The 72,089-nt window shown below is 36.9% G+C and overlaps 2 long non-coding RNA genes across 2 annotated transcripts; both read right to left on the reverse strand.

Annotated features, from left to right (window-relative positions):
- Positions 1 to 8,225: 8,225 nt before the first annotated feature.
- Positions 8,226 to 31,967, reverse strand: LOC118350991 (uncharacterized). Its single transcript, XR_004805722.2, has 4 exons — positions 31,710 to 31,967; positions 26,543 to 26,641; positions 16,136 to 16,328; positions 8,226 to 8,500 (listed from the first exon to the last, which is right to left on the reverse strand). It is a non-coding gene; the product is annotated as an uncharacterized LOC118350991 (long non-coding RNA).
- A 16,736-nt stretch (positions 31,968 to 48,703) lies between these two features.
- LOC118350992 (uncharacterized) lies at positions 48,704 to 58,342 on the reverse strand. The gene is made up of 3 exons (XR_004805723.2): positions 58,209 to 58,342; positions 55,724 to 55,965; positions 48,704 to 49,181 (listed from the first exon to the last, which is right to left on the reverse strand). It is a non-coding gene; the product is annotated as an uncharacterized LOC118350992 (long non-coding RNA).
- Between the last annotated feature and the right edge of the window lie 13,747 nt (positions 58,343 to 72,089).

Here is a 72,089-nt window from a genome sequence, read left to right on the forward strand (position 1 = left end):
TTATTCAACAGTTACACACTGGGTTTCTGTAAAGCATAGTTACTTTTCTCAAGGGTAAGTCTAACTGTACCTACACAAAAAATTACAATATCTAATTATCTGGTCATCTGAGAAGACTGGAGGGGAATTCACCTGGTGAGAACCAACACATTCTTAGTAAAAGAAAGTGCATGTACAGAAAGGAGGTTTATAACAATACATGTGCCTAGAAATTTGCACAGTTGGGAGCCAGACAAAAGGCAGATATTGGCAGTAATCTTAAAACACAGGGTCAAATTGTGAACACAAGAGTTGAACTTAGCTCAAATCATGCTAACTTTTGAATTTTTTCCATAGTCAGTGAGTAACCATCGGGAATTCCTGATGGTAGACATCTGTCTTAGTTCCTTCAGGCTGCTGACACGAAGTACCAGAAACTGGGTGGTTTATAAACAACAAATCCTCCCAGTCCTGGGGCCAGGAAGCCCTAGATCAAGATGCTGGTAGATTGGGCAACTGGTGAAAATTACTTCCTGGTTCATAGTCTATATCATTTTGCTGTGACCTCATATAGTGGAAGGGACAACAAGACAGCTTTCTCTGACCACTCTTACAAAGGCATTGATCCCGTTCATGAGGGCAGAGCTAATCACCTTACAAAGGTCCCACCGCCTAACAACATCACTCCAGGCTGCTATGCTGTCAACATTATTCGGTGATGGGAACACTCCAACCTAAATTTTCCTCCATGACCCCTTCTAAGACTTGACCACAAGACTTTTTTTTTTTTTTTTTTGTAACAAGTCATCTGTTTTTCATCTATCACTGATTTAAAATTTACAATGGTTTTCCAACTCCAGTTCTGGCACTTACACCCAACTTTTCCTGTTATAACTATGCGAGCCCCTCTTGTCCTAGAGAGAGGTCATGTTATTATAACTTATCCCAAAATGTTAATATATAAGCTTGACAAAGATATTTGAATTCTAAAGAGGAATAGAAGAAGAAAACCATCACCCTTTTATTAACAGAATACCAACTAAATAGCACAGAAACATTAAGTGTGAAGGATTCTTGGCGAGAGGCCATCTCAAAGCAGCTGAAAACACAGGACATACTGGTCGACTCCTATGGAGGAGAAGTTATACTGTAATGCTCTAGAGGCCTTTGCAATTTGATGGCTAGTTCTAGAGCCCTGAAGGACCATCCAAATGTAATCCAGTTAGTCTACCTTGAGTTTTAAAAGCCTGTGCACATCGATTCAAGATTTGAAAAATATCAATTCCTGGTTCCCAACTCTCACATGCCCAGGATAGAGAATCATCCATACATCCTTCTTGACCAACATAAACAATATGGGTAGTTAATGCACAGATGCTTTTCCAATCTGTAGTAGAAGAACCTCCAAGGATAAAGAGAAAATCTTTTCAATGGAAAATAAATTTAGCTCCTTTAAAACCAGTAAGGGATTCAATAAACAGACTATGGAGGCAAGAAAAATAGCATACTCCAGGATCAAAAAAATTTGTAGCAAAAATGTATACATAATTTAGATTGTTTCAGGTCACAAGATGTCTAGTTTAGTTGGAAAAGAAGACTATAAGCTTCTAAGGCACCGCTGAATTCTCTGAATACATCAACCGCTATAGATTGCAGCATTATTCATGGCAAAGCCTAGGTCTTGTGCATGGAAACTTTCCTTGATTAGATAATTTTGTTATTACCTGCACTTCGCAGTAAGACCTGTTAACTTTATAAGCAGTTTTTAACAATTGTATCCTGTGATATTTTCCTAATGTGTGTATTTATGCGTACTGCTGTGTGAACAGTTACGCTTTAAGCATTTTTAAGGACTCTAACCTGTGATATTTTACTAATGTGTGTATTTATGCATATCACAGAGAGCTGTTAATGTTATAAGCATTTTTAAGGACTTTAAGGATATTTTAAACCAATGTTTATAATTACTCAAATATACAAATGTGTCTTTTTAGAAAAATATGGCTTAAAGTTACGTTGTTTACACAAGGCACATGACAGTCTTGTGTGCCTTTCTTGGAGTTAGATCCCCACCTCTCAGAAGTGTGTATCTGAATGAGGATGTTTTAAATAAAGGAGTGAAACATTCAGGGGAAATAACATTGATCCTTTAACTCTAGATAACCAAAATTTAGAAGAGCTTATTGGATAGCTGTTTTATATAAGATAGTAAATTAGGTAATATAGAGGACAAAATTAAAAAATGTTCTTACAAAGAGTTTATGATTTAGAAGAAAATGGATATACACAAAAATTAACTCCAGCATGGAAAAAGCCACGCTAGACAATGGAGAGTATAATGGGAAAGTAGAGGAGAGAATAATTCTGAAATAATTCATCTCTACACCACAATACTGTTATTTGTTTATAATTATTTTTAAGATTTTATTTATTTATTCATGAGAGATACAGAGAGAGAGAGAGAGAGAGAGAGAGAGGCAGAGACACAGGCAGAGGGAGAAGCAGGCCCCATGCAGGGAGCCAGATGTGGGACTGGATCCCAGATCTCCAGGATCATGCCCTGGGCTGAAGGCAGGCGCTAAACCGCTGAGCCACCCAGGGATCCCAACACCATATTGTTATTTTGCTGTAATTGCCTTAATGTTTGCCCTTTCTTCTGCTTGGAACTCACCTCCCTCTTAGTTCACTTATTAAGCTACCATTCATCTTTCAGTGTTTTCCTTCAACAATCCGCAATCTACAGACACAATGGAAATTTCCCATTCTTGAAACCACTTTGAGATATAATTGACATACAGCGTGCAGAACTTGATGAATCTGGAGTATATACATACCCCAGACATACATACACCTGTGAAACCATCCCCGTTGTGAAGGCCGCAAACATCTCCATCATCTCCTAAAATTCCTCCCACTCCCTTCTATACTGTTGTAGGGGAATGGGATGTGTAAGAACATTTAACATTCTTTTCCACGAACGTTTGTAAAGTTATGCTACAGCCATGAACCCAACGCTTCAGCAGCTTAGTGCACACACCCTATAGACAAAACCTGCAAATACATTCCAGCAAGGATTTTTGCTCCAGGCACTTGGTGACCAAGTAGATCATGGCCCCACCAGGTTGCAATTATACCACTGGGACATGTGGCCCTGTTCGTCACCATGTAGAACATAAAGCTAGAATCATAGGCAGAATTTTCTATGGCTTGTCCCTGGAAGGACACTCTGCTTTTGCTCACAGCAGATAATAGTGTTTACTAGCTAGTAGCAGGAAATGGTAATGGGACTATCTAGAAGCATTCAAATTGGAGAAACAGAAAATTTGCAAATAGCACAAAGTAGGTTCTCAATTGATAGAATCTAACACCCTTAAAACTGGAAGTTTGATCACATGGAGAGGTAACGACAGTTTTAAAGTTATTGTACCATAGAACTGATATCAAAGGTGCTAATATTTGGAGAGTTGATTCAAGGATGTCATTTAGACCATGACAACATGACCAATTCAAGGAAATAGACTCTAAGGTGAGCATTCAGAATAGAAATATTTAATGTTGAAATATTTGAACACAGAAAATCAGTTTCCTTAAAAAAAAAAAAAAAGTAACCTAAAGTCAGAATTGGTTCCATGAAAATGGAGGTGAAAAGCACATGAGAGCCAAGGGTGGGTCAACTGCTCTGCTGTGGGGTCAGGATAAACACAGGATCGAGGAATCTAGCCAGCCATGGAACTTTGAATCCAACTCGCTTAAAGGGACATGCATTGGAGGCACAGAATTCTGAAAAAGACTTCACACTAAGTGGATGCAAAAATGGATCAAGCTCATTTCAAATTGTACTTTTTTTTTTTTTTTTTTGGAGTAGTTGGGTCTTACAAATATTCACAGACCCTTTTATATAAAGTAGATATACAGGGCAGCTTGGGTGGCTCAGTGGTTTAGCACCGCCTTTGGCCCAGGGCGTGATCCTAGAGTCCCGGGGTTGAGTCCCCTGTCAGGCTCCCTGCATGGGGCCTGCTTCTCCCTCTGTCTCTGTCTCTGTTTCTGTCTTTCTCTCTGTCACTCATGAATAAATAAATAAAACCTTTAATAAATAAATAGATAAATAAATAAATAAATAAATAAATAAATAAATAAATAAAGTAGATATACAGTTGACAGAAAATAAAGTTACATGGTCAATGTTAATATATATCTTAATTCAACCAGTTCTGAGGACATTTCAAAATATATATTCTCAGATGTAAGGTAAACACCAAATGCTATCTGGCTACCAAGGTCTGCCTGGAAGGAGAGAATGGCATAAGGATCTCCACACAGGCCTCACAGGGCATTCTGTGGTTGCTCTGTACACATCACTGATTGATGTAGTCTCTGATTTTAACACTCCTAATCACCAGTTATTAACAAACTGCGGACATGCATATTTTTGCCTCCATTGGTCCTGCCCTAAAAACGATGGTAACCATAATACCGTCATTTTTACTCAATTTAGTATTATTATATACAGATTATAGATTAATGATTCAGACTGCACTCTAATGGTTGTGCTATTTTTCTACAGCAACAGAGTACATTCAAACATTTGTGTGATATTTTTCCCAAATTAGTAATTATTTTCCTTTTCTTTACCTTCATCTAACCAGAGGCATAGGACTTTTTCAACAATATATTCAATTTTAGCATCTCCTCTTTTGTGTGAACTACCCGCATCTCAAAAGATAGCTACTTAAAGACTGCTAATTTACATAATGAGCCTACCATTTCTCGTCTATTCTCCAACTCCTTTAATGGTTCAGGTTCTCTTCAGCCAGGAGGCACTGAGGCAGATGATGTGGCCAATTCTTCCATCTGTAAATTCATGTTGTGCATGTTTCTACACTGACACTGAAGGTCTTGACACAGTGACAGACGGTTTCCACATCACTAAAGATTTCATGCAGCGTCCTACACTGGTTTCCATCCCTTGCGGGAAATGTCATGTCATTTCTATTAGTGAAATGGGCAACCCCTTGCTGACATTTCAGCAAACACCCAAGACACTTAAAGTTAATCATGGTCTCTTAACTAAAAGTCAGAATTCCATCTTCTCTCTAATCTATGAACCCGAATGAGCATCTTCAAACACATGATTTCAAAGGACAGTATTTCTTATCTACACTGTTAAATTAACTGCAAAATATATATATTGGCATTTTTGGAAAAATGGTGTTATAATCATGGCCATTTTAAGTGTTCTATGGGAAGTCAAAATTAACTGATTATACATATATAAGCGTTTTCTATACATTTACATGTATATTGTGTCTCTATGTACAGGCACATAGAGAATCACATTCATCCGAGTCACTGATCCTTCTCCCGTGGTATCTTCCTAACTGACTTCTGTTCACACATCTTGCCCTGTCTCATCCCCACTCCTTTTCCTCCCCATTCTCCTTACGATAGGCAGACTCTTCTTTTAAAAGTATAGATCAGCAAAGAAATAAAAAATAAATTAAAAAAATAAAAGTGTAGAACAGATTATGTCAATCCTGGGCTTAACCCCCTTTGATGGCTCCCCTGTGCCATGAAGACTAAGCCTTACCTGTTGACACCCTTCTCTAGCTGCTTTGCCACTCCCGCTTCATCTCCTGGGACTTTCCCACCCCATAGCTGGACAACACTGGCCAGGTTTGGACAGTCCCTGATTGTCTTTTTTTCTCAGGCATTAAACACAGGCTAGTCCCCATCCTCAGGCCATTTCCATCCTCACCACAGAGACCTTTTGCCCCCAAAACTCCCCATCAACCTCACTTTCTTTAGGGAGTGCTTCCCTGGAGCCCTAGGCTATGTTAGAACCCTCTATACACTGCCTCGTATTTCTCCAACAAAACGCCCATCACATCTGCTGCATGCAGGAACCCTGTGCACAGCATTTATCCACCATTTAGCACCAGGGCTGAGCACAGTAAGTACTTTGCAAGGATTTACAGTTGCAGAAAGGTTGAAAAAGGAAATGATGGAGAAATATTTAGGAGGCCTAATACAAATAAGTAGGATTCAATGAATGGATATAAAAGGGGAAAACTTTTACTTGTATAAAATTATGCCAGGCAAAGGGTTTATGAATTATATTAATTTATAACACGTATATGTGTGTATATTACAGTACTATAATACTTTATAACTTGTCTATTCTATTTCTAAGCTTTTTATGCTGTAGAAACTTTGCTTTTATGTAAAATATTTTTATTTTTATTAAGACTTTCACTAGAGGGATCCCTGGGTGGCGCAGTGGTTTAGCGCCTGCCTTTGGCCCAGGGCGCGATCCTGGAGACCCGGGATCGAATCCCACGTCAGGCTCCTGGTGCATGGAGCCTGCTTCTCCCTCTGCCTGTGTCTCTGCCTCTCTCTCTCTCTCTGTGACTATCATAAATAAATAAAAAAAAAAAAAAAAAAAAAAAAAAAAAAAAAAAAGACTTTCACTAGAGTCTATTTCAATGTTTTCATGAGTTCTCTATTATGGTGACCTATTGAGGTCCCTAGACCTCAATCTAGGGAAAAAAAAAAAAAAACTATTGGAGAAGGTTAGAAATAAAGTCAGAAATACAGACTGCTAGGAGCCGTCTACCTGGATATTGATGAATCACATGTTGCAGTTCTAAGTTACAAACCTCAAGCCACTAATTCAACTCAAGAAATAATGTCATTTTATTTTTCTTTAGTTGAAGATGACCCCCTTAGGGGGCTGAATGATTTTTTTTTTTCAGACCACGACATACTGCCACTGTAGAGACCGACCTTAGTCCTTGCTGGACCACAGTGGTATCTGTAGAGATGTATAGAATTTGTATGGATTGGGGGCACCTGTGAGGTTCAGTTCGTTAAGTATCTGCCTTTGGCTCAGGTCATGATCTCAGAATCCTGAGATTGAGCCCTGCATGCGGCTTCCTGCTCAGAGGAGAGTCTGTTTCTCCCTCTCCCTCTGCCCCCTGCTGCTTATATTCCCCAACCCCCTGTCAAATAAACACATAAAATCTTTTAAAATCTTAAACGATTTAAGATTTATTCATGAGATAGAGAGAGAGACAGAGACACAGGCAGAGGGAGAAGCAGGCTCCCTGCAGGGAGCCCCATGTGGGACTCAATCCCGGGGCCTGGGATCATGACCTGAGCCAAAGGCAGATGCTCAATCACTGAGCCACTCAGGTGTCTCAATAAAATCTTTTTTTAAAAAAGAAATTGTATGGACTTGAGTGTCTATCTGTGGGATCATAGAGATTATTGTCTTTCACTCTCAACCTTGTGTCCTTTTTAGGTGCTCTGTGTTTCAGGCAATTCTGGGCTACTTTGGGAGTAACAAGAAAATCTCAGATGCATTTCCAAGACATTAAAGCAAATACTGTAAGGTTGTTCCTGGTCCCTCTGCCTCAAAATGGATGCAAACCCCTCCTAGCCTATGCTCTTCAGCCTTTCCTGGCAGTGTGGGATCTTCTCACTTCTCAAGACTAACCCAAAACTGGGTCAAGAAGTTAGTTACCTCTCCTCTCAAATTCCCCGGTATCAAATTTCCCCTCAAATCCTACAAATGAGACCCACTAGAATAACCCTGTTTTGAATTCTGTCTCATTCTCCTCTTTCCCACCTCAACTTTGTCCAGAAATATTTTCTGATGAGATAAAAGGGAAATATCTAATGTAATATCCCTTCCTTATTTTTCTGCTTATACCTGAACCTTTTGAAACTCAGAAATCCAAAATCCTGATTGCATTATTTTTTATTCTGCTATAGAAAACCTCCCAGAAACTAACAGATGCTCACGTGCTTCAGCCCAAATGGGAGAGGTGCCAAAATAGCCAAAAATATCAGAGAAACCCATTAGAGAGTAACTCCAGATAGTATCCCAACTACATGTCGATAGCAAAACCCTGTACTGTAGCTCTTTTACTTTGCTGTTGGAATATCCCATCCTCCAGCAGCACAGCTTCTAGTACTCTAAGTCAAACTGATTTACAGATACAAATACAAGTTCCATTCAGTTCAGTTCACAGGAATCAAACAGCCTAATAGTCCATACCTGCCCCCTTGGTAATGCAGTCCATTAAACTCCAACTGTCTTGCCTCCAATATGTTTTCTGAAACAAGGAAACCATTCATTTAGATTGTCTTTGAGAAGTTTTCCAGTATTTGAGTGATTTCAGAGAAATTTTATAGGAAAACTTTAAGACTAAATATTACACTGTTATTAGAACCACAGACTTTTTTTTTTTTTTTTTTTTTTTTTTTTTTTTTATAGAATACTTGAATTGGGTTTCTGGTTGAGCAGAGTTCAACAGAAAATGTCACTTGCCTTTTGACTTGGGTGAATATTTCATGAATCTGGTTCTTCTTAACTATAACAAGACACTGCTAAATTTCTCCAGGTTGTACAGATTTTTTCTAATAAATAAGAGAGTGGACTTGTAAGCCTTGTATGAAACACCTTTCTTAAATTATGGGCAACTGCATATGAAGTGATGTCAGGCTTCCTCTGAAGACACTGCAAGAATATAGTACAATTCTCTAATTATGAGAACATAGGTTTAACAGTATATGGTTAATTAGAAAATTAGTTCAAAGAATCAAGTTCCCTGAATTACAATGTCATGTTTATGTAATATTTTGCATTTTACCCAACATGCTCATATATCTCATTTTAATTTTTGGCTTATGTATGGTACGATGTCAAAAACTCTAATTTTTCTATGAAACTAAAAAACAATTCATGCCCACAGAAAATAAGCAGCAAACAAAATCATATAAACAGAATAGGGATCACCTACTAAACAGAAGTCATCACTGATAAGATTTTTGTTATTTTTTCCTTTTTGTCATTTTATTGTTCAGTTATTGTATTCTATACAAATATCCATGTATTTAATATTTATAATACAAAAGGCAACTAAAATTGTTCATTATGTGTGGTTAATAATCTATCAGAATTTAATTACATTCCTTTTATTAAACATTTTGGTTACTTCCTATATTTTGCTAGTTTGTAAAACATGTATACATAAATATCCTTTGCCACAAATCCTAGTCTGCATCTTGATTTATTCTCTTACATTATAAATCCAGAAGTAGAGTTACTGTGCCTTACATTATGAATCACCCCTAAGAATGTGACACAATGCATATAATTAAACCCTTTTCTGGGGAGTCATGAAGACAGAGGGTCTTGAATAGCTGTCCCTCCCACCTTACCTCACTGCAGGTTGTCAAGATAGATAAAGACTCTTGATCCTAAGAGCTAGTCATGAATGCAGATATGATTTCCTCCCTTCACACTAATTATTTAATGTAGTATTTTTCATTTTTGCCATTTCTTTGGCTAAATTGCTGCAACTTTTTGAATCTCATTTAAACATGTAGAACAAATAATCCTAAAATTTGTATGGAACCATAGAAGATTTAAAATTGCCAAAGCGCTCTTGAGAAGGAAGAACAAAGTTGGAGGCCTCACAGTTCCTGATACTGGACTATACTACAAAGCTATAATCATCAAAAGAGTGTGGTATTGGTGTGAAAACAGGCATAGATAAATGGGACACAATAGAAAGCCCAGAAATAAACCCACACATATACAAATTATGACAAAGGAGGCAAGAACATACAATGGGAAAAAGATAATCCCTTCAATAAATGATGTTGGGAAAACCAAACAGCCACATGCCAAAGACACAAACTGAAGAAATTTCTTACACCATACACAAAAATTAGCCTAAAATGGATTAAAAACTTGAATCTAAGTCCTGAAATCTTAGAAGAAAATATATGCAGTAAACTCTTTAAAGTAAGCCTTACTAGTTATTTTTTTTTTTAGATCTGACACCAAAGTAAAGGCAAGAAAAGCAAAAACAAAATGGGACTACATAAACTAAAATACTTTTGTACACTAAAGGAAACCATCAACAAAAGGCAGCCTACCAAATGGAAGACTATATTCGCATATCATAGTTAATATCCAAAATACATAACCCATACAGCTCAACAACAAAAAGGACAATCCAATTCAGAAATGGGCAGAGGATGTGAGTAGACATTTTCCCCAAAGACTACACACTATTGGTCAACAGGTACATCAAAAGATGCTCAACATCACTAATCAGGAAATGCAAATCAAAACCACAATGAGCTATCAACGACACATCTGTTAGAATTTCTATCATCAAAAAGACAAGAAATAACAAGTGTTGGTGAGGATGTGGAAAAACATCCATCTGCTGTTGAGAACGTAAACTGGTACAGTCATTATGGAAAATAATAAGGAGGTTCCTCAAAAACTTAAGGATATAATTAGCATATGATCCAGCAATCCCACTTCTGGGCGTTTATCTGACAAAAATGGAAACACTAAATCAAAAAGATATCTACTATGTTCACTGCAGCATTTTTTTTATAATAACCAAGATAAGGAAGCATAAAGTGGTCATTGATGAATGAATAGATAAAGGAATTATGGTGCTTTTACACAATCAATATTATTCAGCCATAAAAAAGGAAATCCTGCCATTTGTGACAACAAGGACAGATCTTGAGGATATCATGCTTGAGGATATCTGAGGTAAAGTCCAACAGAGAGAGACAAAGACTGACTGATCTCACTTATATGTGGAATCAAGAAAGAGAAGAAAGACAAAGAAAGAAAGAAAGAAAGAAAGAAAGAAAGAAAGAAAGAAAGAAAAAAGAAAGAAAAGGAAAGAAAGAAAGAAAGAAGCAAGAAAGAATAAGAAGCAGAAAATGAAGTAAGGAAGAAGGGAAGAAAGGAAGGAAGGAAGGAAGGAAGAAAGAAGAAAAGAAAGAAGAGAGATAAATAAAGAAGAGAGAAAGAAGGAAGGAAGGAAAGGAAGGAAGGAAAGGAAGGAAAGGAAAGGAAGGAAGAAAGAGAAAGAAAGAAGAAAGAAAGAAAAGAAGAAAGAAAAGAAAGAAGAGAAGAAAGAAGAAGAAGAAGAAGAAAAGGAGAAGTAAAGGCAAGGAAGGAAGGAAGGAAGGAGGAAGGAAGGAAGAAAAAAAAAAAAAGAAAGAGAGAAAGAAAGAAAGAAAGAAGAAAGAAAGAAAGAAAGAAAAGAAGGAAAGGAAGGAAAGGAAGGAAGGAAGGAAGGAAGGAAGGAAGGAGAAGAAAGAAAGAAAGAAAGAAAGAAAGAAAGAAAAGAAAGAAAGAAAGAAGAAAAGAGAAAGAAAGAAAAAAGAAAGAAAGAAGAAAGAAAGAAAGAAAGAAAAGAAAGAAAGAAAGAAAGAAAGAAAGAAAGAAAGAAAGAAAGAAAGAAAGAAAGAAAGAAAGAAAGAAAGAAAAAGAAAACCAAGGACTCAAAGATACAGAAAACAGGTTAGTGGTTGTCAGAGGCAGGGGCAGGAGGTTGGGCTGATGGTATAAGTGATTAAAATATACAAGCTTCCAGTTTTAAGATCAATCCTGGGGATATAAAGCCAAACATTACTATAGTTAGTAATACTGAATTGTACAATGAAAGTTGCTTATCACAAGACCTTAAAAGTTCTCATCACAAGAAAAAAAATGTCACTGTGTTGGTGATGGATTTGAAATAAATTTATTGTGATCATTTTGCAATATATACACATATCAAATCAATACACAATACATCTGAAACTAAGATGTAAGTTAGACCTCAATAAAAATAACTTTATAGATATTGGAGAGAAAAATGTAGCTTTTGTTTGCATAGTATGAAAATGGATTCAACATTACTTATATGAACTAAAACTATGGGTCTTAGAAATTGTATTTGAATGCATTAAACAGAAATTTTCAAATATAGCGGATTTAGAATGAAAGTTCTTGGTCACATTAAAAAAAAAAATTGAAGATATGCAATCCAGTCCAAAATGGCAGTTCATTGCCATCAGCAACCCAACTTTCTTCTTTTTCTGTTATTCTAGTACCTGGCTTTCTCAAGATTTGTCCCTGATCTAAGGTGGATACAGAACTCCAGCTGCACATCTGTGTTCCAGACAGATGAAAGGAAGGAGAGAATAAAGCAAAAGGGCCACAACTTCTGACTGAGCCAGCTCCCTTGATAAATCTTCTCTGAACACTACCTTGAAAGAGATCCTAAATAAGCTTCACACTTATCTCATTGGTCAGAACCTAGCTCTATGTTCATACCAACTGCAAGGCAGACTGAAAAATATCATACTTTGGTTGGCTTTATTTATAGCAAAATAATCACATCAACTATCAAATCTATTATTAAAAAAGAAAAGAGGGCACCTGGGTGGCTCAGTCAGTGAAGCATCTGCCCTCTGCTTAGATCATGCTCCCAGGGTCCTGCCCCTCATTGGGCTCCCTGCTCAGTGGGGAGCCTGCTTCTCCCTCTCCCCACCCTACCCTTACTAGTGGTCATGCTCTCTCTCTCAAATAAATAAAATATTTATTTATTTTAACGATTTTATTTATCCATGAGAGACACAGAGAGAGAGAGGTGGAGACACAAGCAGAGGGAGAAGCAGGCTTCCTGCAGGGAGCCCGACGTGGGACTCAGTCCCGGGACTCTAGGATCACACCCTGGGCCAAAGGTGGGTGCTAAACCGCTGAGCCTCCCAGGGATCCCAAATAAAATCTTTTAAAAAGCGGGTGGGCATACTGAACAATCAATACTGGCAATCTGACAAATTTTCTTCATTTTTGATTAATCAGTCAAAAAAGGTACACTATAGGGTTTCATTAAAATGGTCTCTTTAGCAGATTCCTCCTATATATGAAGTAGATTTTCTATGTCCCTTCTATTTTTTTAACTTTTGTTTTCAAATTACAAAGTGAACATTTTCTCACTCTATCTTGCGATTCTCTTTATTATAAATTCTCAGATTCATGACCACTCTATCTTCACTGAGATTGACTCCAAGCACCGTAAAATAAAGCACTCTTAGGCATGTAATACCTTTCCCTTGTATTCAAATTTGTTTGAAACTACTATCAATCTGGCTTTACTTTTATTTCTTAATAAATTGTTGCCTAATCTCTAATTTTTATAAGTAATTCTGCTTCCAAGGTGTCTGGACTGCGTTTGTAACTGAAGTTGAACATCTAGCTTTCAGGACAATAATTTGAAGTATTAACATTTCTTCTCAGAAGAGTAGTTGGTTTTTTGGTCCCTTGTTTTATGCTTATGGTGTTTTATGCCCTCTCACTTTGCTCATCCTTTGTTTTATATGTTGCACTCACAATTAATTGTGCTTGGTTTGTGTTGATCACTTCCAGTTATTTTGAGGTATGTATCATGCCTTTAATTTTATGAGAATGCTTTACAAAAGTGTAAATTTAGCATGCATTGTTTTATCCAAATATTTATCATTTTTACTTTTAAAATGAAAAATGGGCACATCTTAGATCTCTGCTCAATTATTTCATTTAAGATGTGTTTTAAATAATAAGGCTGTATTTATGTTTAAAAGTAATTATTTTGATAATTAAATTTTCTATTATCTTATTTCTTTAGTTAGAAACTGGTGTATTTTCTGATATTCTCCAGTTACAAGAATTTTTTTATGCTGCTTTCACACATGCATAATAGTTTAGTTATGGAAAATTCTTGCTGCATTCTCTTTTTCCCTGTAAAATATCTAAATATTGTTTTTGTGAGATTTTAAGTTACCAAAAAGGTAAGCAAGTCTAACATTTATTTCTCTAAAAATTTTGCTAATACACTGAATACACCTATGTTAAATTTTACCTCAGATTTCTCTACTTGAAGATTAGAGTTTGCCTGATTATGCTGTACATGTATCCATTCAGAAAGACTTAATTTTCAGTATCAATACTACAGTCCTTTTTCTTCTACTACAGCATTTCTCATTTCCTTACACTGCCTATACAACAGGCAACTAAGCAGACATTTAATTATGTCACAGAAATGTCACTGGTCAACACAAAAAAGTTATTATGTGTTTTTGTTTTAAAACAGCCTTCTTAAAAAAAAACAGCCTTAAGATTTTATTATTTATGAGAGAGAGAAAGAAAGAGAAAGAGAGAGAACGCATGTAGAGGGTGGCGCAGAGGGAGAGAGACAAGCAGATTCTGTACTGAACTTGGGGCATGAGGCATGGAGTCTGACTCGGGGCTCAACCTCACAGCCCTGAGATCATGACTGAAGACGAAACCAAGAGTCTGATCCTTAACCAACTGAGCCATCCAGATGCCCCCAGTCATACTTGTTTGCATGCCCTTTTCATTATCATCAGTGGTGTTCTTTGTCATCGTGTCATAGATCTCAAAGCCCAGTCCACTACGTCGATGGGCATTGGAGGGGCATGGTGGTACGTAACATCATGTGGTATGCTGACCCCACAGGTCAAGTGCTTTATGTTGTAGAGCTAAAAGCAGCCCTTTGTGGATCATACATTTAACAACTGTGACTTTATATATTTTCTCAGGTCAAAGTAGCAGATATCAGCCAAAAGCCACAGTGACCAAGACTGAATTTTCTTCCCACATTGTTTCCAGGATAATGGCCGTTTCGTTTCAAGAGAAAGGGAGTGTGAACCAGTGAACATCACCAGTTCAGTTTTCCAATTCATCCTCATTAACTGTCACTCTTCTGAAAGGTGATAGAACACAGAGGTTTAAAGTACTGACCCAGGAATCAGGATGCATGATTGAAGTAGACCTTGTCAACTTGTCTCAACTTTGTAGAAAGAACAAAGAGAAAAGCTAATTCATTGAGTTACTGTGCAAACAGAAAGTTGAGCTATACATTAAAACAGTAGTGCCTGCCACATAGAAAACCCACAGAAGTAACCTGACCTTACTATTTAGTAAACTGCCACGCCCTCCACACCCCCTGCAAAAATCAATCCAATTATTCATTCAGTATACACATCCTGGGTCACAGTTTTCAGTTGACTTTCCTATGTATCTGTTCAGAGTTAGGAGAGACTTTCCAGATGTGCTCACCAGGCAAGTCTCTAAACCAGAATTCAGAGGAGGTCTTTGGTTATGGTAATGATGTCTGTCGACTATTCTTTTATTTACATTTCATTAAGAAAAGGAAACCCTTCTCATGTGTTTCTTTTCCTAATGTGATTTGCAAAGCAGTCATCATTTTACTCCTTTGGCTAGAGTATAAGCAACCTGATGGCAGACACTATGAACATTTTATGAAGATTTAGTGTTATTTGCGACATAGCCTGGCACCTCAATGTTTCAATGAGTAAAGCATTAGAATAACGAGTGATTCAAAGAAGAATCCACTTTACTAAATGCTCTACTTCCCCACCTCTTTACCTAAAAGACTTAATCTGAAACTGAGGAAACACAGATTAAAGGGAAACTGAATGAACTTGAATAAACTTGCTTAACTTTGGTAGAATCTAAAAGTAAAAATAGCAAACATATGGATTTCGTTTCTCTTAAAATACACAAGGATTAAAATTAAAAGGAATAAAGTGCTTGGCAAACATGTTTTTTAATTCAACAGATGGATGGTTTTTCTACTTTTGCTGATAAAAGAAATTAACATAATGAAAATGTGCATTTTGCCTTAATTTTTGCATTTTCTTGCACTTCGGTGAGAGAACTTCCAGTCCCTTCTGGCCTCTTCAGGTGTTTCAACAATAAAGATTTTATTTTAATGTTTTTTTTTTTTTTTTTCCTGGCAAACAAGGCAATAGATAGAACATATCCAAGAATGTATTTTATTAGATTATAGAGATCTGCTAACTTAAACAGGTTAATGATCATGACATTATAGCATTGGCATTTCAACTTACATGCCTGTAAGCCACCAACAAATTATTGATCTATGCATAGATCATATTTCAACACCTACTTAAATATCTTTTATGGAAATAATAATTATATTTACTATAGGCATTGTGTTAAAACGACAAAATTATTCTGAATTTTCATCATCTGCTCTAAGAATATTATTCCTGATGGTTCTATAGTTTTTGTGTATAAAGTAATTAGAATTCTATGAAAATATAGGATTTTGAATGAAAATGTCTGTGATTGTTTTCAAATTTTTCAAATATCTTCTAGGGTGTATTTTTCAGCTTGGCTTTTAGAGTCTATTTCAGGATAATCATGTTTTGCTTTCTAGATTCCCTTTGTCTGCCATCAGAATAGGCATACTTCTTCACATAGAACCTAAATATATACAATTCTTAACTATCATACCTCAGTAGAGCTGGAAAAGTAAAACAGACTTCCCTTAAAAAGTCTGAATGACTCCATTTTCAAGATATGTTGAATTAATCTAGTAGTTATTGAACACTGGATTATGTGTGCTCAACTATGAGATATGGTCCACATGTATTCATGATATAAAGCCATCTTCATTATTCCTTTCAATCTTACATGTTCAGATTCCCTAAAAATTAAAGATAGGTGTTAATAGATAATATTTATACATATGAAATTGGCAAGGATTTAAACAAAATCATTATAGTTAACATTAACAAGGATAGATAAAACAGAAATAACCATTGGTGGTGGGAATTTGCTACAGTGCAATCTATGTTGGAAATCAATTTAGCAATACTTATTAGTAGTTTAAGACATTTGAGAATTTAGTCAGTAATTTGGGTAAGGATACATTTAGCATTGGTGATAGTATAAAATGCCTGGAATTATTTAAATGTCCCAAATATTGCAATGGCTACATTATACTACAGTTTTATGACAGCATTATAAAGTAATGTTTTGTGCATAAGAAGAGCTTTAACTATTTATATTTTTGAACTATTAATCCTGCTAAAAGTTTACACTAACTATAATTAGATGTAAAGGGAAAGACTTATATACAAAGGCATTATACTATTAGGCGAAGTTTCTAAAGGTTATTTTTTAGATAAATGTATGTGGACCTCCTAAGCAGTATAGAACCTAGTAATTAAAATCTTACTTTTCAAAATACTTAACACTAGAAGAAAATAGGGTTTGCAAAAATAATGAAAAATGACAGAAATTCAAGGAGCAAATAGCATCTGCACTATTATTCAAATGTTGCATATAAGATGTAAAAGTACATAACTGCTCACAAGAAAGAAATACAAATAAAAATACTGAATATACATACAAGAAGCCAAAGAGATTTGTTTATGGTCTGACTACCCTTTTTTCTCATTATGTACAGTTTTCAAATTTTTAACAATGAGTGTTAATCATATTATAAAACAGTATTATGGCATAAAAAGCATTTGGAGTAATCATTAAGAGCACTATGCACATTCATATATTTGATAAAAATTATATGAAATATATTTTGTCAAATATATTGGATGGAAATCATTACTAGAAAATCTGTTTCCTTCATTGTTTTTACATTTAATAACTGGGATTCTTCTGTAAGAAATGTTTGTCCTTTTTCCTATTTATTCAATTATCATCATCAATATGCGCTCATGGGTTTTAATCTTATTTGAGGGGTTATAATTTGTTACTGTCACAATTTATTTGACATTTCCTTTCAAAATGATGATTATTTGTTTTGCTTTTAGCACTTACTTACTTTCTAGTACTGTAAGATGCTCTAGGTTCACTTTTGTGTATTTCCTGCTCCAATCCAAAAATTGGCTATTCTCAAAGGAGCACAGTTCCTTTCATTGTAGAATGGCACCCGGAAACCAAGATCTTGGTTTCTTATCATTATTAAAGCACCATTGTTTCTTGGAACACCACAGTTATACAAGCAAGGTACATGGACAAATGCTAAAATGTGGTCAAATATTTAATAAATATACCCCAAAAATATTGTGATAATTATAACATATATAAGTCTTTGATATCCCTTGCCTCAAACAGTGGAGTTTAACCACCACCACCCTCCTGCATATGGCCTAGACTTAGCTACTTCCTTCTAGTGATTAGAGTACATAAAGGAAAAGATAGTCACTTTACACTGGAATATCCTGGCAGACGCTTTCTTAACCAAATAGTCAAGGTTAACATGACCCAAAGTAAATCATATTAATATCATCCCAATAGGATGGGCTAAGAGTACATCAATTGTAGTCTTCCACAAAATCTGTAGCACCATGTTAATCACAAGAAATATCACACAAACCCAAATCAAGGGATGCTAGACAAAAGTAACCATCAACCTTCAAAAGGTGTTAAGGTCATGAAGGCAAGACAAGAGCAAGAAGCTCTCATAAATTAGAAGAGACTAAGAAGACATGAAGACTCAATGCAATATAATATCTTGAATTGGATCTTGGAACAGAAAAAAAGGCATTTATGGAAAAAAAATAGTGGTATCCAAGTAACATTAAATAGTTTCATTAAAAGTATCACACCAGGGGATCCCTGGGTGGCTCAGCGGTTCAACGCCTGCCTGTGGCCCAAGGCGTGAGCCTGGAGTCCCAGGATCGAGTCCCGTGTCGGGCTCCCGGCATGGAGCCTGCTTCTCCCTCTGCCTGTGTCTCTTCTGCCTCTCTCTCTCTCTCTCTCTCTCTCTCTATATATATATATATATATATATATATATATATATATATAATGAATAAATAAAATCTAAAAAAAAAAAGTATCACACAAGTGTTAGCTTTGTGGTTTTGATAAATGGACCATGGCTATAGAAGATGAAACCATGAAGGGTAAGCTATGTGAGGGGTATGTGGGAATTTTCTACTATCTTTATGATTCTTCTATAAATCAAACATTTGAAATCAAGTGTAAATTGCAAAGGGGGGACATGGTTCCATACTGTCTGAGTTTTGATTAACAAGGCCCCATGAAAAGCAAGAATTGTCTGTGTTTCCTTGTCTCATCCCTTATAGCAAAAATCTAGAACAAAGTAAATAATGAATAAATGGAACCTTCAGTCATTAGTAGTAATATTTTAGAGTAACAAAATATAACATTTAAAATCTAAGTTGAAGTTTTATTCTACTGAAAGTTGTAACTGGAAAGAGGAATTTGTATATAATATCATAGGCAGTATGAAAAGATTGAAAACTTTTAACAGACTGACCATACTTTTGGGTACCCAAATGGGTAATCATATATACGCTGTTATCCAAAGGATAATTTATTTATCTTCAATTTATTTTTATGCAGCTCAACATGGAGCCAAAGAGACTAAATACTGCTTTATATGAAGAGGTGTCTTGCTATAATACTGAATCATCATCCATCCTGTATGTCTTTGGGACCAGAATCATGCCTTTATTTCTCTTTTATCCCTATGATGACTAGTTCAGTATTCTTTACATTGAAGGCTTTCAATAACTCCTTGCTGACTGAATGCTTTTCACAATTTTTAGCCTCCTTCTGATTTATTGCACTCCATTGAGCCAACAATGAAGAATAGATGAAAAAAATGATGCAGCTTTACTGAGATCAATTAGTTGTTCAACTATATTTTAAAAGGGAATGTGCATCTGTCATAGAATGGGAGAAAGGAGAAAATATTTTTCATTTTAAGAGCCTGTGTCCATTTGACTGATTCTACTCCAATGCAAGAGGTTCAGAATGATTCTGACTTCAAATGTCAGGTCTCAAGTATTTCTGTGTAAAGCTATCAAGTGCAAGCATTTCTCCTGCCTCGAAGAATTATGGAACTTTATCAGTGCTTTTAAGAAGCATTCAGTAGTAGTGCTCTGACACATTGGTTCCATAAACCTGACTAAATATATACCACTTAAAATATTGAGACAATGTGAATGTTTCAAGTCTCACATAAACAAGAAAGTTCATCTAGTTGTAATTAAGTAGGCATAGAAAACAATTCCCATTGAAGAAAAATTAACACTCAATAGTTATTAATGTTTCACATTCTATGTATCATTGTTAAAGTAAAGCCATGGATTATATAAAGCAACTAATTGAATTTGTCACAAAATTAGCTTCTAGCACTATGTTTAAAATAAAGCTGGAATAACTGGCATATGAGAAAGCTTTTATTAAATTCTTCATTAAGCCAACGGACTCTACTCGTTCTTCTAAGTTTCCTGCAGGTGAGACATTGAATTTTTTTCATGGCTATACAAAGTATTTAGCAATGGCTAATATATATCGACTCCGGAAAAGAAAATAGAAATTTTAAAAATTGATCTTGACACACCAAAAAACAAACAAACAAACAAACAAAAACAAAAAAAAAGATACACCAAAAATCAACAAGTGGCTCTGGCTCTGTATAATTAAGGCAAGCCTGAAAGTCAAAAATAAATGAATAGAACCCAAAACTTTGATACATAGGTACAAGAAGAGATTTTGTAGAAAACAAAATCTCATGATCTTAAAAGACATGATGTGGTTAAGCAGAGATATTTGGGAGCTAGTAATGTACAGAGAGGTACATTTTCTAAGAGGAAGCTAAAACATTAACACATCGGAATATTTCAATGAAATAGGTATACTTAAACTGGAAACATAAGGGATTTCATTCACATTAGAGACACCAGTGCAGGAAAATGGGCCATTCAGTTCTATTTCCCTAACAGTATTTGAATCTTGGAGGATCAGATGTCTATATGGTCCATATTTAGATCAGATATCCCACCTTATCCATTCTCCACCTCTACCTTACTACTCCACCTCCCAGGAAGAAAATCCTTTGGCATTTGGAAAATCCCAGTGTTTTAACTGTCTTGATATTCTAACTAAGGGATCTAGTCCAAATCTTTTTGCCATGAAGACAATGATGCCTATAAAAAGATGATTGTGCTTCATCCTTCTGTTTTATACTATATAAACAATGAGGAGGGACTGGATAAAGCTCAAATAATGCAATCTGGTTAGATATATTCTCTATATGAAAACCCAGGTAGCTTATGTATCTTCCATTCAGAAACCTCATAGTACTTGCATTCAAACATTCCTATGATTTCGTCAGTAATAAAAGCTTTATCGAGAACCTGCGTAACTCAGTAGTTGAGCATCTGCCTTTGGCTCAGGTCATGATCCTGGGGTCCTGGGATCAAGTCCACATCAGGCTCCCCGCAGGGAGCCTGCTTCTCCCTCTTCCTATATCTCTGCCTCTCTCTGTGTCTCTCATGAATAAATAATAAAATCTTTTAAAAATTTATCAAAGTATACATATTGAGCAATGGCATATACAGAACCTTTCTGAATTGACTCATCTGTATTTTTCTAACAACCATATATAGCACAAGAATATAGAAAAAAAATGAATGCCATTGAGTTTTGGTAGTATAGCCAGTCCACTAGTACTGTTGCACTATGCGCAGCATTCAGTGAAGTAATGACTATACAGAGGGCAGTAACTCCAGGGTAGCCAAGCAGCTTAGAAGGAGCTAACGTGAAGTCATGGTAGCAGCAACATGTGAGTGTCAATAATGACATGGGGCATTTTAATGGTGGAGCTTCAACTTAACAGATAAGGCAATATTCCCCTCGAGGGCTTGAGCTTTTGCAAGTAGCCATCCAATAAAAAGATAGCTTTCACATGTACTATCAAGCAATTGATAGCGACATGGAAGTCATTTTAAAGACACAACACCATAATAGCAATAATCATCTTTTAGAAATATACTGGGTAAAAGCTTCTGTGAACCCACAGAATTTAGCACATCAGTTGGTAAGTATGATGGCCTGATGGGTTTTATTGGTATGGATCCAAAACCTGGAACATATGATATATTTTGTGTGTGTGTGTGTGTACTGTGAATCAATCATTTTTTTCTTGAACTATATCAGACACTGAACCAGCCTAACTTCTACATAAACTGCTTAATTGGTTGATTCTCTGGGGGTCTCTAGGATATTCAATAAGTGAGCCTGTTCTGGTCTACTCAGGTTGTCATGTTTTCAATAGACACACACTGCTACCAAACCAAAGCATGGACTTTCAAGACAGAGCATCTACATTTTACCTCATGTCAAAAGCTCACCAGTTTTGGAACATGTATTAATGAGCAGTGCCCTGTGTGGTGGGTGGGAAAAGAAAAATGGTATAAGTGCTATAAAGTATGGTTTTTAAAAATCTTTCATTCCTCAAATTTCTGTCACAGCCATTGTTCACAAATACCATTTTTTTTGTGTGATAGCTCTACAGGTAATAGGAAGATTCGTAGGGGGCATGCTTCCATCCCTGTTGGTTTAGCAAAAAAAAAAAAAAAAGGAATTATGTTGAATGCATATTTCTATTAGCTATTCCAAAAAGGAATACAGGAGAAACACAGTAATGGAAAGTCACTATGAACTGAAGTTATAGATGTTTTAGTTGGTGAACTATTGTACTTGAAGAATATGTTATGAGCCACTTGACAAAAAAAGAGCAACTAGACTATAAAACTGACTGAGCAAATAAAGTATAAAAAAAGCCCAGAGTGAAGTAAGTAATGAAAGGCTTTTAGTACCAAGACATTGACTGGAGTCCATTAAGAAGTGGAAATGAGATTGGAGGCATATTTGTGGGGCTGGTAGTGTATAGTATTCCAACTCAGTGTGTAGTTCTACAGTCATGAAAAAACAAAGGCAGATGAAGATAATTAAAAAAAAAAAAAAGATCAGCAATGCAGAAATACATAAGAATTAGTGATAATCTTTGCTGAAAATAAGGAACTTTTCAGCTGAAAGTTCTGCCACAAGTGTTTAGTATAGATTCAGATGTGGATTTATATGTACAATAAAAGTGCATATAAAATATGCTCATGATAAATAAGAAAGATCAATTTCTATACATAAATGAAAAGTGCACAGCTCAGTTATGGACAGTAGGTGCCTTGTAAAATGTCTATACGATCAGAAAAGAGAGTGAGAAGTGAAGAAATAAACAGTAAAGCTAAAAATAGTTTTAGAGATTAAAGTAACACAATTCAAAGGCAACATGACAAGCAATGACAGTCATTTTAATTACCAAACAGCAAAAAGTAAGCAATAGCACTGACTTTCAAGGTTCTGTGTCTGTCTGGCAATGCATAAATCATCCCAAAGTCTGCTTTGATCCACTAAATGAGATCTACGTCAATAAATAAGGAATACTTCAATTGCTTCACTTTCAGTACAACATCTACACAATATAGAGCCAACTGCCAAGACAAGCGGTCACACCAAAAGGTGACTTGATATGGGAAGTTTTAACTCTGCATACCACAAAATCACATAACCTAAATATAGCAGAGATATTGGTATGAAAACACATCAAAACAAGTCCCACAGCCCATGCTTCCATCTACATTGTTGCTTCTAAGTCCATCCTATATTGAAAACAAAGATCTTTAATCATAATGTGAGTCTAATCAACTTGACTGCCCAATATACGGAAGTCCATTGACAGTTTTTGCATAAGCTCTCATTGGCAGTGCCATCTACACATGTGCCCTTGTGCAGGGTCTCTAAAGGATTCCTGGAAGACAGAGCCTGAAGGTAGCCAAGTTCATCAATTCTCCTAGTGGGACACTATAATCTCAAATACATTTGGAAAGAAGAGGTACACAACACTCTGTCCACTCCTAGGTAGAGTTTACTTTGTATACAGTTGTATACAAAGCGAGGGAGGGTGGCTGCAGGCCATCAACGTACATACTATTGAAGCCTTAGGTTACAGTCATGGAGTCCAAAAAAGCAGTGGTAAGAGACTTTACCAACAAAAAATTTGCAAGTAGTGTCTTTTGACTGCTATCCACAGGAGCTCACATTCACATGTGGAACTATCCTCTGTCAGAATAAGCCTGTACCAGTAACAATGACCAACTCTTCCAAGACTTGACGACATTGGACAGGGAAGAAAACCAATCACTTACAAAATGGTTGGTGAGCAATATACAATCTGCGAGGTGCACAAAACCTCCTCTCATCTTCTTAAGAGCCATCAAGGTGGATACTAGTCTATTTTATCAAGACAAGAAACCAGAGGGAACTTTTTTGCCTGGTGCCATATGCCAAGAAATGACCCAGTCCAAGTTAAATCCAGTACTACTCCTGGTCCTGTGTTCCTTATGGTATCCATGCTCACTCGACAAAAGGTTGATTCCCCACCTGAGCTTGTGATCAATCACTCGTATACCTCCAAACTTGAAAGCTGGAGACAACGTGCACAATTGCACAGTATTCTTGCAAGTAATAAGGAGAAACACGGCCTACAACCAAATATGGTAATAGTGATGTGGTTATGATTCTTCAACATCCCAGTTGAGTTTATAACCATCAATTGTAAAATTTTAAAAGGGTCACTTTCTAGAAGTTTCCAATCAAATGTGAAATCTACTGTATTCTGAATAGACAAGTCACTAGATCCATACAAAGTATCTTATCACCTGGGCTAAGTAGAATATTATTTTGGGATTTTCAGAATTTAATAGAAACCTCAAAGGAAGTTGGACAACTGTTAGCAAAAATACTTAATAAAGCACTACAGGTAAGATCAGCAAAGACCAGAAGGTATGCAGTGCAATATATTGCTTACAAATGAATGTAAGATATGAAACTGTAGACCTACAAGTTTCAGGAAGGCCAGACTTGACACCACAAAGGAGGTTGCATTATTACAAAAATATGTAATTTACAAGGAGATTCTGAGCATAGCTCTACACTTTGGTGATTTCAGTGCCTAGGCCAATAAAACTTACATGTTTTATTTTATATATAATTTCAAGAAAAGGTAATCATCATAACTTCAAGAGGAATGGCATATAATTTCATGTGAGAAACTGAATTATCAAACCAGAAGGCTTAGTTTGGAAGTAAAAATTAGCATACTAAAAATGATAAGTAAAATTACTATGGGTCTTTAATTAAAGGCAACAGCAAGATGGCAGGGGGGTGGGGGGGTGGGGGGGGCAAACAAGGTCAAGTGTCTCCAACACCATCCTTAGAGCTTTAGAGCTAATTTGTGAAAATACCCCTGAGCTCTGCACCTAGAGTTGTCCAAATTCAATGACAATACAAAATTACATGAAAAATATAGAGAATAGATTCCTTGCAATCAAAAAGGTTTGAGATAGTAAGTTATTTATATAGTTTAATAAGCAGACATATTAAGTAATAGGATTTAGAAAAATATTTTTATGGAAAATATACCGTTGATATGATAACAGTATATAGCAGAACAGCTTGAAAATAAGTATTGAAAATTCTGTTTATCAGAAATGTGAAAAATATTATTTTTACTGAAGAGATGGTACTATGAACAATTAGAAATAGGATTTTTTGTCTTTTGTTTTTGTTCTCCCACTTGTGGTGGTAGTGATGAATTTTCCTAGAACCCCTGGGAAGTTACTCTCCTAGAAGATTCTAAGACCCCTCATAAAGGCAGACCTTCATCATGGAACAAAGCAAAATGACTTGTAATCTTGATTGCTTTAGATCTGAAAATACACCTAGTAAACTAGCTCTTCAGTTCAGAATCTTCATTTTGAGATCCAGAACTTAGCTTAATAGCTGATTTCCTCAGGCAAAAATGATTAATTACCCAATTAAAAGTGATTTCACAAATCTTATTTTGTCTGTCTCTAAAATTAAACATGGACATTATGTATACATTTCTGCAGACAACTAAGCGCCTGGATAATTGCTAGTTGTCAGATACAATTTTATTCTGTGAAAGTTTGTCTTTGAAATGCATACTGTTCCTTTCTATATCTCCAGTAACTCCCTGAGTCTCCATCTACAAAGATTCGAGATACACAATCCTTCTCCATTTAGGATGACTGGGGCCTTCTACAATAGAAATACCTGCCCCATAGGCTTGATGGAGCTCAAAATTTTATGACTATTAATCTGTCCCTGTGGTTCAAGTAGGAGATATTTGTCTAACTTCAGATCAAGGGGGAAAATACAGAACCTGAACACATTGAGTGCCTAGAAGTAGTTAAAGGAAAACATCTGGGCTGGAATCACTAGATTTGAAGGACCCACCTTATTTTGCAGGTAAAGTCCCTATGAAGGCAAATAAATCACTCAGTGTCACACAACTAATATAAGATAGAGATGCATTTATGGGTACATGCACACTCAGACACGTACCATGACTTCTACTTTTAGGCCATAGCTCATTCTGTTATTACAATTAGGAACTGGAAATGCCAATGACCTGCTGGCCATTGTGTTACTAATATCAATTACAACCTCCAAATCATTTCCACTGTGTTATTTGTAAGAAAAATACCAGTGAGGGGGCAGTATCATCACCAAAATGTTGATACGTTCCCATGAATCCCAACTGAAGACACTGCAATGGAGCTGGGCTTTCTGATGTAAGCAGGGATGTAAACCCTTCCCCAGTGAGAACTGCAGCCCTTTACCAGGGTACCTATACTCTGGAATAAGGGATAAACCTTTCAGAAGGTTGCACAATGCAATGTCTGGGTTGACAGCAACACTAGATGGGGTGGGCAGAAAATTCTAGGACATCCAAGACTCCTATCTTGTATAATTCCCTGTCCATGAGTGTGGCTAGGGCTGGAAATATGAATTTTACCCTCATAGTTGGATATTATATGACAAGTTGAAAAAACTCTTAGATATAATTAGGTTTTCCAAATCAATTAATCATTGGGGTAATTATCCAGTGAGCCTGTCCTAATCAGGTAAGTCCTCAAGGGGTAGGCTTTTCCTGGAAAAAAAAAAATGATTTGAAAGAAATTAAATTCAACTAGCTTTGAAGGAATAAATTACCATTTCGTGAGACGGCCCTCAGAAGAAGCCATACAGCAAAAACCAGAGGGTCCTCCAGGAGCCGAGAGTGATCTCCAGCGAGCAGCAAGAACATGGCATCTGTAGATAAGGTTGGAAGACATCACCCCCTGCCTTAGATGAGAGCACAACCCAACCAATTCTTTGATTTCAGCTTTGTGAAACTCTGAGCAGAGGAAATAGTCATGCCTTGCCTGGATTTCTAACCTGGAGTGTGATAAGAGTATTTTTTTTTTTTTTAAGCCACTAAGTTCACAAAAGTTTGGTATACAGTAGTAGAAAACCACTATATTATAGGACCTCTACTTCCAAAAAAACCCTAATAGTGGTCTCCTGGGTAGAGTGGGGTCTGATGGAGGCCAGATAAATGGAATAAAACCCAGGTCTGTCTTGCTCTAGGTCCAATGAGTCCAAATGAACCACATGTCCCCAAATGATTGATTAGGATGTACATATGGCACTTGTCATATATCCCAGTTAATACAGTGACCGTGGATTAACAGTCACCATGGCATGAAGGACCCAGTAGAAGCCCTGGAATCTGCCACTCTTCTTTGCTGCCTGATTGGTAATTCAGGAGCAACGCTACATGCCAGGTAGATATAAAGAGCTAAGCAACCACCTCACACTTAAATCATACAAGTATTGTGATTACCAATATATACCTTTTGAATTCACTTTTACTTTCTCTTCATCAACCAGATGGGCAGTAGATGATAACAAGGGACTAGAAGACACTTAATGAAGTGGAAATCCTTATCACAACTGCTATGCTTCCAAGTATATGGTAACTGGACTGGGGTATAGTGGCAAGTGCTTTAGAAGGTAGAAATAAAGACCCAAAGATATTCACAGCCCTTTTATATTGGTGAATTTCTGAAGGATTCAGTGATCCAGGACATTCCAGGGCAGGGCCTCCAACATAAAAAGATAAGAGGTTCAAGGTGTACTAACTTACTATAAAAGTTCCAGAGCTTGATGGGCCCTTTAAGATTTTAAAGGCAACATAACCACTCTTGCAAATACTATGGACTTAAAGGCTCTTGGTTTCAAGGAGCAAGATACATGGTCAGGTCCAGGCTACGCTGCAAAATCCCTACCATTAAAGCTGCATGAATGAGGAAGTCAATGCTACTGTATCTACTCTAAATAATAGCTAAGGATGCACTGAGAAGTGCCTGGCGAGCCCGCATAGGAGAGTCACAGTACAGATCTTACAGTTTCTGGAACAAGACCATGCGATTTGCAGCAGAAAAATGTACCTTTGGTGAACAGTTCCCAATATGCCACTGGCCCCCAATAATTAGTGAGCATCTGACCATGGAACGTCAGTGACTATAAACAGAGCTGCCCATCGTGAGGTGAATATCCTCAGATCTTCAAGTTGTAAGATCAGTTCACACAAATCCTCCGTGTCATGAAAATGGTATGTCGGTGATCAGGCCCGAGTAGATTCCAAGCATCTCAAATAAGTTTCGCGTACAGGATTCAGAGAGCCTCCATGCCTCCATGCTCTTGGACCAACACCTCTTTCTCAAGCTATGGCATTAAAGAGGTTCCCTGTCCCAGCACCATAAAGGGGAGAAAAGACCCGGGCCTGATTCACAGGTGGGCAGCTTACTGTGTGTGCTGGAAGCACATGTTGCTTAGTAGTGTTGCTACTCCAGACCCACTTAGAGCTGCATTAAAGATAACTGAGGCGACATCCTCCAGGCAATGGGGTTTCATGCTGCACTGCTGTATACTCTAAGCTGTCTTTGTAAAGAGGGTAAACTAGCCCAAGGTAAGGTTATACATGAAATCCTAGGCAGGGGCAAAGGTCTCAGCTATTTGGTCATGGCTGTTTGGTCCTGGTTCTTAATATATCAAGATTAATATGGTAAACAAGGAGACTGGGGCAACAAATATATGAATGGGCATTTGAGATTAACTATAAAATGAGAGAATATTTGTGTCTCGGGTCAACGTCCACCAGAAAGGACCTCCTTCCACAGCAACCTCTTGTTGACAAGATCATTTGTCTGACACTTTCAGTCAGCCCCTGTCTCCAGCCACCCAGTACTTGTGCAAAGGTCTGGGACAGAGACCAGGTCTGCGCACAACGAAGCAGGGTCCTTCTCACCAAGGATACACTGCCTATGCTCACTCCAAACCTGTCACTGGCACAGATTGTACTGGTGGTAGTGCTTGACTTATCATGAGTAGTCAGGATTGTTCCTACCTACTGCGGCAAGGAGTCTGAAACCTGGTGAAGCACGGGGCATCTCTTGGTACTTCCATGTCTGTTGACACAAGTGAATGGGAGATCAGAGCGTTCAGGCCTGGACAGGAGATCAAGTGCTCCAGAGGTGAAATTCTGTTCCTCAACTACTATTAGCAAGCTGACCTGCTGGTCAAGAGTGAGGGACAACTCATGGTAAAGGGAGACCGGTATTAATTATAGCCCTTGAACTGGATGCAACAATGGGGACTCAAATTTGCTCCACTTACTAGCTGCAAGAAGTCTCTTAAAGATTTTGTTTATTAGAGAGAGAGCACAGTATTTTGTTTATTAGAGGTCCTTCTGGGGGTAGGACCAGAGGGAGCAGCAGATTCCCCACTGAGCAAGGAGTCCAACTTGGGGCTCAATCCTAGGACCGGGGATCATGATCTGAGCTAAAGGCAGACACTTAACCAAATGAGTCATCCTGGCGCCACTAGATTTTTTTGAGAAACTGGTTGACTATCGCCATGCAGAGCTGGTGACCAAAATGATGGGTCTGAGCAGCCCAAAGGGCAGACACAATACAGAATAGAAGACACTTTTGTTGCTCCTCATTGCCTTGTCCCAGCTGGAATTTCAGAGATGCCAGATTAGGCAATTTCATGCAAGCTGACCTTCAGACTGACAGCATTCCACCCCAATTGCCTTTCCACATCCCTTTAGACTTCTGTCATAAAGTTCTCTTCTGAGCCCAAGGCTCTGAGCCGCAGGCCCTGAACAAGTGCATTACAGAAGTTAAGGGTGGCCCCAGCCCCATGGCAACCCTCAGCCAATGAAGGATGGGAGCTGGTGCATAAGGCTGAGCCTACAGACAAATCTGGGAAGCCCTCTTTCTCTCAGATGTCCCTGCAGAATTCAATCCCAGTGCCTGTCCATTCGTCCATCCGTCCACCTCGCTCGACTTCCTCACTCCTACTTGTTGAAGCCTCAAGCACGCTGCCCCAATCTCAGACTCACTTTCAGAGATGCAACCGAGACACCTACATTTCATGTAAACTTCCTAGAGATCAAGAATGATTCATACATACTTACTTATAACGCTGGTATTAGTGAACCAGTACTGGATAAGTGTGTACTATGTATGTACATTAGCATATGTAAATAAGATTATTCCTGTATGAGCTGGGGTTTAATTAACAGATTAAGTTTTATACTGAAATACATCTGTCCATTAAAAGTCTTAAAGTATACAATTATCCATCTGCTGAGCTGACATTTTTCAGCCTGACATTTAATATTGTCACAAACAGGCAAACAGTTCTACTGAGCCTTGCCTGGTGTTTCAAGGAAGTGTCTCCAGGCAGAAACTTTTTAATTAAAGTTTGATTTAATGAAAATTATGATTCACAAAAACAACTGCTTCAAGCAATATCAAATATCCAGACTGGAAATAAATCCGCAAAGTTGTAATCTGAGAGCTTTCAATCACCTCTAAATTTGTGTAACAGCCAAGCACAAGAGTCAGACCCTCTGCCACTATCAATTTTGTCGTGTTTACGGCCTTATATCATTTGTAAACAAGCAATTTTCCTTTTTGGAAGGGAGGGGTGCTTTTCGTTCTTCCCATATTGTTTTCAATTTTAGATTCCCCACACTGACTGGCACACAGTAATAATAAAGGGAACCCTAGCCAACTTTTTGTGAGCTCATGGTATTACGTTAGTTGATATTTCACACCCATGTTCCCATATGTAATTTTCATGGCATCTCTATGAAATAAAGTTATCATCCCTCTTTCTAAAGGGAGAAATCCTCAGACAGGGATATAAAATAAATTTATCCAATAGTGTACCCAGTGGTAACAAGGATAAACCACCTAGCGTTCTGACCTCTTCATTCCTAAAAACTAGACAATTGTGGCTGAAAAATATTAAGATATTTTAGGGAGGTGATTCTTCAAAACTCAAGATTTTAAAAAGTGTAGTTAGTTGTATCTATCCAACCTTTTGCTCTCCTTTATTTTTCCTTGCCAAACTAGTTTATAATAACCTTCATGATTAATATTGGCAGGAGTTTTTCTTCTAATTTATAAAAACAATCTCCCCATTATACTATCCTGATGTACCATTGCGTACCTTTATACCTCAAATATTCTTTAAGAATAGGCTTCATTTTCACTCTAAATCAAGAAACTTATTAAATATATAGGTCAAAACACCAATCCTCGTGACACCACTCAATAAAATTCCCTACACTGACACCATATTTTAACTGCCAACTCACATTCCATCAAATCTATCCATTTTTAAGACCATAAATATTATAGTGGTTTTTAACCAAGTTCTTTTCATAAAAATTATGGTCTTTTGACTGTAATTAAGTAATAGACTATAGATATTTTCTAAATGTTTAGAGAAATATGCCAGGAGGAATTTAGGTTCTCCTGAAACTTTAAAAAACAATCAAAAAAATAATTCGTGGAGTTTAAAAATTACTTGAAGAATTAAGGAATGGTTTATGAGGAAATGTCTTAGAAGACGGATACGCTGATAACTGAAGAGAGATAAAAGTAACAATACAGCTGAAAGCTATAAACACTATTAAGAAGTGAATGATTTGTTGTCCTTGGCTCTCCTGCTGTACCTGGGAATAGTGCAATACTGTGAAGTGCCAAAAACATTGCCTCCTACTTCTGAGGTTTTATAACCTGCTGACCTGGAAATGCAACTCCCTGATAAAAGGAGTTGGACAACCTTGCAATTGATATAATAGGTACCAACTTTTTACAAATACACTTAATTTTATTAAGCTTTTTGAGATTCTCTATAAATCACTCTTACTATTGACTGCAGTTTAGACAAAACTAGTTCAGTTAGAATGCTTCACATGTCAGGGAGTAGGTTAGCTTATATCACTGCTAATTTTAATGTGAGACAACACTTTTACCTGATTCCCAGGGGTAGGCCTTCAGTGCAGCCAAGTCAATTCTTCCCCTATAGTCAGTAGGGCCCAGAGAGGGAGATGGAAGTGTGGGTCCATGAACAATGACCAAAACATGCTGGAGAAAATACCATAGCACCCAACCTAGTATCAACATCAAACACCTGGAAGTTCAGCTTCATCTGTCAAACACATGAAAACTCAACAAGGACAAAACAAACAGAATGAGAGTTACAGTAAATTGTTTTTGTTTTCCTTCAACAGTAACTAACCAAAAAAAAAAAAAAAAAAAGTTTACATTTGCAAAGGAATCCAATGATTCAAAAGAGAAAAATTGAAACACTATATACAAGTTAATGAAATGAAAGAGAACGCAGACGTATTTAAACACCCAATGCCTTAAAGAGATTTGATAATAGTTCTATTGAAATTTGAAGACACTGAAGCCCAGGCACAGAGCCAGGAAACTATCATGATAGGGGTGTCTATGGGAGTCAAGGAAATTTAGGAGAGAAGAAAAACTTACCTTTAGAATTTTTTTTTTTTTAAAGATCACCAAGGACAATCACGAATCATTTTGTTTCTAATCTTTCTTAATTTACTAACCATGTTTAAATGTATTTACAAATTTGTTCAAGTCATCAATCCAATTTTAGTTAATTCCTATTTTAGAGAATTGCACCAAAAAGAAAGGAGATGGGAGGCATTGCTTGTGGTGCTGGAACTGTTGAGTATCCTGAATGTAGTGCTAGATAATTAACCTACACAGGTTTTTAAATTGTATATGAACACACACATATGCATACATGTGAGTACAAGTAAAACTGAGGAAATCTGAGCATGATAGGTAGATTGTATTGATGTCAGGATACCTGGTTGTGATACTATGGTCTATTTTTGCAAATATAGAATGAAACTTGGAGGAAGCTTGACAAAGTGTACAAGGGATTTTGAATTATTTCTTGCACCTGCATGTGGGATCTACAATTATTTCAACAAAAGTTACAATGAAAGAAGACATAGAAGAATGACCATAAAAGATTTCTTCATAATACATCAAAAACTGGGAATTGATATAGAAATTGTATATATTCACACAACAGGAGAATATACTAATAATAGTATAAAACAGGCTTAAATCACAAAACCTTTATGTTGAGCAACTAAAGCCAGTCGGAAAAGGGTACCTGTTGTATGATTCAACGTATATGAATTTCTTTCACAGACAAAACTAATCTATGGTGACAGAAAGCATAACAGTGGTTGCTTCCTCCTGGAGGAGCAAAGATTGTCTGAAAAGGGCAATGTGGAAATTTTCCAGGTCGATGGGAATAGTCAATGTTTGGACAAGAATGTGAAATAAACAATTATACACATTTGACAAAACTCATCTGTGTACTTAAAATATGAATATTTCACTGTATGTAAATTATTTCTAGATTTAAAAACATGTAAAAATATTCATATAATTCATACTGTGTAAAAAACAAATTTAAAAAAATGTACTCAGCAAGGCAATAAATTAAAAAATAAATTATTTTTCATTTGAATCGTGACAGTTTGTCTATTACCTAAAATATCCTACCAACTTGATACCCCACTTTTATTCACCACATATTTTGAATGCTTTATGCAGCAAAGAAACCATGGTGGCAGGAATAATCAAAAGCACCCTTCTTAAGACCATGACCCAGAATAATCTCATTTGTTAAACCCTTTCTCACATGCAAAACAATTATTTCAGTTTGCCACATTGAACTTCAATTGTCAAGCCCAGTATACAGACAACTCACAAGAATAGATTCTGTTCTTGATGTGATCATTATATAAAGGTTTAAACTGTCACTGAAGAGGAGAAGATCTAGGATATGTTCCTTTGATTCATAATCATTCTTCCTTTTTTGGTTTCCCCATTATATATTTTACTTAACCTTACAAATATAAGTGTCACTTTTCTGGGAGGAAGCTGGTGGCAAGGTCATCAGACTGCTGGATGGATTTAATGTGAGCCTTGAGGAAATATGCAAACCTCGTGTGCTTAACAATTTTCACCTTGAACGAATTGCTTGTTACATACAGAAAACTCCAAGTAGAATCTCTGGCTGTTAAATGTATATTATTCCACTGGACTATTTCATAAATTAAGATTTGCTGAGCTTAAGTTTCAGAAATGTAAATGAGTTTTAAATGACAACTCCTATGTTTTATAAAAACTGATAAAAATCGAAACATACAAATTCTAACGGAATTATTCAATGTTAACTACTATTTACAGAAATAATTATTTGACCTTTTATAATCACAAAGGACAAAGGGAAAATTGACTGTGGATTGTATGTTACTGAGAAAAATGTCTAGTGAAGATATTACATTAGTAACATCCTCAATGTAAGTAATATAAGTGTTTCAATCCCACAAATATACCTGCAAGCATTTGCCCCATTAAATTTACCACTCTTATTGTATTTACCATTCTTTGACACAAAAGTTTCAAAGGTAATTTTGACTCATCTTTCACATCAAATTTGCTATGGACATACAATTTTCTGCATGAAAACTTTACTCATCTTTAAATCCTGTATATAGGGAAGTTGAGCATGAAAGATGCACTGGGGAAATCACAGGTGTATTGTTATATACTAGTTATGATGGTTTTGAAAATGTCACTATCATTTCTACAGTAAGCATCCTCTTATTTTAGGATGGCTAGTGTCCATACAAAGCACTGACCAAGAACTCAGAATCTTTAAATAAAAAGGGATATATTCTTTAAAACTCACCCTTTATATACTTATATAATTTGTATTAATGTATCTTCAACTTCCTTGCCTGCTTAACATTTTGGCAAAAGAAATTATGAGTTTGTGTATGTGACATAATACAAACTTGTCTGAGAGGTTTAGAAGCCCTTTACAGAAGGCAACCAACTAAATGAAGTCATCATCAAACAGGTAAGACAGCAATAGTAAAGGAGGGAAGCTTATGAGAGCAAGCCTCTACGACAACCTAGACCTGTCTACAAGCAAGGCATCAACAGCATGCAGATGATTTAGTGGCAACACAGTCCCACCTTGCCAGGGTAAATCATTTCATCATTTTCTTTCTGTATATGGCTAGAGAAAGCTTTCTGCTTGACCCTGAACTAAGAGCTCTAGCAGGTGATATTTTGCAGAGTAGAGTAATACCTGCAAACCTTTCAAAAGAGATCAAGATTGCCAAGGACTCATGCATGATTTAGTTGTTTCTGTAAAGGAGGGTCTACACGCATGTGGAAGAGGTTTCCATTTCCACACAAAGGGACCAGGTAGAGAACAGAGCCTAGACACCAACATGAGAAGATGAGGGCTCCTATCAAGGGCCGTGTCACTTCACAGGGACAGTGGACCCCTCTGTGTCTGTTTTCTATTAGTACAGTGAGCAGAATTCCTGCTAGCCAACTTCAGAGGGCTACTGTGGGCATTAAGTCCAACAACAGTTATGGAGTTATATTTTCTAGATTGTAAACTTCACAGAAATATTTTAACTACACTGAGTGATCGAAAATTTCGATCCCACTTCTATTTGTTTCACTTTTGTCTCATTCCTCATTTTCTCTTCTGTGAGGGGGAAGGAAAGAACATAGTCTTCTGCAGCTCTGAAGTTCTAGGATATTAAGTGGCATGTCCTGGTAAAGAGAAACTTTCAGAGCAGGTAAGAAGCCTAGAATCACTTCCTTTTTTTTTTTCTAAAAATAGAAGGAACAGATTAAACAACTTAAGTAGTAATAAAAATGTTTTCCAAATCCTATTTGTATATATTTAGACTGTATTGATATGGTCATTTAAAGTTACAGCCTAATTTGAGGCATTACAGCACAACTCAGAGCACAGCGGTGGTGACCAGGAGCTGGGGGTGGGGAATCGGAAAGATGTTGTTTAAGGGTACAATGTGCAACCAGTAGGTGAGGAAGTTCTGGGGATTTAGCACACAGCATAGTACTTATCATCAACAATACTGTATTATACATACCAAAGTTGCTAAGAGACTTAATTGTTCTCACCAAGACAAAGAAATAATTATATGACATGATAGAGGTGTTAGCTAATGCTCTGGTAGTATGAATATATTCAAAATAATGCACTGTACACCTTAAATTTACAGTGTTATATGTATTAACTGTATCTCTCAAAAAAATGTTAGGGTCAAATGATTCTTTCAAGCCCAGCCCCCAAATTCCAACATCCTCCTTTCCAGTGAAAGGTAATATTGGGAATGAAAGCATAAATTACCTTCAGACTGTTACAAAATACAAAGTTGTAAAAACCATAACACCTTAAGCAGTGTCGAGATTTCAAAATTTGCTTCAGAGGTATTTCTAGTTACCTCTTAAAATAATTATGCTGACCTTAGGTCACATCCTGAGAGAGACAACATTTCAGGCATATATAATAGCAAAAACATATTTGCATCAAACAGTACAGCACAGCATACAGAATTTAATACATAAACACACACATACAAGGCTGACTTTGCTTGGCCCTAATGTGCTTGGTTTCAGTTACGATGGTTTAACTAAAATAACACCATCACTCCTACAATAGTTCAAATTTCAGTTACATTATATTAATTATGAGTACTTGCACTGTACCATCTTAGCAGCTAGCTCTTCCGTCTACAAACCTCTATGTAAATGACAGCTCACGATAAAGGAAGCAATAGTTCATCATGATCAGTGCTCTATCACAACTATTTCAAGTTTGTGACAATTCATCCCCATGCATCGGTTACTCAGTTCATGCACAGACAGTAAAGCATGTAGTTGTGTTGCCTCTTTGTCTCCTGGTATCCAATCTAAGTAACATTTTTACAAATGTGGACAATTCAAAGGACAATTCAGCTGATAAAGATGGAAATGGAGTAAAGAAAACAAGAAGTAACACTAGGAGTTTCAGTGAAATGTAAATGCAGACACAGAAGGAATTGACCATGAGAAATGGTCTTGGTTGCTCGTTCAGAGTCTCTGGCTATAGAGCCAGAGAAACTCCGTGAAGGTGAACTCACTGACATAAATGAGGACAGGATGAAGATGTCTCAAAGGAAGAGAAGTGGATAAAAACGTCACATTCAAGGAACTCAGTAGTGTTCCACAACAGTGAAGGCACAAAGGAGAAAATGATGAAAACTGATCCAAACTCACAAACGAGCATGACAATTAGCATAGGCACAGAAGAGATACTTGCTCCATTCATAAGGTCCACAATGAGGAAAACACAAGTGCTACTCAAAATTATTCTTGGAGGGTCCTTTACAGAGAGTTGGCCGTCCCATTCAACCTTAAATGCAGCAATACCTCCCTTAAATATTCCTCCCTTAGCAATCCTGATTCTGAGGAAGGCAGATGTAGGGCCCATAGAAAATATATGTAGGACCCGGAAGATTTCATCAGCTCCTCTGTATGAAGAGATAAATGTCACCATCCAAATAACGTTCAGTATTCATTGTAGTTTGTTGTTAAAAAGAAAGCGATCAAGAATTTTTTGACACATACATATATTCACACTGATGTTGTTCCTATTTATTAATTTCCATAGCCCTTGTTCCTCTAATGTAGATAAACCCGTAATTAATATGTTTCTTCTATAAAGTTCATGTTTCTGCTTTCCTATCCTTCAAGGTGACATCTCCACCACCAAAGATGGATTTAACAAGAAGCTTATTTTTAGCTCTCCATATGGCTGACTTAATGCTGCTCTAGCTATTACAAGGCACATTAGTTTCTTGCCAGGATGTTTTTATCATGGAAGTAGGCTTGAGGCCTATCACACTCCATGATTTTAATGTTAAATGCCTTTCTTTGCCTTTTAAAAAATCTCTTTTCTTCAGCTTCATTATTTTCTTACTGTCATATCTTTTGCAGTTGAGTGTGTTATTTTTATACTTTCTATTTTCAATCAAAAACATTTCTGGGGTATTTTCCTTTGGCACTTCTCTTCTGTACCATTATGTTTTAATTCTTTCTATGAAATCTGCAAGCCCTAACAATTTTGGCATACCTTCCACATTTAAAATAAGTATTGTGTTCATATGTACAGGCAGGTGTATAGTGTTTTGCATTGAGAAACTTATCCTGTTCATCCCATTGAAAGTTTTCCCGATCCTGCTTTTTAGTAGAGTCTGTACCTGTCATGCTAAGTTGTTTTTTTTTAAGATTTTATTTATTTATTCATGAGAGAAGACACAGAGAAAAAGGCAGAGACACAGGCAGAGAGAGAAGCAGGCTCCATGCAGGGAGCCCGATGTGGGATTGATCCCGGGTCTCCAGGATCACGTCCTGGGTTGAAAGCAGGTGTTCAACCGCTGAGCCACCCAGGCGTCCCTCATGCTAAGTGTTTTTTGTGTGTCTTTTACCTTTTGTTTACAAAACAATGACACTTTATTTTAATTGGTCATACACTGTTATTAAAGCATTTGTGCTATATAACCGCTATTTTTATTTTTTTTTAATTTTTTTTTATTTATTATTTATGATAGTCACAGAGAGAGAGAGGCAGAGACACAGGCAGAGGGAGAAGCAGGCTCCATGCACCGGGAGCCCGACGTGGGATTCGATCCTGGATCTCCAGGATCGTGCCCTGGGCCAAAGGCAGGCGCCAAACCACTGCGCCACCCAGGGATCCCATAACCGCTATTTTTAAATAAAAAGCTTCTAATGTCATCCACTACTTATTTATATATAAATCCTACAATACACCATGTAGGGAAATTCATTTGTTTTATAAAGGTTTTATTGTTCCTAGCCTGGGCTAGCATTAAGAAAAGATAAATGAAAATAAGATACTGTTCAGAGTTATTATGATTTTATGAATGATCTACAAGGAAACCAAAATTGTGATACATAACTCAGTTCAACAAAATGTGGTCATCTAAATTGTTCTGGGCACGTTTCAGGCTAAGTTTTCAACCTTAGACAGAAACATCAAATCCATCTATAACTCTTTCTGAAACCCATTATCAAACGAGAAAAAATTTCCTAGCAGACTTCCTTATCTTACGACAGAGCTTTGACACTTGAATCAACTAATAATTGTAGCTGTTTCACATAAAAGGTCAGTTTTGACAAATGGCCTCTTGCACATGGTAAAAATACCCTTTCACTGTCAGGCTAAGGTTTTATTCAGTAAATGCACTTATACAATCAAAACCATCTTTGGATGGACCACAGGATATGCATCTGGAGGAAAGCATAAAGCTACCTTTTGTCTTAAATTATCTATCTAAAGACAAAACGAAAAACAACTTAGTATGAATAATAGAGTTATATGAATTAGTCACTGTAGCTATGTCACAATAAGCCCCCAGTAGCTTATTAATCAAAGGTAGATGAAGGGTGAAAAACCTGGTACACTGGGACAGCATGCTTATTAAATGGTAAATAATTGGTAGTAAAGTCACAAACAAATGAAAGGTCTCAAGTAATGACCTTCATAAAAGTTTGGTCCAATGGGAAAGATCATGTGTAGATTTTTTCATTTACAATAAGAAATGAACTTTGTATATAGATACTTTCTTCTCTAGTCCCTGAATAATTCTAACAATTCATTTTTAATTTTTAGAAAATTATTCCTGTCAACAGAATTAGTGGAAGTACTTTTAAGAGTTATTATGTAACAATGCAGTAATAAACTTTGATAAAAATTTTTGCTGTGTCACATAGAAGAGGAGCTAAGTCGTCATTTAATTTTCTGAGAAATATGAATATTTATTCTTATGACCAAGAATCAATCCAACTGATTGTTTACCTGAATGTCTATTGCATGCTTTGCATGGTTGCACTGTATGGGGGGAACGGGAAAGAAAAATAACGCTGTCTCGTGCAAGTCGGTAAGATAAAATGTACTATTACACTAAGGGTTAAACAATTATGCTAGACAATTCAACAATTTAAAGAAGAGGAAGGTGATAGGGGAAACGGGAGGACAGAGTCCACCTAGCTGAGGATAATGGTTTTCATTTTTGCCATCACAATTTTCTAACACTTGAATAGAGAAGAGTGCTTGCTGAGAACCATGAAAAAGAAGGGGATAAAATTAAGGACAATGGATAGACTTCTGGAGACTTAAAGGAAAGAACAGTGGAGGGAGGAAGAAGGAATACAGAGGGTGAGGGGGCACAAGAACCTAAGAGGAAGAGGGAGGAATGTGGGAAATGTCTAGATTTCTAGGCCTATCTTGATCTTACAAGTACATACAGAAAAGAGGAGAAATTTGCTGTTTGTTGCTCTTATTTTAAGAAGGCAGTTATAATATGAAGAGTTGTTTGAGGCCTCTCATCTAACAAGGTGCTAAAACTATTGCTTTATCTATTGTTAAACTGTGTAAGCTTTGAAATGAATAGAATAGATGAATGAATAACCCCAGTGAAAGTAAACATTTGACAAATCAAAATATCAGAGCAAGATATCTAGGGAGAATTCAACACTCATGATTTAAAAAATTTAATTTTGATTAAAATTATGATAGCAACAAGACCTGTAGCCATTAAGATGGATGACCAAGAAGAAGGATTAAAGACAAAATTTCAAGAAATACTGTAGTTGAAACCAGTAAATAAGAGATAAAAGAAATATTAAGGAAAGAATAGACCATGCTGATATAAAAGGTGAGGAGGAGACATTGTATCAAATGTCAAAATGAAGTCAAAAAGAATGAGGCTAAGTTGATAAAAATAAAAATCAGATTTTGAAAGGTACATAGTTTCGGTAAAATGCTGGAGGGGCAAAGGGCAAGGGGCATCAAGAAAAAATGCAAGGTGAATTCAAGGTTTATCCATGAACAAGCAGGAAAGGAGCAGCCCAGATTGGGTTAGATGGGTTAGTTTGGGGCTGACCTCCCCATGTGCTGCTTATGTAATGTGGACAATTTTGTGAGCCTCTTTTCCTCGTCTGAGAAGATGAGATAAATATGGCATCTATTTCATAATGCTGTTATGAGAATTAACAAACCCAGGAAACACTAAAGCATGTCTTGGCAATGTGTCCTTGTCACATTGTATTGACAGGTTGCTTATATTGGGAAAGAGTCAAAATTAAAGAAGAAAACTTGCTAAAAGCAGGGGGGGGGATCACATTCTAGGAACAAGGACCTTGATGTTAGCCTGATATCATTGCATCAGACTTCTGGAGTCTTTGGAACAGACCTAGTTAAAGTCGGCAGTTTTCATAGATTTCTAATTCTGTACTTCAAGTTTTTCCCATCAATACATAAATCTTGAAGATGTAGGATTTAGGATAAAAGAAATTTAATTTTTCACAGAAGAATCTTATCAACTGAGTACATCTGGGACTGTCAATGGAGACTAAGTTGGCATTATGACAGTTGTCTGATTTCTTAGAGTTCATCAAGAGTCTTACAAAATGATTCTATCATATTGCCATTCTTTGCCCTGCAACAAAGTGAAGCACTCATAATCGTTTTATGTAACATAAGTTAGAATGGGAAAGATAAATTAGTAAAGGTAAGTGAAAAGATGACATTTTCTCCTTTAAAATCAAGAGCAGCTTAAGAGTCTCCAACGAATTTAGGAACATCACACCTTAGGCACAATATTTCACAATTATTTGTTACAGTACTTATCTTTATTCCTAATTTTATATTTAATGGCATATTAGCTCTACCTAAAATTTGAATTTTTGGCTATGCATACTACTTGCTTTCCTAAACAGTTTAGTCACTCCAACCATGGAACCTAAAAAAGAGAGTCCTTCAGAGCAAGGACTTATCGACTTTTACACTGTGTGGTTGTATGTGATGAAAAAAATAATAAAAAGCTGAGTAAAAGTTAAAATACTCACGATACATTGGCTTATTCTTTAAACAATTCTTTGGAAAATGTTCAACTGTAATGAATAACTGAGGAGCTTACAAATACATTGCTTTGCTTTTAGACGTACAGGCAACAGGACGCATGCTCTTACTGGACTGGAATACCCACTTATTACCGATTTACACCAGATGGAAATGCTGCATGTTAAATAACATTCTCCTGATTATTATACTTTCAAGTATGTGAGATGATAAGCCTAACTAATTCAACGAATACCATCAACATATTGTACAATGGGTCATTTTCACTGTGGGGTATAAAAGAATTACCAAGAAAGTTGACAGGCAGAGCATATTAGAAAACAATCTGGTAAATTTGATTAGTGATATATGCAAAGTCCTACGTATTCAAAAAAAATATATAGTGTTTTCTCTACATACAGTGAAACGGGAAATTTTAGGCCATCCCCTGAGAAAATATACTGAAAACAACCAGCTAAAAAACAAAACAAAACAAACACCTGATCCTTTGCAGTAAAAAGACATCTTAGGTATTTGAGTTAAAACAAACCTGTCACTGAAAAAGAGGCATTTTTAACCAAAAGCCAGACAATGCTGGGAGCAAGAACATTATTCAACTGATCTCAGGGGTGAAGGCAGGTCTCTTGGCGTGCCCTTCTGTAGGGGCCTCACAGACGCTGGGCAGCCACTCTGGAGTGCCATTGCCCAAGGAAACAAATCTCCCTATAGAGTCTATACGGAGATGGAGACTGCAAATCCTTAGTCTGGTAACGGTTCCCCAATTTTCTTTGAGCCACCCCCTTTCCATTGCTAAGCCTTGGGTAAACCAACAGCCATCAGAAAGAAGCACTTCCAGACAAGCTAACCAGAAGCTATGATGATCATTGGTTACAATTAACCAATTTACTCACACAATTAGGCTACAGGGTATTTGAGAACCTAGAGAGAAGGCTTTCTCTCCCTAGTTGAAATTTCACTGCTTCAAGCTCTACATCAGTCCTGTAAGATATATAAGGCATGCTGCACGTAGTTTTAAATTTCTAGTAACCACAATAAATAATAAAAAGAGAGAAGTGAAATTTAGTAACACATTTTTCCAGCCACATATGTTTTATCCTGAGTATATACTAAATTTATTTTTCCTACCTACTCTTCAAAAAAAAAAAAATCAATGGGTATTTTACACTTAGAGCACATGTGAATTCCAACTAACCACATTACAAGAGATCAGTAATAACACATGGCTAACGGCTATCCTTTTGGACAGCACAGGTATTTATGGTATGCTATGTCAACGTGCTGTTATTTATTTTCATATTATTCATCAAATCCAGTGGTCAGTAGGTAAAAAGTTGTAAAGATATCTACAGAATAAATTTTCTAAATAAAAGTGTGACTATCTACTGAGTGGAACTTTGTAAAGATAATGAATAAAGAAGTTTCTGTCAAATTCCAGATGTTTTGCCCAAGTCATAGAGCCAAAATTACATTTAGACGATTGATAGCAGCGTTTACTTTTCATCAACAGTAACAATAAAATGATGCTCTATAATTTACCTTGTTAATTTAATTAACATAGAAATTACAGTGGTGATTTTAGACTCAATCTAATTTTGGATCCTGAATTATATGGATTGTATGTCAATACTGATCTACTTGTCTATGATAAAATTCCTTTCTGCATTTTTTTTTTGTTTAGAAATTCTACTTTAATTTCTTTCAATTATCAAAACACTATCTCTTCATAGATTCTGTAACTTTGACTTCGTTTTCATTTTTCACAAATCCTACTAAGAGATCTCAAAAATGTATTTTAAAAAGCCTCTTTTTGCTATTCTGTGTCTTAGAAAAAATTTTTTTTCTTACTCTCTATACTCAGGATGAATAGAATTGCATGCCATTTTTTACATTCTATTGTTTTGTTTTGTTTTTTTTTAAGACTTTATTTATTCATGAGAGACATATATAGAGAGAGGCAGAGACACAGGCTGAGGGAGAAGCAGGCTCCAGACAGGGAGCCTGATGTGGGATTCGATCCTGGGACTCTGGGATCATGCCCTGAGCCAAAGGTAGACGCTCAGCCACTGAGACAGCCAGGCATCCCTTTTTTTGTTTGTTTTTGTTTTTCTTAAAGATCTTATTTATTCATAAGAGACACACAGAAAATTTTTCTACATTCTAAATATTTTTTGAATTTTGTTATCTGTAATTTTAAACTAAACTCAAAAGCAGGAAAAAAACAAAAATTGTATGATCATTCTTTTTATTAATTTGTAATTAAGGTAATGTTTTCTCAAGTAGAACTCTTTCTTTTGCAATCTAACCTGAACTTAGCATCTTTGGATATTTTATATACAATGCATGTATTATTTTTAAGGTCCTAAATTTTTAAGTCCAACATCAGTATCTTAATATACTCTCAATCTAGTTTTTCACTCTTATATTTACAACATAAAATGATTTACTTCTATTCATTTCTCCCCATTATAGTACATTCATCAGCTTCCAGTATTTGATACCATGCTTCCCCATCACTGAATGTTCTTCCTCATTTAACATCATTCATTTCTACCCATCCTTCAGGAAACATTTCTTCTTGGGGAATTTTTTTTTTCTTAGTGCACTCCAGCCAAGAGCAACATCCCCTTCCTCTGATCTTCTTTAGTACTAATTATGAATAATTAGTTGTTTAAAGTGGGATTTTTAAAAGATTAAAAAAAGTCTTAAGAAGCAAAGTATAAAACAAGAAACTGTCTTTTATTATAGCTGTAATTGAAAGGACAGATCACACTCAGGAACCAAGACTTAATAACCATACTTGGACCAGATATGAAGCTGTAGTTCTCTGTAGCTGGGACCATCATGCAAACTTATATGGGCACTTCAGTAGGGTGCGTTAATAGCGAGTGTTTTAATCTTCTAACAATTAAGCTTCAATGTCCCAGGAGAGGCATTTGATTGGACAAGAACAGCTGTCAGCTACTTAGCTATAGATGGTGAAGAAAAAAGAGATCTAGCAAAAGTACGTCAACTAGTGTAGAATGGAAATACAAGCATCAAGATATACTACTTTCCTATACATAAGTCATTTTTTCATTAAAGGCAATTTGTGAAGAATTTCATTTTCTCAGTATCTTCTATAGTATCTTTTACATAATAGGAACCTGATTTGTTTTTTCCCATTTATTTCCTTTCTGTAAGTTATCTTTTCTTTTTACAGTAATGTGAACGTCTTTCAATGAATCTAAGACTGTGTGTCTACGTATGTACATGTTGATTTCTTTCATATTCTTTTACGTGTCTCAGTTATGTTCAAACAGAGAGTACATTATTCTGTGTAGGGAACATGCCAGGCTCTGGGACAGAAAGATATAAAAGATGTCCCTGCTCTCAAGCCTAGTGCCTCTATGTTTTACAGTTTTAGAAAATAATTACTACAATAAGTCATGGTCTAACAGCTTGTATTTCACTGATTTTGTTTCCAGAAAGCTTAGAATGTTTATGACTTGAAAAAAATTTTTGTTGAACCAAAAAGGAAACAAAAAATTTCATAAAAGCAAACATCTAAAGACTTACTCTTCACAGCACAAGGAAATTGGGCATTATTTTCTTACTAGTATTAGTTTTATGCACACATTTAACTATAAATAACCTCACTTCTAATTATATTCACAGAAATGAAAAGTAAAAATAATGTTCGACATGTAATATATATACCACTGTCTTTTCTTGATGTCTGATCTTCTTAAAGCCAGTTTTGAAGAAGTCTATAGAGTAACACTATGTCCTTTCATTAAAATATAGTTCTTCATTTATCCTGATTGAGTATCCCCTGTGCTAAACTAGAATCATAAGCATTTCTGGGACCAGAAACCAGAGAGAAATATATAGAGTGTGCCTTAAACAATTAACTTTTCAATGGGGATAATGAGTTGTATCTGCAAATGACTATAATACCAGATGGTATACAAAAATTTGTACTGGATAGTTTGAAAAACTTAAGAGCTCATGGGACAGATTTGTGCAGGATAATTTAAAATGGAGAAAAGGTTCAGAGGGCAGAGAAAAGTCTACTCTGCTCAGAGAAATCCTCATAAATGCAATTAAGAGATAAAGTTGGATTTAAAGGCCCCCTTCTGCCTCTCTAGCCTCATATACTGGTCAACCCTCTACCTTCTCCTCTCCAAGCTAATCACTCTTTAAAATATACACACATATATACATACACACAATGGAATATTACTCATCCATAGAAAGAATAAAAGTGTGCTATTTGCAATGATGTGGATGGAGCTAGAGTTTTATGCTAACAGAAATAAATCAGTCAGGGAAAGACAAATACCATATGATTTCACTCATATATGAATTTATGAAACAAAATGAACATGGGAGGGGAAAAAAAGACAAACCAGAAGACCAACTATTAACTATAGTAAACAAACTGATGGTTATCAGCAGGTTTTGGGTGAGGGGATAAGTTAAGTGGGTGATGGGGATTAAGTGGGGCACTTAGGAGCACCAGGTGTTATATATAAATGATAAATCACTAAATTCTAAACCTGAAACATTTTTCACTGTGTTAACTCACTGGAATTTGGATAAAAACTCCGAGAAAAAAACATAAAATTGTACCTTCAGGTATTTTTTACTCTGTTCTGGTCAGAGTCTTGTCCATAAAACTGCCAATATCATTCTTATTCAAGGTTCAATCCAAAAGTTCGAGTTTCTCAATATTTGCCCAGTCCTGTACCAAGGAATATCATTACCAGAAGACCTAGTCTCTGCCTTCAGTGCATTCAGAAACCGATACAGAGGGAATCACCACACAGTTGTAGTAGAGGTATGCACTCAATTCTGTAACATTGGAATGGAGCTACAGGTAGCTTACTTGAAATTAAAATGGACTGGATGGTGCTTAGGCAAGGGACGACTTCACAGACAAGATAGAATTGGTTTAAGAAAAAAAAAAAAAGAATTGGTTTAAGATTTTCAATACTGAATGTTCCAAGCAGACAGAGTAATAAATAGTAAGTGTTTTAAAAATACCTGGATCAGCATGTGTAAATGGGTTGTACCCCACCACTTTTGGTAGGATGAAATTCAAACCAAAATACTCACACTTTGGCCCACCAGGGTGCATCCTCATAGGGAGGGATGGATCACAGGAGATAGGCCAGAGAAGAGCCAAGAGGGCTCACCTGTCCAGGTCACTGGAAATAACTTTTTTAAATAGAGCAGCGAAGACATGTTGCACAAAATTTTCATATGAGTAGTTGCTTTTTTTTTTTTTTTTTTTAGTAGTTGCTTTTAATTTCGACCATGCTGTATTAGAATATGTATTGTAGGGTATGTTGCTGAAAGACCTTTAAAGTATAAGCCATCTGGACAGGATAATGAATCCCCATCACTGAAATTTTTAATTTATAGAGCACTTCCCACAGTATTACTCTATTGATACTGACAAAAACTCTTGAGGCTAAATATTTCCTTCCAAACTCCGGTTTTAAAATAATGCTGGAGTTTAAATACTTCTTATCTCTATAAGCATACCTGGTTGGAAAGTAAGATCATAAATCACTGTCACTGATAAAACATTACCTCTGAATCCCAAGTTATTAATGTAAGATTTTCTTCAATTTGTTACCTATGTATAAAGGATTTGGCATTTTCTCTAGAGATGGATGCAAAGAATGCACAAGACAGCAGAAATACTACATTCAGTTGGGACAGTAAAGGGTTAGCTTGTTGACTCTTTAATGAAAATTACTTACAGACTCTAAATCCAATATCCCAGTGCCAACCAGATATGGTTAAACAGTATGAGCACAGCTTCATTAACCGTTCATTTTAGAAATACACTCCTTTTAATTGTCCAGAACATCTTATGTGAAAAAATATGTCAATAACTTCAAATAAACATCTATTATAAGCATTAACATATTAAAAGTGGGTGTTTCAAAAATCTTAAGATGGCAGTGGTAATTTAATATTTAAGCTTTGTTAATGCATTCTAATAATGAAATGATAGCTTTACATCATTTATAATTTAAAAAACTTTATTTTAACCATTAGCAATCTAAGCAAAAAAAAAAATCAAATTTTATAATGAAATTACATATAGAGCAAACTCAAAGTGTAGCCAGATCTAGCATTTCTCCTTCACTACAGAAGGCACCATACTTGTAGAAATTACTGCAAGAATTATCATCACTCTGAGCACATTTTTCCCAATCCCAACTCAGTCTTCCTCCCTGACACTGGTGCCGGCATGGACATCAAATCTCCTAAACCTTGTCATTGAAGCAAGAAGTAGGGCTGGATTTGTGGGGGTTGGGGTGGGGGGGAAGAGGGACAAGTATGGTGGTAGCTTGAAGAGCATGGGCACTGTCTTCAACTCAAACCCCACTACAAGAGCCACATGGAGGCATGTCTACTGCTGTGCAACACATTACCCCATAATTTAGAGGCTTTAAACAGTAATGATTATCTCTGTTTCCAATCATCATGAGTTCAGAAAAGACCTGTAAGACTGTTTAACTGCTGTTCCATGGTGTTTGGAACACAGGTGAACTCCCAAATCCAGGCCTAGAAACATCTGAAAGCTTACTCTCTCACATGTCTTATAGATCAATGGTCAACTGAAGGTTTAGGGGGACCTGTCAGCCAGAATATGACCACAGGTGGTCTTTCCATTCCTAGAGCAAGCCTTCCAGGGGAAAGATACCTAGGTAGAAGCCATATGGACACTTACTGCCAGGCTCTAGGAGCCATGCATCACCACTCTGCTACATTCCACTGGTTGCTCTGGTCAGCTTGTCACAAAAGTCCACCCAGGTTTGCAAGCAGGGAGTAGAATATAGACCACATCTCTCAGTGGAGGTATGTCAACACGACATCATTAGTTTTAAACAATATGTGTTGCTTATGTGTTGGTCTGTTTTTCTAAAGATGGCTATACATACATTCTTCTGCAAGAAATGCTAGAAGAAACAAGATATTGCATTCAGGTGGCATTCTGAATTTGAAAATATTTTTCCAAATACCTAGGAAATTAGTAACATTAAGTAATTTCTTTTTTTTAAGATTTTATTTATTTATTCGTGAGACACAGAGAAAGAGAGACAGAGAGAGGCAGAGACACAGGCAGAGGAAGAAGCAGGCTCCATGCAGGGAGCTTGATGTGGGACTTGATCCCAGGACCCCAGGATCATGCTCTGGGCCTAAGGCAGGTGCTAAACTGCTGAGCCACCCAGAGATCCCCATGTTAAGTCATTTCAACACCATTTTATTCTCTGTACCAAGCAGGATGTCTAAAATATACAAATATCAATAGGTCATTTAGAGGCTTCTCTGAGATTGTTTGGAATCATCTGCCATTGATGATGCTTGTATCAAAATCTCTAGCTCTCCATACTTACTAACAAAAATCAGGAGTACAGTCTGAATTTCGACTTCAATGCAATCCTATAAGTACTGTCCTATTTGTCCTTCTCCTTTAAGATCTCTACTTCTTCCTTTCTGCTTAACAGAATCACATTTATTTGTGGATGAAGATTTAATGTGACTTGAGCTTGTGACATGCACCAGGAACTCTCCCGTATTTCCAAACCATACATTCCAGCATAACCCTAGGACATTGTTTCTCGGTGTATAATCACTAATAGAAAAAAAAAAAAGTGAGAAATTGCTGTTAGAAGTGTTGAGATTTCAGGACTACTTACTGTTGGAACATGACAAGTAATCACCATATGTCCTATAAACAGGTCACTTGCCTTGGCTAAAGCAGCTATTCTCTAGATTAGTGAAAGCTGAATATGAAACTTCTATCTGGAGTAGTGTTCATAATAATTGTTATCAGACTATCATATTAGGGCATCAGAGACAGATAATCACTTGTATATTCCTCGCTAAATACTCTACAGTTCTGTGTACTGACACAATTATTAAGAAGGTATCATATCTTTTTGTCAGAAACATAATTATATATCTCAGTAACAAGGATTTCGCAGCTAGTATCACTTTCCTCTGAAAATGTTCTATGATCTAATTTTTTCAACAACTTAATAGGTCTCTAGATATTATAACCAAGTTACCCAATATTTTAGGTCTTTAAAAAATCTGTCACGATAAGAGTATACATAAGTGATTCAAAATAGTTATAACTATCAATTAAACCAAAATAGATCCTGTTAGGAGCTTATCTACACAATGCAGGCAACTATTAAATTAGCATTCTAAGTTACATCGTAACATTTGTCTTCTCCAGTGAATAATAATTGAGTGAAGTATATGAAAATCACAGTCATTACACTTAATATTGTATATTAATAATTTTGTTAACAGTTCAATTTCTTAGTTACCCTGTGTATAATATGCATTAATCACTTAGGCATAAAATATCAAATAATAGAAATGTAAAGATACCAAATTTCTCACTGGATTCATTAATCAGTTTTGTTTTGTTGTGAGCTATAGTTTAACCTCTGTTTATCAAATTTATTACCTTCTTTTGACAATGTGTGAAGAGGTTCCTCATGTACTTAGGAGTGAGAAGGCCACATTCCTTTAATTGAAGGGTTTGGGCCACATCAAGTGCAGCATATTTTATTAGGCAACATTAGGAATGTGACCAGCAAGACCGAAGTATTTCTGTATCTGCAGGTGACTTTTATGGCTACTTCTCACTGTTATGTCGGCTCGAAACCAGAAGACTAAATATAATCTTAGGAATCTAGAGAAACAATGTTGGGGCACCTTCCAACATGTACTGGACTAGAAATCCAAGATAAGGGGGCTCCCTGGGTAGCTCAGCGGTTTAGCGCCTGCCTTTGTCCCAGGGCGCAATCCTGGAGACCCGGGATCGAGTCCCACATCGGGCTCCCTGCATGGAGCCTGCTTCTCCCTCTGCCTGTGTCTCTGCCCCCCCGCCCCTCTCTCTCTCTCTCTCTCTCTCTCTCTGTATATCATAAATAAATAAATAAATCTTTAAAAAAAAAAAAAAAGAAATCCAAGACAACACAAGCAGTGCAATTTAATGAGTATTTATTGAACTAGCTTTATGCTATACGTGTAATAATATCTTTAAAAGTTAGGGATTTTCCAATTAAAATTTTAGATATTTCTCTTTTAAATGAAGCCTCCTCCTTGAAAGTAGAAATAGAATTTATAGTCTCTCACTAAATGCTACAGTTACTTGATAGGTTAGCATTTTATAAAGACAAATATAGGAAGATAGCTGCGCTTATTTTTATGTTCAGTTTTGTCACATATTGTCAAATTCTCATTTTCAATTTTTAACAAAGTATGGGAATATAAACAGGCCTTAATCCTTGCTGAAATTGAAGATGCCTAGTCCTAACTTGCATTAACTTCAAATGTGACTTAAACCCAACCATATCACATTAAATGTAAATGACAAATAGTATAATTAAAAAGCAGATGTTGTTAGATTAGATAAAAAGGCAAGTCCCAACTTTGTTATTTAGAAGAAATGCACTTTCAATATTAATAGCTAAGAAGATAAAAAGCAAAAAGGTGGCCATGATAGACCGTTCTAAACTAATCAAAATAAACCTTCTAAACTACATTAATAGTAGTCAAAGCAGATTCCAGAAGAATATAACTAAGAATGAAGATCTTTTCATAAAGAGATACATTCATAAAAGGCATACAAATCCTAAATTTTATGTACTTAACAGAGCTTCAAAACACACAAAGCAAAAGCTGATAAAACTACAAGAAGAAATACATTTCCACAACTATAGTTGGAGACTGACACCATTCTAAGAATAATTGATAAATCCAGGAAATCTGTAATTATATGAAACACATCAATAACACTCAACCAAATCAGCCCAATTAACATTTTAGAACATTCTACTCAGCAGAATACATACATTCTTTTCAAGTGCACATGGAACACTTACTGAAATAGATAATACCACAGATTTCTCAAGAAATTTGTAAGGATTTGATTCATACAAACTATATTCTCTGACCACAATAATAAATTAATAATAAATCATTAACAAAAATCTCTGCAAAATCCTTAATTGGAAATTAAACAAACTTCTCAATAACACATGGGTCAATGCAAAAATCAAAAAGAAAATTAGAAAGTACTTTAAATTGAATGTAAATAAAGACAAAATGTAAGGATAAATGGACTGCTGCTAGGCCATGCAAAGGCAGAAATTTAGATCAAAAAAAGTGTTTAAGAAAACAAATTCATGATCTCATGTTCCATTTTAAGCAAGTAGGAAAAAAAAGAGCAAAATAAACCCAAGATTAGAGGGAAAATAGTATTAATGGTAAGAGTGCATATACCTGAAAAAGAGAAAATGGAAAGAAAAAAAGTCCATGTTTACCAAAACTGGATTTACAGGAAAAAAAATAATCGCTAGTCATAACGGCTAGGGAAAAAAAGGGGAGGCTGTGACTCAAACTACATTGAAAACAAAAGAATACAACTATAAATCTTATTCTACAAAGAGGATTTTTAAATTATGATCAATTTTCTGCCAATATATCCAACAATTCAAATGACAGAACAATGACAAATCCCTTCAAAGACAAAAGACTTAACTCAAACAACTCTGTATTTATTATAGAAAATGAGTTTGTAATTTGAAAAACTTTCCCACAAGTAAAGTGTTATGGAATGCTTCTCAATACATTCTGTGAGGCCAAACTAAGCATTATAAAGAAAGCTGCAGACTAGTAGTCTTTATAGAACACAGATATAACAATTCTGTAAGGAAAAAAAAAAGCAGATACGTATATTATAAATAGACATCATGACCAGGAATACAAGCTTGGTTTTATATATTTTAAGCTAAGTCAATACCCATTTTTCTAGGTTTTATTTCTTTTTAGAGAGAGAGAGCATGTACAAGCATGAGCGGGAGGGGCAGAGGGGGAGACAGAAACAGAAAAAGAGAGAAAAAAACTCAAGTAGACTCCACACTGACCATAGAGCCTGATATAGGGCTTGATCTGATGACCCGGAGATCAGGACCTGAGCCAAGACCAAGAGTGGGATGCTTGATCAACTGTGCCACCCAGGCGCCCCAGAGCTAAGTCAATACTCTTAACCATATTAACAAACTAAATAAAATTATATGATAATCTTATTGAACTCAGAAAAAGCATTTTAACAAAAAACAAAATCCATTCCTGATAAAACCTTTCAGAAAGGTGGAAATAAAAGGAAACTTCTTCTATATAACAAAGGACATCTACAACTAATATAATTAATAATGAGATCTTCTAAGATCAGGAAAAAGACAAATTTCCCTTGTCCGTCTATGTAACATTGAACTGAGAATTTTACCCAGTACAATAGATCATACAATCCAGTACAATAGACAAGGAGATAGTTTTACTTTTTCCATCTTTATTCACATGTTTATTATACATGCGTGTCAAAGCCGAAGATCTTACACATTCTACAAAAAAGCCGCCAAAAGTACTAAGTGGATCAGTAAGGTTGCAAGATATAAAAAATTGAATTTGCAAATATTAGCATCAACAGTTGGGAGCTGAAATTAGGCAATATTTATAATAGATTCAAAAATATGAAATTCTTAGGAATAAATCTGACAGAAGGTGTACAAGACCTGTACACTGAAAACTATGAAACATGGTTAAAATTTAAGAATATCCAAGGAAAAGCTATCCCATTTTTTATGAGTCAGATGATTCAATGTTAGCATCTGAAATCCCCCCCCCCAATTCATCTACAGATGCAATGAAATCCCAATGAAAATTCCAGCACAATTTTTGTAAAAATTGACAAGATGATTTTATAATTCAAAGAAAAATCCAAAGAAATTAGAATTGCTAAAATTATTCTGAAGAAATTAAACTGAAGAACGCTATCTGACTTAAGATTTTAAAAGTCACATTAATGTAACAAAAACAGTACATTACTGGCATTACATCAACAGGCAAGTAAATCAGTGTAACAGAACAGGAAGTCCAGAAATGGGTCCAGAAATGCACAACTGATTTGACCAAGGTTCAAAAGCAATTCGGAGATGAAAGGATAGTGTTTTCTGCAACTATTGTGAGAAAAGTTACACATTTTTATATACAGCAGAAAGTGAATTTTATGCCCTATCTTGTATAATATAAGAATTATATCAAAGTGGATCACATACATATGTAAAACGTAGAACTATAAAACTTCAAAAAATAAGCACAGGAGAAAAATCTTCATGAAATTGATTTTGCAAATATTTCTTAAATATGATATGATACTTAAAACAGTAATCCACGTCAGAACTAAACTGGTAACACGGTCTTAATAAAATTCACTTTTCCTGATCATTAGAAGATTACAGTTCATTAAAATGAAAAAGCAAACCACAGTCTGGGAGAAAATTTTTCTAAGTGATGTGTCTGATAAAGAAATACTATCCAGGACACGCAGAGAATGCCCTCACCTCAGTAGCAAAAATTATCTACCGAAAAGGGGGACAGTATTGAACAGATACTTCACCGAAGAACAGATAGGGATGGCAAAAACACATGAAACGATATTCAACATCAGTAGTCATTAGGCAAACACAAATTAAGGTCACAGTGAGCCACTACAACACATCTTCTAGAGTGCCTGGCAATAGCAAGTGCTGGCGAGGATGCGGGAAATTAGAACGCTCATACCTTGGCATGGCGATGGAAAATACTACAACCACTTAGTGCAACAATTTAACAGCTTTTTTTTTTTTTTTTTTAATTTAACAGCTTCTTAGTAAGTTCAAGATATGCCTACCATATGATCCAGCCATTCCACTCCTAGGTATTTACCCAAGAGGAAAGAGTATATATCCATGCCAACAAATGGTACACAAAATGTTGAATACAGATTTGTAGTCAATGCTGGGAACAACACATAGGGCCATCATCGATGATTGGATTAACAAATTTCAGTGTATGAAAGGTTACTCAGCAAAAAAAAAAAAAAATTAACTATTGGTGTATACAAGAACATGCATGATCTCAGATTTATTATGCTGAAAAAAGCCACACTGTGTCATTTTATTTATGTGGGCTTCTGTAAAATACCACTACGTACCCTGACATTGGTTGCCGAAAGGTGAGGGAAGGGAGGATGATTATTAACAAGGGGCCTGAGAAATTTGGGGAGATTGTAGGCACATTCATTCTCTTAATTGTGGTGAGGATTATGGGTATATACAGACGTCAAATCATTGCATGCATTCTTTATCAAAATCTAAAGTTCATAAGCCATTGTCGACGGTGTTAATTAAAATATCAAATGTATGTATTAAACAGTATGAAGAAATGGAAAGGATAACGGCCATACAGAGTAAATTTATACTAAGTAAAACAAACAGGAGTATTTTTTTTCTGTTTCATTTCAGGCTAAACACCAGATGTAAACAAATCTATACATTTGAAGAGGATTATGTAAATGCTTGAGGCTTATTACTGTTGTGTTTGATCTTCAAATTCAAAGTAAAATAAAACTGTCTTTGGAAGTATTCAGAAGTGTTCATCCAATGACCATGAAGAAGATGAAGTGGCAAAGCAGTATTATCTGGAGCAAAGGAGAGGTTACGGAGAATAATGTATTTGCAATGGTTTTTATAATCATGTGAAGGCAGGTTTTGTACTTTCATTTAAGTCATGAATCCTGTCAATATAGAGATATATTATTCAGGTTAAGTGAATCTGAAAAAAAAAAAAGTCATTTGGGATCTGAGAGAACCTAGAAGACTGAATCTTATATGGAAATTTGAAAATAATAAGTTTGACTTTCAAAGAAATCAAGCTTATTATCCAAAGCTATCCTGATAATAGCTATAGCTAAACCAAACTGCAATCCCCTAATCCAAATCCAATTCTGTTTATAGTATATCATTTGAAATGTATTGATGTTTTGGCAGAAGCCAAAGAATCTGTTAAAATAAAAAAAAAAAATCAAAGGTAGAGAAAGGAGGAATCCACGGATCATAAAAATCTCATCAGGAAAGGACTATGCAGGGGCGCCTGGGTCAGTTAAGTGTCTGCCTTCAGCTCAGGTCAGGATCCTGGGGTCCTGGGATCGAACCCCATATGGTTCGAGCTGAGCAGGGAGCCTGCTGCTCCCCAGGCTTGTGTTCTCTTTCGCTCTCTGTCAAATAAATAAATAAAATATTAAAAAAAAAAAAAAGAACCATGCGAACTACTCACCAGGCAAAACGTAAAAGGAGAGACGGTAAGAGTTTATGTTTGGACAGTTTTTGTTCCTAATAGATGAATCCATTTCATTTGCTCCTCATTTGACAAATCACTTCTTCTCTCTTCTCTGGTTAACTTTGTAGTTTGGTTGTATTGACCCAAATCCCTGGTACCAAGCACTGGTACGTGGCAAGCTTAACAGGATTATTATATCCCCTTAGCTAATTTTCTTGTTCTTATTCTGGGTAGGAGACCTGCCTCAAAGAGGAGTGGGTGGGGAGAGAGGAGAGATTGAGATACGTGGACAGAGAAAAGGAGACAGAAAAAGCGGCAGAGACAGGGGGAAGGAGGCAGAAACTGGGAAAGAAGTAAATCCTATTCTTAAATTGCTTAGTTTTTTCAGTTTATTTTGTCACCTAACAGGCATAAAAGTGAAAAATAACCAACACCTAATACCAACCAACTCAATTAAGAAATTAAACATTACAAATATGGCTGAAACCCATGTACCTCTACTTTCCAAATCTCATTACGTTTCTTGCTTTTCAGAAACATTATCCCCAATTTGTTTTGTGCAATGCCTGGGCACAGCTTTAAATCCTTACAACTTCAATGTTTTTATTTAAACATTAAATAGCATTGTTTTCTAAAATTTTAAACTATGTGAATGGTATCTCAGGTTAGGTTGTGATAAAGGAAATTACTGACTTTAAAATTGGGGGCCTTGCTCCTGGGCTCCCAAGGAAGCCATACTGTAATCTTTACCAAGGTCAAAATGACTCAGCAAAACCTCTCAGCATGGGCTCTATTTCTGCCCAGAGCACTCTTTGTACACCTTCTTCTTCGGTAAATAACCAAAGAGGAGCATTCTGAACACAAAAGATAAGAAAAGGGAGAAACTTCCCTGGCTCCCATAAGATTTCATTATACAGCCATACATACACTAGAAGCCTAAAAGAAGGTCTGCAACTTTCTGAAATGTTCTTTTGTCTAAGGATTTATAACTTTTTATATAGAAAATGTTTATAACCCCACGCCAAATGTTCCTTGGCATCCCAGGCAGCTGTCCTAAATTGGGCTCAAATAAAACTCTATCATTTTCTTTTAGAAATTGTAAAAGGTATGTCCATTTTGTGTTGACGGTTGTGACCAGCATTTTCAATTGACATACTTGAGGGTGATTAATCTTTGAAAATCCTTCAAGACTTGGGTTGAAAGCATGTCCTTTTGATGAGTATGTGCTTCCTTCTACCAAAAATCACCCTGTGCCATCTTTCAAGGATTAATTTCTTATAAATTCGAAGCCTAAACCCAGATAGACAAGCTTTAGTTATGAATTCTCAAAGGAGCTTTTTCCTCCCCTCTAGTTTAGGTACACTCCAAGTACCTCCCCTACTACTTTCATTTTGCCAGATTGAAGATTTTTCTTGGTCCCCTCTTTAGTAAGGGGTGCAATAAGGCAGAGATTGCCAACCAGTGTGCTATCTGGTTGAATGGGTAGTAGGCCAATACCAACAGCCACATTTGTTTATTTATATCAGTAGGACTTATAAAAAATATTTTTTAAGCTATGGATTAGAAAAATACTAGAATTCATTGCTTTAAATTGCCTTAACAATGTGCAAGAAACTCATTCCTGACTTACTGCTCTGTCTAGAATCAAAGCCTCATCTCTCATTCCATACGTGGTCATTAAAATGCAAGCCTTGCATTACCAAGACAGGCAGGGGTTCCAGTGTTTCTATGGCTTCAGCTGACAGTTTAACTTCCAGTTCCACACTGGGAGCTCTCTTGTACAGCATTTCTGGATGTTTGTGTTAGGACATGGAAGTCCAGTTTGTAGACAGCTTATCTATCACATGACTAAAAATAACTTTTTTTTTCTTTCCATTCCCTTTGATAATTACTCTTAAATATTTTAAGTTTTCTGTAGGTTGAATATGGCTGTTTCGAGTTGCTATTACTCCCAATAAAAGTTATAGTGTAGACTATAAAACTAAAGAGCGGTTATTGTAGATATTGGTGATTATAAATGGTTAGGATGCTTGTATTATCAATTTATTCTGTTCAATAATATGTAAACCATAGTCTAAACACTTGTGGGGAAAAAAAATGAGGTTCTCTGAATATGCTAGAAGAGACCCTGCATGTTGAACTGCTCTTTCCAGTTGCCAAAATAAATCATCTTAACTAATCAATTGGTGATTTGATCTTTCATTGTCTATTGGTGCTAAAAGCACCCTTCTGAGAAAGTGGAATCTACTCTCACCTTGAAAGATGTTCACCACCACAACTAAAACAAGATGGACTCACATTATTTTTTTAATGAAAACTATATAATCACCACTTTTACCACTCAGTCCATATGGAGTAACATTGCTACTTATGAGCCATTACTACCAGATGTTCCTAACTAAACTTCCTGAAGAAGAAAATTATGAAAATTCCAATCACAGACCTAAATTTTAAGAAAAAATATATTCTAGAGAACACTTACATTGAGTCAGGAGTGGTTACATGTAGGATGAGGATAAAGTCAGAAAATCTGTATTAGGAGTACACTGAACTATCAATTGAAATTAGTGATGGTTGAAGTCAGGGAGGGCAGAGTTGGCAAATTCTCAGTGATACAGCACATGTGTTATTCTAGAATTGATGGAATATGGAACTTGGTCAATCAGTTTCTTTATTCGCCATCATTTGGTCTTCTCTATCACTAATTCTCTCTCTGCCTCATTTATCCTCGCAGTTAGAGCCTCCATTCCTTATTGCATCTCATTAATAGCCTTTTTTATTTCAACATGATTAGATTTTAGTTTTTATTTCTCCAGAAACGGATTCCCTAAGGTCTTCTACGCTTTTTTCAAGCCCAACTAGTAACTTTATAATTGTTATTCTGAACTCTAGTTCCAACAGCTTACAAATGTCCATACTGATTAGGTCCCTGTCAGTCAGTACTGCCTCTGGTTCTCTTTTTCGAGAAAAAAAATGTCATTTTGTCCAGAGAACAATATATGAACGAGAGAAAAAGAATGCTAAAATGGCAAGATTCCTAGAGACATATACACCAAACAAATCAGGAGACCCAAAACCAAAAAAGAATATAATATGACAGGTGGACATAACAGCAATACACTGGATGCTGTGTATATTTTGGTCTGTTAGAAAACTAGATCCCAAGATTGTGAAGAAAGAAAAACATATGTGCCAAAATTAAATTAAATACAATGAAAGGATAGAATGTGACTGTAAAAATCTAAGTTAAAAGACTTTTTTAAGAGAGTTGATAAAATAAATTTATTGAAGAAAGAAAGAAAAAGATTAAAATTGAAAAACTAAAGAATCATGGGGGAGAAAACATGAATTCTATATACTAGTTTCTCCTAGCACTGGAGTTTTGTAGTTCTCTGTGATCGGTAAACTTGGTCTTAGCCAATGTTTTTGCTGATCTTCGCCAGGGGGCCAGGCTAAGCAAGCAGCTCTGGATTGCTCTATTTCACAGGTACTGCCTCCTGTGGGCCCTGGTAGGAAAGCAGTCGCCCAACGAGGCCGAGTTTGCAGTTTATGGCCACCCCAAGCTGAGAGCCCATTTCTGGGCTCACTGATTGCAGGCAGCTTCCCCAGTCCGATGCCTGGGAAGCCTGGCCCACTCAGGCACCCCTGGTCTTCCTATGACCCCGAGGATCCTGAGACCACACGTTCTCACCCAGGATTCTGCTCCCACTTTGCCACCTGCGCACCTTTCAGGCAGGAACATCCATCACCAGAGCAGACTTCTAAAAGTTCTGATTTTGTGCTCCACTGCCCTATCACTTTCTGGTAGCTGGCCACTGAGGCTCCCTCCCCTGCACAGTTTATCTTCCCATAAATCGCCTCAGATTACCTTCTACGCACCTCCAAACTTGCAGAAAGTGATTGCTTCTCTATTTGCAGAGTTGCAGCTGTTCTTTTCTTAGATCTCCGGTTGAGTTTCTTAGATCTCCGGTTGAGTTCTGAATGATTTGATAGCTATCTAGCTGAATTCCTGTGGCCAGACAAGACTAAGGTCACTATTCCTCCCCCATCTTGGACTCCTCTCCTAGACACATTATTTTTTATGAGGTTCCCAGAGCCAATCTGTGAGGAAAGCACCATCTTTGAATAAATGGTGCTGGGAAAACCAGGTATCAACATGGAAGGAAAAACAAAAACAAAACAAAACAAAAAAATAGGTTGGACCCTTATCTTACACTATATACACTTATACAAAAAAAAAAAATTAGGCACTAGGTTTTGAATTTAAGAGCTAGAACTACAGAGCTCTTTAGGAGAAAACATAGGCCAAAAGCTTCACGATGTCAGATCTGTTAATAGTTTTCGTTTTTAGACACAACACTTGAGCATCAGTCAACAAAAAAATCAATGTATATGTAAATTAAACATCCATGGTCAAAATTTAAAACTTCGGTGCAAAAAAAAAAAAAAAAAAAGACTATCAGCAATGAAAAGGCCACCTATCAAATGGAAAAAATATATATTTGCAAGTCATCTAATAGGTGATTAATATCCAGAATATATTAACTCCTATAACAAAACCCAAACACCTTGATTTAAAAATGGGCAAAGAACCTACACAGGTCTCAACAAAAGATATACAAATGGCCAGTTAGTAAAACATACTCATTATCACTAATTAGGGGAATGAAAAACAAAATCACATTGATATCAACCTGCACCTGCTAAGATGGTGGTTTTGGCTGGAGTACGGGGGATCCCCAAACAAAAGCATTGTCAAGTACATGAGAAAACTGGAATTTTTGTGTACCATTGATGAAAATGTAAATGGTAGCACCATGGAGGAAGGGCTGGCAGTTCCTCAAAGAACAGAACCACCATTTGACCCAGCAATTCAACTTCTGAGTGTATACCCAAAAGAACAGAAAGCAGAGACTTGAACAAATGTTAGTATATCCATGCTCAAAGCAGCATTATTTATAGTTGACCAAAGGTGGAAGCACACCCGGCATCCAGAGACAGGCGAATAGATTAAAAAGTGCAGTGTGTGTATATTATGGAACATTATTCAGCCTCCAGGAAATTCTATCACAGGCTACCACATAGTCAAAACTTGAAGACATAATGCTGAGTAAACTAGGCCAGTATCAGAAGGACAACTTTCTAGGATTCCACTGATGAAGGACTTAAATTCAAAGAGATAGGAGGCCCCACAGTAGTCGCCAGGGGCAGGGTGTCAAGGATGAACACAGCCCAACATCACTTAGTGTGGTATAAACAGATGCGGCTCAGCAACTACTGACAGTAGGAAAGAAAGATCAGAGTCCCACTCCAGTTTGTGCAGAGGTGACACGGAGGCTGTGGATGGGGTGGTGCAGGAGGAGGTGGTGGTCTGGGGTGGGGGTGGGGGGGTGGGGGGGGTTGGGAGAGTGAAAGAAGTGAACCAGTACGAAGGGTCGGTGGCTATCAATGTGATGAGGCAGCCGGGTGACCTGGACATCAGGGTTCTAGCCTCCTACAGACACCTTCTCCTTCTGGGTTACATTTCAAGGAAATGGCTCTCAGGTCTTCAGGACAAGAGTCTCTGAGCTGCAAAGGATACATTTTAAGAATTATAAGCCTTTTTTCAGTGAAAGCATGAAGAAAAGAAGGACAGAAAAAAAAAGAAAAAAAAAAAGAAAAGAAGGACAGGAGAAGTGTGTTGGCTAAAACAAATCTTGAGTTTTCCTGGCAACAGGGAGCTTCCTCAGGGAGATATTTTGGTGGGGATGCAAGGAGCGGGGAGGTGAAGGGCGGAGGGCTGGGGTCACCCCAGGGACACAGCATTATGCTGGCAGAAGCACCATAGAGTTAGAGGCAGGTCTCTTGGTGCAAGGGTTTGGAGGGAATTCTACTAAAAGTTCTGCAGTTCCCGGGGGGGTGGGGGGTGGTGGAGAATGAGGATTTCATGTTCGATGGGTACAGTTTCAGTTTTGTAAGGTGAACTGTTGTGGATCAGCGGTGGTGACGGTGGCCCAACACAGATGTACTCAATGACACAAAACTATAGACTTTAAAATGGTTGTCCTGTTTTGGTTTATGTATATTTTACCACAACAAAAGATTTTATTTTTTTTTTAATTATGATAGTCACAGAGAGAGAGAGAGAGAGGCAGAGACACAGGCAGATGGAGAAGCAGGCTCCATGCACCGGGAGCCCGATGTGGGATTCGATCCCGGGTCTCCAGGATCGCGCCCTGGGCCAAAGTCAGGCGCCAAACCGCTGCGCCACCCAGGGATCCCAATAAAAGATTTTAAAATGAAAAAGGTCATTTATGCTAACTCACATATCTGTGTGTTTTGCTATTCCATTCTGTCTTATAGATCCTGAAGAGCTCTTTGGGATTTTTTTTTTGCTCCCTAAAGAGATAAGCATTTCTGATAGTTCAGATCTGCTGGAAATGAATCCTTTCTTTTTCCCTCTGAAACAATCATCATTTCATTTTATTTGAGTCATAGGTTTCCTTGGTATGGAATTCTAGATTGGCATTTTCATAAATTGCATTATCCTTTACATGTTTTCTGACGAGAGGTTGGCTATTATTCTCATTTTCGTTCCTCTGTATGTATGTAATGCCCAGTTTTGTAGCTGCTTTACAGTATATATCACAATCTGTGCCATGGAGGGAGTCTCTTTATGTTTTTTATTTAACCCGGTAGGGATTCAGTTTTGGGGTCTGGATTTATATTATCCTATAGTTGACAGATTCTCAGCCATTAATGTAAATATTTTCTCTCTCTCTCTGAAACTAACTTCTCAGTATTTTAGAGGACTTCTCCAATTGCCAGGTCAGAAATTATAGTACTTTGTAATAAGATAACAGAAACAGAGGCGATGAAAAAGTAACTTAACATAAAGAGTCTGGATTCCGGGGGGAACATTTTGCCCTGGAGTTAAATATTTAGAGCACTCAGTTTCATACTTATGTACTACAGAGTATGCTCACAAAGGATAAGATCACCGGGAATAAGTACAGACAAAAGCCAAGTTGACCATGAGGAAAGTTTTTCAAGCTATCTAAAATGGAGTCAACAAGAGGTAAAACATGGAAGAAAAATGAGGCTTTTGAAAAAGAAATATATATTATCTTGCAAAACAAGTAATAACTTCAAAACAGAGCCAGTGGTTCACTGTCAATTGCTAATAAAAAGTCAGCAGACTCGAGGATTCTGGCACTATCCGTGTACTTGACAAGATGAAGGTCATGGACATTGGCAGAATGGTTTCAGCAGAGGCAAGAATAAGGTCTTTTAGCACAAAAACAAACAAAAACAAAAACAGGACAAACCAGTAAGTACAGACAACTCGTTCAACAAGTTTGTTACCAAGGCAAGTAGAGAGTTTTGTAATATTTAGAGGAAACGCAGGCAACTAATGTTTGTGTATAGATGTAAATCACTCTTCTGTTGCCTGATATATTCATCTAATTATGATACCGTGTTTAACTGCATCCTGTTTTCAAGAGTTTATATTTTGTTCAATTAATATTGATAACAGATTTAACGAATAGGATTTTGATTTAGGATTGTGTGATGTATCTGGGTTTCATAATTATTAATTGTTTTTCCTTGGCCATTACAAAGCCTGATACAGTAAACATCTTTCTACATGTCAGTTTATTAACAAGTTAAAGATTTAAAAAAAAAGTTAAAGATCGTACAGGTAGAACTGAAGCAGCTGAATTTTGTATGAGTGTATATGTGTGTGATTAGTTATTGCCCGTTTTTCCTGTTAAGTGTGCACAATAATTTTCACCCGCACTCGTCCATTTTCCCCTTGTCCTCACCACTGTTACTATTGTCGGACCTGGATCTTTGTCATTTAAGCTCCATTTCATTGTTCTTTGTCTTGGCTTTTTCTTCAAATTTTAGTTTCTCAATATGTGGTTGAGGACCATCCCTTATGTACTGACCATCTTTACTTTCCTCTAAGCAAATTCCTATTCAGATACTTTACCTACGTTTGAAGGAGTCCTTGCTTTTTATTTCTTACCTACTGGCAGCCATTTTACGTTCACAACACAAATTCTGCCTTCCTTCACCCATTTCAATATTTTCTCCTAGAAAATAGTCACATTCAGAGGATTATGCAATCTGCTTTGGGACAGGCAGCAGTCTCCTTCGATATGCTCCCCCTCTTTGGCTGGAAGAGGAAGTACCTCAAGTCCTGCTCTACTGAGCTTGGCATCATCGGCCGCTCGGAGCATAGTTCGGTCTCTGTGCTCAAAATGCCTGCCATCTTTTTCTTAGACTCCCAGCTCAGTGGCCTGGCTCACGGGGATAAAGGGAATGGCTCAAGAATCAAGCAGCCAGACTGCTCCCTCTCAGTGGTAGAATTAATCTCCCTGTCAGGTACTCCTAGGCCTCTCATGCTGCTAGGCCTAACACCTCCCAGCATAGATCTCCTTTGATGTGTCCACCATCATTGGCAGTTGCCCCCACCCCCACAAGCTCTCAATATCCATAGCACGCCACCATTTCAGTCCTACCAGTTTTCAGTTTCTGAACAATTCCTCAGTTTCTGCTCCCGAGAATCCTTCCCCCTCCCGCCCCCATCACAACTACTTGTGTTTTCTTCATTGCATCTCATTTACATGGTTTCCGGTAGGAGAACAAACGCTCAAGCTTACAGTTGATTTGTCCTAGCATTTCAGGGCATCAGCCTCAGCAGTCTTACTACGAGGGAACTGTGGCTTCAGAAATCTTTAAGAGGAGGATCCCTGGGTGGCTCAGCGGTTTGGCACCTGCCTTTGGCCCAGGGCGCAATCCTGGAGTCCCGGGATCAAGTCCCACATCGGGCTCCCAGCATGGAGCCTGCTTCTCCCTCCTCCTGTGTCTCTGCCTCTCTCTCTCTCTCTCTCTCTCTATGTCTATCAAAAATAAATAAATCTTAAAAAAAATAAATAAATCTTTAAGGAATCACACCCACCCTTTATCTGCTCTCCCAGCGAGGAGATGGACCAAACAAAACCCTCTAAACCTATTTCCTTAGATCACAATCAACTTTGGGATCAGTAAATTCCAAGCCATACCCCGTAAGACAGATAAAATGACTGGGAATTCATTAATTCCTTACATTTAAACAACAACAACAAAATATAATGATACTTATGTTAGACTAGGGAATTGGTACTTTACAATAAATAAGGCTGTAAAATTTAAAAGGAAAAAGTACTTTCAATTAAAGTGGGTTAACTTTTATTATCTACACATCTGTACAATGTGCTTTTCTTTCCTTTCCTTCTCAGCTAATGGAGTTAGGATACTTTCAAAACAGCAGACATTGGGACAAGTCAGAGATTACTATAAATAAGAGCCAACTAAAGATATGAAATAAGTTTCAAGATAAAGCATTCTCTAAGTAGGAGCTTCTAACCATCCAATTTCTAACCCACCTAATTTATGGATCTGCATTGTTAAAGGTTATGGGGGGGGACACAGATAAGACCCAGTGGAAGAAGGGGTGTTGGACGTTTTGAGAACACGTAGTCATTATAAAAATCATTGAGGCAGCCACTCCGTGTGCAAGGCTCAGGCTGTGTCATTGCTCCTCTTTAACGGAGAGAGTAATGGAACGTTGAAAAATCAAATCTCCCAAGGTCAGCCAACCAAAAATGTTTTAAGAGAGAGCATGGCCTAGGGTAAAGATGGAGCCTAGCAGTTTCACAGATCTTAGGTAGAAAAACAGGCTGGTTGGCAAGCCAGGATGAATATTACAACCACTTGGGTAGGGGGTGGGAGGGTAGGAATCAAGACTTTCAAATATATACTCAGGCCACATCCCAAAGCTGTCAATTTCTAATGGTAACAGGTGATTTCTCTCAACCTGCAGGCCAGGTTGAGAAACTGTTCCACATGGAGATTAAATATTTTGAAGCCTCATGGCCCCATCCACTAAGAACAGAACTTTTTGATTTTACATGCTTCTACAAGCTATTGATTCCTTGTATCCTTCTATTGCTATTGAACACCAGTGAATCTCCTTCAGGAAAAAGGTACCAAATTCAGGGTACCTTGAAACAAGTACTTTCAAGAATTTCCACCTACCTCTACTTGAAAACAAAGGCATGTTTAAAATGATTATTTCCTCTAGCCTTCCTTAAATTTAGAATTACAAAGAAAAAACTTAAAAAAAAAAAACAACTTTAAAATGCTCAACAACAGCATTTTCCCTCTGTAAATCACCCATTATTATAACCATTACAAAAGCACTTTTTCTAATTGAATACTTCATTATTACCAAAGTGATTCAACCTGCATGGTCTTCCATTTTTAAATTATTAGTCTGAAAACATTCAGCTATTAGGTACTTTGCAAGGCAGCAAAAAATAAATAAATAAATAAATAAATAAATAAATAAATAAATAAATAAATAAATAAAAAATAAAATCTACTACAATCCATTGAACAGTTCTTCCTATAAGGCAGTTTTTACCATAATTAACTTGCGCTTCCCAGAATGAGGTAGCATGTGCTAATTTCAAGTTCATTTTTCTAAATATAAACCATCCCACCCTTTCCTCTTAAGTCCTAAAGTCCTAAGTGGCCTAGATGTATAAATGTGTCCTGGGCTGGGACTCAGGGGGGTGGTGACCGCGGCCACCTGCCACGACAGGTGCGAGGAGCACGGGGTCGGCCAAGGGCAGGGCCGCGCCACCCGCCTGCTCCCCACGCTCTGCGCCTGGGGAAGAGCGCTCGCTTCCTCTAGGTGGTCCCGGGGCAACGGCCACCCAGATGGGCTTCCCACTCGGGGCATCTCCTAGCACAGCATCCCTGGAAACCACACTCTGCCCCCATCACCGAGGACTCGACCTTCCAGCATCTCTAAGTCCCCCTCCGGGCAACCGCCTTTGCCCCCTGGGTGAACCTCACGGTTCTTCCCCTCGTGTCCTTCTTTGTCTAACACCTTCCTGGACAGGTACCTGAGATAAAGGGCGTCCGTCTGGAAGAGCACATTTCAGGGAGCCCTGATGAATGTCCGCAGCCACGTGAGCACCTCCCAAGTCAAGATCCAGGATGTTCCCATCAGTTCCAAACTTCCCTCCTGCCCCTTCCTGGAAGATCCTCCCCGAGCCCCGGGCCTAGGCAGGGCTCACCTGTGTTTCCTCAAAGTAGATGATGTCAGGCTTTTCTTGCATTTAGCATGAATAGAATCATATCATACTTCTTTTCTGTCTGGCTTCTTTTACTCAGTTTAATGTTTTCTTTTGACATCTATGCTGTTGCATTCTTCAGTAATTAATTCATTTATATTGCTGAGTAGTGTTCATCCTGGTGTTGTTTTCGTTTTAAGATTTTTATTTATTTATTCATGAGAGACACAGAGAGAGAGAGAGGCAGAGGGACACAGGCAGAGGGAGAAGCAGACTCCCTGCAGGGAGCTCCATGTGAGACTTGATCCCAGGACCCCGGAGTCATGCCCTGGGCCAAAGGCAAATGCTCAACCACTGAGCCACCCGGGTGCCCCATAGTTGTATTTTTAAAAATTTAGAGTATATGTTTATGAAGGGTATATTGGACTTTGTACCATTGGCTCTGAAGAAAAAAAAATCTTGCTATGAACTTACAATATTTTAGCCACAGAATCTAGCAACAAAAAAAAATTATGTTTACATAGAGCATTTTGTAATCTAATTATTTTATTAAAAATGCATAGGCTTCTCACTAATAGTTTATAGAATTCTATATACTAATATGACTGTTGCCAAGTGAAGGCTAGTTTTAACAATTGTTTAGCTTGAGTTTCCTTTGGCATTTTCATTTGGCACTTTAAAAATAAAATAAAAATGGTTTATCCTGTGATATTTGCAGGGCCATTACAGTACACTCTAAATATAATTTAGGGATTATAAAACATGTAACATTTATTCAAAAGATCAGTTACATACATACATATTCAGAGATTTAATCATTTGCTTATACTGGAAATGACAATTTAATGGGTTGAGATGTGCCTGATATTATTTGTTGATACTCAGCATATTTCACACCATTTTAAACTCTGCTGTGTGCAAGGCATCAATCCTGAAAACCTGCAAATCTTTCTTGCTGGGAAGGTTGGACAGATTCCGCCAAGAATCTGTGGCTTTAGGAAGGTAGAAGAGATTATTCTCAAGTGGCAACTGCAAGCAGGTGCATGGGTGTCAGCAACTTGCTGAGTTGGGATTATCCCATGGATTTCGGATGCCCTACTAAGACTGCACTACTTTAGTACAATCACAGTTAAGACCACTGGGAGTGGCTTCCTCACAACCCCTGAGCTTCCATATTTTTTCACTTCTCAAACTTCAATGATTTCATTATCCTCTTATTTCCCGCATTAAAAGTGTTTCTGTTAGTAGAAAGCAGCAGAGTCATGACCTCCTAACATCCAAAGAATAAAAAAAGAGGGATCCCTGGGTGGCGCAGCGGTTTGGTGCCTGCCTTTGGCCCAGGGCGCGATCCTGGAGACCCGGGATCGAATCCCACATCGGGCTCCCGGTGCATGGGGCCTGCTTCTCCCTCTGCCTGTGTCTCTGCGCCTCTCTCTCTCTCTCTCTGTGACTATCATAAATAAATAAAAATTTAAAAAAAAATCTTAAAAAAAAAAGAATAAAAAAAGAGTATCTGCAAAAGTTTAGCTTTCCTTTAACTCATCAGATAGCTGAAGGTAGGAACATAACTAAAGACAATTGAATACCAAAGAGGGACAAGTCCCTAGAAGAGGCAGTAAAGGAAATTCTCCCTTTGGTAAAGCAGTGGGACAAGAAGAGGTGGCTGCCATCGAGGTGGGTAAGAAGAAATCAGCAGAAACCCGACCTCAACCTCAAACTGTAGAACTTTTTATTATGATTTAAAGTCTCACTGTAGAACCAATTGGATGTCAAAATTATGTTTCTCAAGGAATTTCAAATTAAAAACCAAAATCAAAGACTTGAAAAAACAGGGAAGATTTTTATTATATCTCTACTTAATTTTCCTGTTAGCCTCAATTTTAGGCAAATGTCTCTCAAAGAATGATAGTGTAATGTCATTATGTGACCAGGTGAGGACTCTAATTGCACCAATGTCCTATCTTTGCAGGTGCAAACTAACACAACCTCTGGTACCTGAGATAAAGCTGTCTATTTGAAAAATGCACTATTGTTTATACAAAGAAAGATGTAGTTTTCTTTCATGTGGCAGGAGTTTAAGTTCTCCATCTCACCTCATCATTATGTCATCCTCATCACTGTCATAGACTAACCTTGACCATCCTGATTTCAGTTTGGACATGGCACTATTTTGTCCTATTGGTCACATACTGGTTAGATGTGTTGATCAAGAAATAATGATTATCTTATTCCATTTAGCAAGATGCTAAATGCTCTTATCAGAGAGGGAAAATCAAATGAAAATCAAGGCCAACCAAGTTAGAGAAGGTTCTATGAATCTAGTTATCTACCGTATGTTGAAATTGTCTCTTAAAGACAAAGCAAATCATAAAAACATGGCCTTAATTTGTTTTGCAATTTTCAGCTGTAAGAAGGAGACACAATTCTCTGGATTGTGAAAATTATGTAACACGGCAGAGTGGACTAATTGGATCCATTTACCAAGTAAACTATAAGGTTGCCAATTTCCATGGTCCGAGAACATGGGCAAGTTGAAGACACTGCAAACTATTTAAACTTTTACGCTCTATGAACCAGATCGGTGATACTCCAGTGTCTTGTGACAGATACGGATGTCATGTGGAGCCTCTGGCAAGATTTGATAAGACAAGCATCACAGTTTGGGGAAAGCATGCTCTCTTCTACCAATAAATATTCTCCTTGACAACAGCCTGAGGCTTAATGGTGGGCACTGGTAGATGCAGAATGCTTGACCTTGAGTCACTTATTATCCTTGTGGTCTGACCAGCCTATCAGAAAAGAAACATAATCTGATCAATGAAGGCATAAGGTTAAGTATTCCATGACCAAGTATGAGGGTTAAAACAAAATATCAGGCCCAAACTATTTCTGAAGTCCAACACATCTCATAAGCAATGGTTCAGATTCCCATAGTATCTAATATTCAATGACCACCTCTACCTCAACCCCAACCTAGGACTTTATGTGAAATCTCTATGATCAGTTAAATGAGAAATTAAAATCTGGGGCTTTTTTATAGTCATTTTACATAACATGCTGACTCAACCTAAAACTTCACTGGTTGTTCACACAGTCCCTCAAGGGATATCCCTGAATGACAATGAATAAGGAAATACTCCCAGGGGAGAGACTCGAACAATAAGTCTGTCCACTTTCCTATGATAAAAGAGAACTAAAATTTTGGAGCTACACAAATATGTTGGCTAATGGCTTAGCTGATGGTCACAGACTTGGCAGGAATAACAGTGGAGGAATGAGCACGAGATGTATGGCTGATGCCCAGTATAAGAACTGAGACTAAAAACTTTAATTGCCATGAGATTGATCATCAGGGTACATTTTCTACAGATTAAGGTCTCAGTGATCAGATAGACAAAAATGACCCATTCGATGGAGGTTAGCTGGCCTCCTTTCCCATCTGGTTGGTTCTCACTAAAGGGCCAGCAGAGATCCAATGACTGCATGGGGTTTGTCTTACTGGGGTTGTTATGGCTAACACTGCTATTGCATAGCCAATATGTCAACAACAGAGAACACTGTGGATTCCTTGATATGGCATCATTCTCTGGAGGGAAAGAGCAGCCAACTGGTGGCAAATTAAGATTGATTACATTGGAATCCTCCCATCATGGCAGGAGCAGTAATTTGTCCACAGTAAAACAAACACTTATTCTTCATTTGTAACTGCAATTCTCTACCTGTATTCATTCTGCCAACACCATCATCCATATATTTATTAAATACCTTATTCATCATCATGAAATTTCACTCAGCATTGTCTATAATCAGGGAATTCATTTTTTATGGGTTTTCAACTCGTGATGAGAACTTTAAAGAATTTTTATAATGAAATAATTGTGGAAATGGCCTTAAGTCCAAGACAGTCACAGTTTTAACAGTTTTCCCTATGTGCAAAGATAAATAAATAAACAAGTTCCCTAAATAAGATAGTGGAATGGGAGTCTCCTGGTTCGATTATAATAATAGTGAATAAAGTAATTGAAAGAAATCTTTATTCAAAACAAATAAAATGATGCATATGGTAATTGAAGTAGGTTCCCAGAAAAATCAAATAGGTGATTAAATAGTAAAAAACTACAAGGCTGGGGATCCCTGGGTGGTGCAGCGGTTTGGCGCCTGCCTTTGGCCCGGGGCGCGATCCTGGAGACCCGGGATCGAATCCCACGTCGGGCTTCCGGTGCATGGAGCCTGCTTCTCCCTCTGCCTATGTCTCTGCCTCTCTCTCTCTGTGTGACTATCATAAATAAATAAAAATTAAAAAAAAAAGACTACAAGGCTGGGATGCCTCAGTGGCTCAGTGGTTTAGCACCTGCCTTTGGCTCAGGGCATGACCCCGGGGTCCTGGGATCGAGTCCCTGCATGGAGTCTGCTTCTCCCTCTGCCTATGTCTCTGCCTCTCTCTCTTTCTGGTCTCTCATGAATAAATAAATAAAATATTTTAAAAGACTACAAGGTGAAGATATGGCATATATTGGATATAAGTGAGATAAGCCAAGGATTAGGGAACATTCTGTGTAGTATTACAACCAGACAAACACCTGAGAGCACGAGCAGGAAATCTTCATACTTGTGGAAGTAGAAGAACAGGAGTTGGAACCCAGAACATCTAACTCTGCAGTACTTCAAATGACCTGTATTTAAAATTGAGATGCTCAAGTGCTATATCTTAAGAGTAGATATAAATGGAAGTAAACAAGCCCTAATATAGACTATAACACCTCTTTGAGTTATAGCAGTGGTCCAAAATAATTCTCATGCCCTGAAATTGGCTTACGTTAATCATACAATTCTAATATCCTGCGGAACCTGAAGAGGTTAAAAATGTTTCTCTGGAAGAATATTGCATCATCTAACACCTTGACAATTATTTCTAAAAAGTAGTATTTCAACTAAAATGTTCAGCACACAATCAAAGATACCTAAGGACATGAGAAGACATGATGTCTGAACGGAGACCAACAAACACAGAATATTAAGCAAAAATAGGTCCCCTAATACTCCAGATAGTAGAACTAATTGATATGGGTTGTAAAATAACTAAGCATAATGTGAACATAATTGGCAAGTATAAGCATTTCAGTAAAGAATTCAAAGATTTAAAAAATTGATATTTTGTTTTATAAAAAGAAATATTATATAAGCCGATTTATAACAACAACAAAAATGTAGTTAACATATAACTACATTTAATATATGTGTAATAATCTCGG

This window comes from Canis lupus, chromosome 16, assembly GCF_003254725.2.
Source record: "Canis lupus dingo isolate Sandy chromosome 16, ASM325472v2, whole genome shotgun sequence".
In the NCBI taxonomy this organism is placed as follows: Eukaryota; Metazoa; Chordata; class Mammalia; order Carnivora; family Canidae; genus Canis; species Canis lupus.